This window comes from Enhydra lutris, unplaced genomic scaffold, assembly GCF_002288905.1.
Source record: "Enhydra lutris kenyoni isolate GAN:26980312 unplaced genomic scaffold, ASM228890v2 scaffoldscaffold5, whole genome shotgun sequence".
NCBI lineage: Eukaryota > Metazoa > Chordata > Mammalia > Carnivora > Mustelidae > Enhydra > Enhydra lutris.
Window position 1 is genome coordinate 4543548 of NW_019154089.1, and position 70656 is coordinate 4614203.

Here is a 70656-nt window from a genome sequence, read left to right on the forward strand (position 1 = left end):
GTTTTATAATTTCTGGTGCTATTGTAAACTGTGTTTTTAAAATTTCATTTTTGGTTGTTTATTGCTGTCAGCGGAAATACAATAGATCTTTGTACGCTGATCTTGTGTCCTGCAACCTTGCTAAACTTGTTTATTAGCTCTGGTAACTAACTTTTCATAGATCTCATCAGATTTCCTGCCTAAATGATTATGTCAATGGTTAGTAAGAACAATTTTACTTCTGATTTGGATAATTTCTTTTTCTTGACTTATTGCACTGACTACAACCTTCAGCATAATTTTAAGTCAAAGCGCTAAGAGCAGACCTCACTGTTTACTACTTGATCTTACAGGGTAAAGGCTGTTCGTCTTTTATACTGAAGCATGGCGATAGGTGCAGACCTACTGTACAGGCCCGCTATCAGGTTGAGGAAGTTCTCCACCATTCCTGGGTTGCTGAGAGTTTTTGTTTGTTTTTCATCAGGAATAGATGCTGGATTTTTAAATGTCTTCTCTGCATCTATTATGTGTTTTTGTTTTGTTTTTTTGTTTTTTGTTTTTTGGGTTTATTTTTTGCTTATTAATATAGTGAAGTACGTTGATTTTCAAATGTTAAACTCACCCTCCATTTCTGTGATAAACTACTTGGGTATGATATATTGCCTTTTTATAGGTTGTTGGATTTCTCTATGCTAAAATTTTGTTTCAAAATTTTCCATCTAAGTTTATGAAGGCTATATTGGTCTGTTGTTTTTTTGTGATGAGTTTTTCTGGTGTGGAATTAGAGTGATGCTAACCTCATCACAGGAGCTGGTTTCCCCTTGGGCATGGTCTATTCTTGGGAGGATACTCTGAGGATTCCAGAAGACCCTCAGGCTGATTCTGGCAGGTGACTTGAGTTTTCCAGTTACGTGCAATATGAGCTAGAAGAGTTCTGCATATGGTTCCTCTGCCACTTCCTTACAGTCCTGGGCAGAGCACTGCAGGCGAGGCTCTTTAAAACTCCGGACATAGGGTGGGGCTCCTGAAGCCCAGGACCAAGACGTACCGCCACCACAGAACCTTCTGGAATCCTGACTAGCCATCATCTGGAGTCCTTGCTCAGTATGAAACTAACCTCTTTCCCTTTTAGAAGATGTGCTGTGTGAATCACCCTGGCAATAACACTCTCTAGTGTGTTTTCAACCTGCCTTGGCTACCACCACCTTCCCACTCAGACAAGCTCCAGGCTCTCATCTTTAAAATCCATGAAAACCAAAGCTTGTGAAGCAGGGTCTTCAGGACCCTCACCACCCTTGCCCCCTCTCTTCCACAGGAAGAGCTGAACCCCCTCACCCTGTCCCCTCTTCCCATCCCACAAACAGCAATCTGCCTCTCACCCTCAGCACTCCTGCCAAGGTCACCAACGAACTCCTTGTTGCCAGTCACTTGGGGGTCCTTCTCTGCTTCACAAGTCATACCCTTGGGCACTGCTGGCTGCGTCTCTGCCTTGGTGCATCTCCTGTTCACTTCTGTAACAGCTGGTCCTCCTCCTCCTGTCTCACTGGCCTTTGTGTCTCTCACAGACACCAAACATACCGGTGCTCCCATGATATCTTTCTCCTATTCTTACTCCTTAGACTGATCCCCCAGTTCCAGGGGACGTACCCCTTCCTCACCAGCAGCCACACAGGTGTGCTCAGACTGTGCACAGGCTGACTCCAGACAGCCTTGTCCCCACTGTGCTCATTCCATGGGGCAGAGACCAGATTTGAGTTATGCACAACCTGGCCCTATGTGACTGCTCTACCTCTATACCTTCCAGGCACACCACTTGACACCCTCCACAGCAATGGTCTCTAGGCTGTAAAGGCTTTAAAGACTCAATTCATCCCTTAATCATCTTCAACAGACCCGGTGCACAGTAGATGATCTTGAAGAGGGTGCTGTCTTCCGAGTCCAACCCCCACTCGTAGCCAGGGTGGGTTTCTCCACCGAGAAAGGCCACCACGTCCCGAGGGTGGGGTTGTCCTTCTTTTGGACTGTGTGTTCTTCTGAACCAGAGGAATGGATGGAGCCCGATGCTAGCTCTGCCTCTCAGACTCTGAGTTTGCTGATTTAGCAAATAATATAGTCTACCTTACAGACTGTGGGGAGGATTGCGGAGGTAAAGGTGTGGAATTGTTCCCTGCCTTCGGTCCCCCGCCTTGCTCTCTAGGGCGCTCAGGACAATACCTCTGAGCAAAGGATACTTCAGGGAAAAATTTCTTATCCCAAAAGGAGCCCAAACCTGCCCGACCACCGCTAGCTCTCAAGGTCTGTTCCATTTCTGTGTGTAATTGTGCCCTCAATCTAGTCATCTGTCCATTCAGATGACAAAGGCTCAGTGCTTGCTGCAGCCACATGCTGTGGCCAGCACCGGGAGACCAGGACCCTAGGTGACCGAATACAGTCCCTGCCCTCAGGACACTGCACTTTGCCACACTTGGGAAGTGTTGGAGTGGATCTAGGTATATACTTGCTAATGGAGGAAAAACACTGGCTTCTGGGACAAAGCAGTAGCAGGGTGGGAAGTAGAGAGGTAGCCCTTTAGACAGAGTATTCAAGAAAGGGCTCTCTAAAGAGGTAAATGTTAGAGAATGCGGTTGGAGTGCAGGGAGATTTCTGAGAAATGGTGGAGCAGCTGGAAGGGGCAGGCTTGAGCAATCAGGGAAGGCAATGTGGTAGCCACGAGACAAGGGGAAAAGGGAAGGGCCTTGGGTACCATTGGAAAGGTAGGGAAGCACCAGATCACCCAGGACACAGAATCAGGGCCGGATGCTAAGAACAAGAGGCCTTCTCTCAGGGTTCTGAGCAGGAATGAATAGGATTTGCTTTAGGGTTTGCAGATGGGGGATTTCCTTACTGTCAAGAGCCATCTGCCCACCAGGGGGAGCACCTGGTACGCACCGCCTGAGCCCTCCCCTTTCTGCCGGTCAGTTCTTAACTCCTACACCCAGACCCCAAGCCCGAAAGTACCCGCTTCCTCAGACCGGGAGCTGGGAACCGGTAGAAGAGAAGAGATTGTTGGCAGTAAACGGAGTTCATTGCTTACGGAGTCCTACGCACCTGGCCCGAACGAGGCCCACTGTTACACACATAGTCCCTGGCCTCTAGCACACACAATACTATTAATAGCCCCATTTTTGGATGGCAATTCGGCGATTACAATTTTAAATGTGTATATTAGTGCCGAGCAGTTCCACGGCTGGGAATTCAACCTCAAGAAATACTTGTCTATTTCCACGAAGAGGCTTGTGCAAAGATATTCATTCACTGGATCGCTATTTGTAAACTGGTTTAAAAAAAACAAAACAAAACCACAAAACAACAACAAAAATACCCCAGAACAACCCAGAAACAACTTCAATGTCCAATCCTACCAGGGCAATGGCAAAATAAATCATGGTCCATGTACTCTTGGGGAGCTATTATAAATAATGAGAGATCTCCAGACAGTGTTTTGGGATCATTTCCCAGACACAAAGAAGTTTCCCACAAAGCTGGTGCGCTGCAGTCTCATCCTAGCAAACAGAACACAGACATAAGCAAAATAAAGCTATTTTTATTTACCTTCATATGTAAATTTATAGAAAGAAGACTAAGGAGGAGGCAGAGCAACCTTTTTAAAAATAGCTCTTTTCTCCGGGGCAGGGTTGGGATGAGTAGCTCAAATTAGGTCAAGGGTGGCTTGTACTGGCTTTAATTTCTCTCTCTTTTTTGGGGGGTTCCATACAAAATTAAAAGAAAACAAACATTTGAGCTTGAAGTTACAGAGCTAGGAAGTGGGGGAGCTGGGATTCAACCCAGGTGGAGGGGCAACAACGTTCAGACACAAAGCACTGCTACTCTTCCTAGTCACCCCCTGACTCAGGTTCATGGAAGTATCTTCTGAAGACCAGACACCGTGCTAGGCACAGGGAGATCGCAAAGAACAAAACCAAAGATCTCTGTCTAGTGGACCTTACTAATTGTTTGAAATACTTTTAAAGGTATTTTCTTATTTATTTGTCGGAGAGAGAGAGCAAGAGCGAGTGTGCACAAGCAGGGGGAGCAGCAGGCAGAGGGAGAAGCAGGTTCCCTGCTAAGCAAGGAGCCCAAACCAGGGCTGGATCCCAGGACTCTGGGATCATGAGCTGAGCCAAAGGCAGTTGCTTAACAGACAGAGCCATCCAGCAATCCCTGTTTGAAATCCCTGTTTGAAATATTTTAAAGCAAGACAGGCACACACCCCCTGCAGATAACTCTTCTTCTCCCCTGCCCCCACCCCCTCAGTTCAAACTTTGGTTGGGCCACTGAATAATTGGGCCACTTTTTAAATTCTTACCATTTCAGTTACTTAAACTGGGAGTCTCTGTATATTCATCTACAAAATGGGCCAACATTACCAATAGGGTTATATATGAGACAGAAACTTAACGGAGGGCTTGGCACAGTGGTATATGCTTGGTCACAGGACATGATTACCCTTGAGGTTCCATTCCCTTTGTTAATAGTTGTATAGGTCAGGTCTCTATCCAGCTCTTGAATCATCCAAGAGGGTAGAATTGTGAACAAGGGATGGGGTGGGGAAAGGGAAGGCTAATTCATCCTTCTCTATCCTTGAGAGCGATTTTCTTAGGAACTATGAGGCTTTAAAGTTTTGAGCTCCGAAGATCAAACCTGGGCTTTATCTTGAGACCCAGTTACCGGTAGAACCCATCATTAATTCAGCCAGGCCCCATTCAAAAATCATGTGCACATCACAAGCTCTGTTACCAGGGGCCAGCTCGGGGCCTGGCACGGAGAGGAATTGAGCTGGTTTCAGTCCTAGATCAGATCACAGGCTGTAGTGGGAGATTTTATGGAGACTTGGGCTGACCGGTTGTGCTCAGGGACAACTTGAAAAATATCTAGGCAAGGACTTCCGGAAACCTGGCGGCTTCTTACAGCCCGCGATCGGCTCACCCACCCCCTCGCTCCTTCCCTCCCGCCAGCGAGTCTTTTCCCTTTCCTCGGGTGGGCTCTGCGGAGAGGCGGGGCGGAGAGACCGTGGACCAGCTCCCCAACACAAGGAGCTGGTAGGACTGAAAATGAGGCTCGCAGTTTTGGGGGCGTGGAAAAGGCGCAGCCCCGCCCCTCTACGTCAGTCCGCTGCAGTTAGAGAGGTAGAAATTGCACGGCATTTCTTGGGTCGGCTTTAGCTCAAGCGGTTACTTCGCAATCAGTCTTCAGACTTCTAATCCCTGCATAGGGGTTCGAGACCCGCGGGTGCTTTCTGACCCTTTTTGTCCTGCTCTTTTAAGAATTTTTAGTTTTGTCCTCTGTCCCTCTTCATTTTCCCGCATTATTTATCTGCTGGTAATATATGCTGAGGTAGATTTAATGGCCTGTGGGAGAATATGAAGAGGGTCACTCATCAGCCTAGAGTCAGATTTACCCTGTATGACAGACCAGCCTCAGCACCTGCAGCTTTGTCCAATACCCCGGGCAAGGAGTGTGAGGGGGAATCCCCCACGAGAGACTCACTGTCAAGGTCACGATCAGAGCCCTGTATTATGGATTTCAAGTCCAAGGGAGTCTCCCAAACTTTAATAACAATAGGTGTCATTTATTATTTTACCACCACCTCCATTACAGGCTATTGTTTGCGTATGTTAAGCTTCTCGAGGACCTGCTGGATCAACCACAGCTAGTGAGACCTCCCCCTCCTTGCTTGCTCCCAATTTTTCTTCCAAGTCCTAGAACACCCCCAAAGGGCTCCCTCACAGCCTGTGGCTGTGCTATCTTACCACATGGACTTCTACCCAAGCCTCCCTCCCTACCAAAAGGCAATCTCTCCTTTTATCTTCCCCTCACCCTTTACTGGTTCCCCTCACAGTGCTGGCACAATTCCTAGACATTTTATGGGAGTTTGTTTAATGCGGGGCACTCTCTGGAATGCAAACCGCACGAGGACAGGGACTCGGACCCCCGCTGTACCCAGGGCATGTAGCCCTTTCTAGGTTAGATCGAGCGAATGCACACTGGAGGGCTTTACAGACGTGTCGCCCAAGTTCCATCGGGAAAGGTCTCTGGGACGAGGGGCTGGCCTTGGTCGTCCGGGGACACAAATCCCTGCGGGCTCGGGGAGACCAAGACGGCGAGCGGCACGGGGACCCTGATGGCGTCTCGGGCTACAGTTCTGAGCCCGTCTCGCAGCCTCGCAGCCCTTCGGGGACCGCCCACCCGCGGCCCTGCTAGCCGCCCACCTCCCGCGGCTGTGACCGTGGCGCGCGCCACAGATCACACCACGGTGACGCACGCTGCCGAGGCTTCGCGGGGGCGCTGTTCCGCCTCTCCGCTTGCACAGGCTCCCAGGCCTCTGCACCAGCCTCCCCCCGGCGCACCGCCCCTTCCGCCTCCGCCCCGGGCAGGGGACTCGGGACCCGGCCAGCGCTCGGCCTCCGACGGCGCTCCCCGCGGACCCGCGCGGGATCCTGAGAGGGAACTGGGTGCGGCGAACAGCCCGCGAGCAAGCTCCTCCACCGGCGTGGAACAGCCCCGGCGCAGAAGGAAGAGCAGGGTGGCCCCGGGCTCCCAGCCCCTCCCCCGCTGCCCAGTTCCTCCCGTGGGCCTACATACTGGCCCTACCATGGCCCACCTCCTCCAAAAACAGAAGTAAAATCTACACCAACAAAAAGGATCCCCCTAACCCAGGTCCTCTCCTAACAACAGTCCGTTTCTTTGCCCCTTCTTGTCTCCATTTTCTTAGGGCTTTTCTCTCCACCAGTCCCTGGCTTTTATCGAGGTGTCCTCTGGCCAAATTCAACCGCCAATTCTCTTTCCCCACCGTCTTCCAGCCCAGCGAATTCACAGACTCACCCTCCTCCAAGCCCCTGACACCAGGCTCCTCTGTGCCGCCTTGTCTCACGGCCTGTCTTTCCCTATCTCCTTTGCAGGCTCCTGCTCTGTGGACCCCCAAGAGTTAGAGGCCCCATGGCTGTACCAGCTTTGCTGTGACTGTCCCACCCCTCTCCTCTCCCTGTCACCGGATTCAGTCCCCAGGCATTCAATTGCCAGTCTGTGATGATTTCCCAATGCAGACAGCTCATCAAGCCCAGGTCTTTTTTGACCTTCAAATTTTAAATTTTAATTTGAAGTTGCTTCCCTGAGATATATCTGACATTGCCAACATGATTAACCCAAACCCTGGAGCCCCTCCCCGAAACCCACCCAAACAGGTTCCTTCCTCCTTCCTGTCAGGAAATGGCAGCTCTATCCAATTGGTGGCTTCCATCAGAAATTTCGATGCTATCTTTGATTTTTCCTCATTCCCCCCCAATTCAATCCATTAACAAGTTCTTGTGATTTTACTTCTAAAAGAAATCCTTAATTCTCTCACTTCTCATCATGGCGACCTCCAGAGTCCCTGGTTCCATCACTTTCCACCTCCACTCCTTGACAGCAGAGAGCCGGGACCCCTGCTTTGTGTTAGCACCCTCTGCTTCATCCTCCAGATGGAAGAGTCCCCCATCAATATATTATGAAAAAAGGGAGGTCCTTCTACGAGGACTCCCCAAGCTGCTGGGGTCCTCATAGAAGGATACAGAAGCGAGCTGCTCCAGAGGGGCAGAGAGATGTGACATGAGCCCCTTGGGATCCCTAAACCTCCATCTGGGAGGATGGCTGGAGACTCTCTCATCCTTAATGCTACAGCTGGGGTGGGGGGGGGTTACACAGGAGGATGAAAATACATGCATTTGGCAGTGGGTCAAGTGCAGACAACGTGCTCCTCTGCTCTGCCGTGTGTGTGTGGCCCGGTGGCTCTTGCTGCTTTGTTTCAGACCTGAAAGAGTATCACAGCCACATGGTTCTCTTTGTGAAGAGCTCTCATCTGTCAGCTCTCCAGAGACCTGCAGATGGGGCCGTGCTCTGCTCTATTGTTTGGCTCATCTTATTGGTGTCCTGGTTTTTAAAAACTTCCACGAAGGGTCAGGCAGAATAGGTGGGCTTTGAAGGGCTCTGAAGTCTCATGTGACTGCCCCAGCTCAGGGAGTAGGCAGCGGGAGGCTGAGCTTGTTCTGCTGGACAGAAGGGGCCACTTGGCCCCCAGGGGCCTGACACCCTTGTTCTCCTGCTCCTTCTGCCTACAGCTGTACCTGAGCCCTCCTCTCTTCAGGGCCCAGGGCTCCAGCTCAGAGAGGCATACCTATACTAGACCCTCCTTTTAGAAAAAGGGGACCAATGAGAATGCCCCCCAAAGACCCTGTCTGGAAGCCAGAAGCTCCTGGGATGCATGGCTGCACCCTTGTAATGGTTACCTGGTGTCCTGTAGGGAAGGGGATCCTGGCACCTGCCTCTGGGGTAGGCATGGGGCTGGTGGGATGAGGTCTACTCCTCACAGGAAGTGGGACTGCCATTTCTCCCCCACTTCCTAGCCAAGTGCTTGGTATCCCACAGGCATTCAACACAAACCGACCAAAGGAGGACTTCGAGAGCATTGAGAATGATAGTCCTACCCCCTCCTTTCAGGGCAGTGCTAACTTTCCTTGTATCTTCAGGCTAGGGAAATCCCATTGCTTTCCAGATAAGGGTGATTAGGCTCCAGAAACTGATGCATTGAGAAAAAAACCTCAACAACCTGCATTGCATCCCCCTGGCAGCTGTTGGCGAACCAATAAACATCTGGAGGGAGAATGGAGTCAGATCTCGCTGAAATCATCAAGACAATGGCTTTCCTACAAGAATGTATATTTTTGCCTATCTGCATCACGATTACCTACCTGGTGCTCCCAGATTTTGTCAGGAACTAGGGAATTCTTGCTGGGTTCATGTGGCTTCCAGAAGCCTAGTCGGCTTCCTGCTGCCCCTGACCCGGCCTCCTGGGGAAGCAAAGCTTTGCCTTTGGAGCCCAATGTGGAGACAACAGCGACAGCTGATAGCCCTTCCTGGCCAGCCTGGAGGTGCTCTCCCAGATGCCGCCAATTTCTCAAACAGGCGTGCTCCAACTCTACCTTGTATCAGAATCACCTGGAAGGCTTAATCAAAACCCTGGCTCCAGCTCCATCATTTCTCACCCAGTAAGGTTGAGGTGGGGCTCCCCCACTTTCATTTCTGCTAAGTTCCCACATGATGTTACTGGTCCCCACACTACATTCGGAGAAACACTGGTCTAGGGCAGTCCTTCCAAGTCTGCTGGGACATTTGCCACTTAAGAGGTAGTCCCTGCACCAGGACCATTCAGGTCAGCTGGAAGCCTGTTTGAAATGCAGCAGCTGAAGCTTTTGATTTTGATGAAGTCCCAAAAGTTCATTTTCGCTTTTGTTTCCTTTGCCTTTGGAGACATGTCTTGAAAGAAGTTGCTGTGGCTGATATCGAAGAGGTTACTGCCTATGTTCTCCTCTAGGATTCTGATGGATTCCTGTCTCACGTTGAGGTCTTTTATCCATGTTGAGTTTATCTTTGTGTATGGTGTAAGAGAATGGTCGAGTTTCATTCTTCTACATATAGCTGTCCAATTTTCCCAGCACCATTTATTGAAGAGACTGTCTTTTTTCCACTGTATATTTTTTCCTGTTTTGTCAAAGATTATTTGACCATAGAGTTGAGGGTCCATATCTGGGCTCTCTAGTCTGTTCCACTGGTCTATGTGTCTGTTTTTATGCCAGTACCATGCTGTCTTGGTGATCACAGCTTTGTAGTAAAGTTTGAAATCAGGTAACACGAGGCCGCCAGTTTTATTTTTGTTTTTCAACATTTCCTTAGCGATTTGGGGTCTCTTCTGATTCCATACAAATTTTAGGATTATTTGCTCCAGCTCTTTGAAAAATACCAGTGGAATTTTGATTGGAATGGCATTAAAAGTATAGATTACTCTAGGCAGTATAGACATCTTAACAATGTTTATTCTTCCGATCCAAGAGCATGGAATGGTCTTCCATCTTTTTGTGTCTTCTTCAATTTCTTTCATGAGTGTTCTGTAATTCCTCGAGTACAGATCCTTTACCTCTTTGGTTAGGTTTATTCCCAGGTATCTTATGGTTCTTGGTGCTATAGTAAATGGAATCGATTCTCTAATTTCCCTTTCCCTGTATTTTCATTGTTAGTGTATAAGAAAGCCATTGATTTCTGTACATTGACTTTGCTTCTGCACAGCAAAGGAAACAGTCAACAAAACAAAGAGGCAACACACAGAATGGGAGAAGATATTTGCAAATGACAGTACAGACAAAAGGTTGATATCCAGGATCTATAAAGAACTTCTCAAACTCAACACACACAAAACAGACAATCATATCAAAAAATGGGCGGAAGATATGAACAGACACTTCTCCAATGAAGACATACAAATGGCTATCAGACACATGAAAAAATGTTCATCATCACTAGCCATCAGGGAGATTCAAATTAAAACCACATTGAGATACCACCTTACACCAGCTAGAATGGCCAAAATTAGCAAGACAGGAAACAACATGTGTTGGAGGGGATGTGGAGAAAGGGGAACCCTCTTACACTGTTGGGGGGAATGCAAGTTGGTGCAGCCACTTTGGAGAACAGTGTGGAGATTCCTCAAGAAATTAAAAATAGAGCTTCCCTATGACCCTGCCATTGCACTACTGGGTATTTACCCCAAAGATACAGATGTAGTGAAAAGAAGGGCCATCTCTACCCCAATGTTCATAGCAGCAATGGCCACGGTCGCCAAACTGTGGAAAGAACCAAGATGCCCTTCAACAGACGAATGGATAAGGAAGATGTGGTCCATATACACTATGGAGTATTATGCCTCCATCAGAAAGGATGAATACCCAACTTTTGTAGCAACATGGACGGGACTGGAAGAGATTATGCTGAGTGAAATAAGTCAAGCAGAGAGAGTCAATTATCATATGGTTTCACTTATTTGTGGAGCATAACAAATAGCATGGAGGACAAGGGGAGTTAGAGAGGAGAAGGGAGTTGAGGGAAACTGGAAGGGGAGGTGAACCATGAGAGACTATGGACTCTGAAAAACAATCTGAGGGTTTTGAAGGGGTGGGAGGTGGGAGGTTGGGGGAACCAGGTGGCGGGTATTAGAGAGGGCATGGATTGCATGCTGCACTGGGTGTGGTGCAAAAACAATGAATACTGTTACGCTGCAAATAAATTTAAAAAATTTTTAAAAAATGCAGAAGCTGAGGTTCCTGCTCAGGTTTATTGAATTGGAATCTTCATTTTACCAGGTTTAAATAGCACGGACCTGGGCCGTGTGTTAAATATGCTAATTCCTGCTCTTCACCCTGCCCCAACTGAAACCATCTGGGAGAGTGTACTCTGGAATCTGCATATATAACAAGGCAGAGGGGGGGAGTCTTTTGCATGACAGTGCTGGAGAACCTCTATTCTGCACGTTAAAATCCCCAGGAGGGGTTTTGAACTGCCAATTCCCTTAAAACCAATTAATGTCTGAATGGCTGTTGAGGTCCAAACCTACGGATTTTAGAAAGTTGCTCCAGCTTCTACCTTGCAGCAGGATTGAGAATCACTGCTCCTGGGGTGCCTGGGTGTTTCAGTCTGTTGAGGCTCTGCTCCTGGTTCCAGCTCAGGGCGTGATCACAGAGCCCCATGTTAGAATCAGCCCATAGTCTGCTGGAGAGTCTCTCTCTCTGCCCACCCCCCCCAACACATACTCTCTAAATAAATATATAAATAAAATCTTAAAAGAAACAAATACCCACTGCTCTGTGGGTTGTTGCTAAGTGCATACATACCTCTCCCTTGGCTACCCAAGGTAGGTAGTAGTTACCAGAGTCTAGAGTCAGAGTCAGTCAGAACACTGACTTCATCTGTTTTGTTTTGTTTTTTCTTCTTAAGATTTTGAGAGAGAGGGAGAGCAAAAGAGAACAAGAAAGCGTGTACAAGCTGGGAGAGAAGCAGAGAAAGAGGCAGAAGCAGACTCTCAGTTGAGCAGAGAGCCCATTGCAGGACTCCATCTCATGACCCTGGGATCCTGAACCAAGCGGAAGGAAGAGGCTTAACCAACTGAGCCACTGAAGCCCCTCCCCCGACTTAATCATTAATGACGCCTCCTTGAGTAAATCGTACAACCTCTCTGACCCTCAGTTTCTTCTTCTGTAAACTAAGACACTAAGATAATAAAAGGGAATGTGAGTATAACATACACAGCATAAGGCTTTGTACAGCTAGGCCTTCGGTAAGAGAGGTCTCTGATTATTATGATTGGCACCAGAGGGTGGGTTGGTGGAGTTCCGGGGTCTTGGTGATTCAATTCCTCTCCCACCAGCCAGCCCTATGGCCACCCTTAGGTGCTATAGGACAGAAATGTGCAGGCTTTTAAGTGTGTGAGAATGCAAAGCTGGGCATGTTTCCAGAAGGCCCTGTGAATGATCAGGGGCTCAGTTGATACCCATCCTAATTTGTCAGTGAAATACAGAGGCACTGTGGGTGTGGGTGGCCATGGGCTGAGCTAGCCCATCAGAGCTGTGTGCCTGGGAACACCTCCTGCTCAAGGCAGGTGTTTGGTGAGTCTGGGAGAGATTTGAGGGCCGGGAATCCCCCTGCTTCCTAGAGCAGGTGCACAGAGGGGTCTCGCAGCCTGGCCCTGAATCCCCACCCTGGACTCCCCATCTTGACGCAGGCTTTCCTTGAAACCAGGGAAATCGAGATACCATTGCAGATGCTGAGTGGAAAAAATATAACTAAATTCATAGGCTCAGTCCCCAAAGTGGTTCTGGTAATATTGAAAATAGAGTTAGAAAGATGATAAATGTGTTTTTCTTTTTAGTCATTTGTTAGTTTAAAGGTTTATATTAATGTCTAGTGCCAAGGAAGAAGTTACCACAAAACTACTGGCTGAAAACAACACCAATTGCTTCCCAGTTTCATGAATATTCTGGGTGGGCTTGACTGGATTCCCTGCTCAGACTCTCCTAGGCTGACATGCCGTCAGTGGGCTCTTACCTGGAATCTCTGGGAAGAATCCATTTCCAAGCTTTTAGGTGGGTGGTAGAGCCTAGCTTTTGGGAGTTGTAGGTTCAAGGTCCCCATTTCCTTGCTGGCTCTCAGCTGGGGATGGATTCACTCCTAAAAATTACCTGCTTTGCTTCCCACTTGACTGGCTAGAACTTCAAAGAACAACCCTGTGTCCAGCCCCTCTCAAACACCAACTGTCTGCCAGACTTCCACTTCTACCACCAGCTGGAGAAAATTCTGCTTTTTAAAAAGCTGTGTGGGGGCGCCTGGGTGGCTCAGTGGGTTAAAGCCTCTGCCTTTGGCTCAGGTCATGATCCCAGGGTCCTGGGATCGAGCCCCGCATCAGGCTCTCTGCTCGGCGGGGAGCCTGCTTCCTCCAATCTCTCTCTCTGCCTACTTGTGATTTCTGTCTGTCAAATAAATAAATAAAAATCTTTAAAAAAAAATAAAAATAAAAAGCTGTGTGATTAGATTGGATCCACCTGGATCATCTTTTGCCAAAGAGGGAGTAACACTAGAGAGCCAAGGTCACAGAAGCCCCCCTCCAAAATTCCGTCTACCACAGCACCTGTTCTGCTTTTGTTTTGAAGCTTATTAATAATTTATGTTAGCAGAATAAAGGGAAGTTATGATACATCACGTATGCTCACATTTACCTCAAAAACCAAATCTGAAAGAATGTGCTCTGATCATTTGACAAAGGTTGTCCCTGGTTGGTAGAGTTATAGGCGATTTTTGCTTTTTCTTTCTGCTTCTATTTTCTAAAACCTTTACAAGGAGAAAGTGTTAATTTTGCAAAAAGAAAAAAGTTATCTTCAAAAGCAAAGAAATCGGAGACATTAAAAGACACTAAATTAACACCAATTTAAGGGGTGTGGTACGGGTGTGAGCACAGATATGCAAATCAAAGGAACAGAAAATGAGAAAATATGGCCCTGAGACACAAGTTGATACGAATAAAAATCAAATGTATCTCTGAGAAGGCAAAACAATATAATAGGAGAGGAAATAACTGTTGAATCCCTGGTGCTGGGATAAAAATTGGGAGGTGACATTATTCACAAAGACCCTGAATTCTCGCCTTAGAGCAACTCAAAGCCAAATCGAATTTAAACATTAACAAGAAAATGATGGGTGCATTAGGAAATAAAGATTCACAAATAAGAGTTTCCTAAAGCTAAAAATGGAGTTAGAAAGATGGCCAAAGGGCTTTTATTTTTCATGATTTACTGGTGTAAATTCTGTGATTTCCAAAAAGACAGAGGCTATTGAGAATTACCTTCAAAGACTTACTTTCCGTGTGGGTTATTCCTCCTGGTGGAACCAGAGATAAAGGTGTTTCCATGTCACTCAAGGCCCCAGGGGCTCACATCAGTGTGGATTCTGTCATGTTGAAAAGGTTTTGAATTTGGGGTGGAACCAGAGATAAAGGTGTTTCCATGTCACTCAAGGCCCCAGGGGCTCACATCAGTGTGGATTCTGTCATGTTGAAAAGGTTTTGAATTCGGGGTGAAGGTCTTCCCACCCTCCTGACCTTTGCAGGGCTTCTCACCTGTGAGCCCATCAGAGGGCCTCTCGACCTGGTGGCGGCGTTCTCTCTCCTCTCTCTTGGTGTCACGAGCGGGGTGTCTCTGTGCCATGAGCGGCTGCCTCTGTGCACAGTTAGAGGCTCAGAAACCGGGTGGCTGTGAACTGCCACTCGTTTTATGTTTATGAACGTATATTTATTGACTGTGTGTCCAAGTGGGATGTTTAAAAGGCAGAGGTCTTGCTGCGCCCCAGAAGCTTGTAGTGTTAGGGAATTCGGGTCTGTATGAAAGGTACATAGAGTGGGGCTCCAGAGGGAGTGGTCCTCAAAACTCTGTACTGTAGGGACTTGGTCCCGAGGACAGGGTCCCAGCTTGTACTGGGAGCTCCTGGCTCAAGGAACATCAGGAACCCCTGCTCTAGGCAGGAAGTTAATAGGACCTGAATGGTGGTGTTTCCTGTCAGAGGAGGTCTGGGATTTGAGGCTGCATCTTGGTAGTTCAGAGACTGTTGTTGCTTTGCTCTCTGGCATGTTCTGAGGAGCTGTGCTTGTATGTTGGAAGAACTGAGGATACAGGTGTGTGTGTGCCTGCACGCGTGTGTGAGTGTACACCCTAGCCCTATGTTGTTCCCCTCCCCGACCATGGTGTGACCAGCCACCACCAGGGCTGTCTCCCTCATCCTCCACTTCTTGGAGCCAGACTGAAAGCTGTCACCGGGGAAAGGTCCCTGCGTGCAGATGGCTTCCTTGAGCTCGAATTACTTATGGGCTGTTGTCAGGAAGCCATAGGGACTTATAGGCCCTACTGACAGGGGAGAGAGTGGTTTTTCCATCTGTTCACTCAAAAACTCATTTCCGCCCAAATGAGGATATTTAATCAAAAGTCTTTCCCCTCTGTCTCTGCTGCTCCCAAACCTCAGACCTTCTTTCTTCAATACAACTGGAGGAGGAGGAGCCTAGAAATGAGGGAAACTACCTAAGCGTGATATTTCCTCCCCAGGGGAGTTAGAGGGCCCGGTTACCTGCTCAGGATAAGTCACTTGCTCTGTGGTGTGATTAACCAGCCATTTGTCTGTTCTCTGGAGCAGATGTTTTCCTTCTCCTGGGGCCTGCTGGCCCACAGGTGCCCCCTCTCCAATAAGGTGTATGTGTGGGGGGGAATCTTGCCAGAGTGGACTGAAGCAGACCAGAGCAGGCCACCCTCTGCTTTCCTGGGAGAGCTCTGAGGAGAGCAGTGGAGCCAGGCTTCCTCCAATCCACATGCCTAACAGCCTTCTGGAAGAATGCCCCAAGTGTCTGTAAAGTTCCCTCTTCCTTTTCAGTGGGCAACAGGGGCCCAAGGCCATCTTGTTCAATCAAGGGGTTATTGCCTGTCTGAAAACCAGGTTCTGGGATAACTCCTTTTGAATACTTACTGTGGGCCAGACCCTGTGCTCAATGCTGGGACACAGTGGTGGGACAGAGAAGAGCTCACACCTTCACAGGGGAAGCCAGAAAGGAAGTGGAGAATGACTCTGAATAAGTTATTAAGACTATGATAATGGGTGCACAAGGGATGGTGGAAGGGCCTTCTGAACCAGGCGTGAAGGATGAAACTGAAAGGGTAGATGATTTCCAGATTTTCCTTCACCTACAGGGTTCTCATTCCCTGAAAATGGCCTCTATTTACACTCAAACCACAAAACGTATCCATCTTGTCTTTGTTCCCTCTCACTCCAGATGCAGTCCTCTTGTCTCCACTGACCATGTGCTTGCTGAGACCACTGAAGACATGCACATGGCCCAATCCAGTGGGCACATCAATAACTTAACATGGCTGACATGCCATCCCTCTTGGAAGGCTCTCCTCCCTTGGCATCCACGGCCCCACACACAAGTTCTTGGGTCTTTCTGCAGGTTTCTCTTCTTCTGCCAGGCCTCTGGATGCTGGAGAATCCCAAGGCTCTCTTCTTTATCTGTGCACTCTTGCTAGGTGATCTCACCTAGGCACTGTGTGTGAATAATTCTTATATGCAATGACTCCAAACACCTCAACTCAGTCCTGACCTCTTCCCTGAGCTCCAAGCTTGGATATCGAGAAGCCTTTTTGACATCCCACTCTGACGTTTAAAGGGCTTCCTCAACTTCAAATATCCAAAGTAGAGCCATTAGTTTTCTCCTCCTGATAGCCTCTCCTTCACTCTTCTGCATTTTAGAAAAATGGACACCAGCTTTTAGCCAGCTGTTTGAGATAGAAACATCACCATCTTTGAATTCTCCTTTTCTTCCACACCAGTCCTCCAACCTAATCCTAAATCCTGTCTGTCCTACCTCCAGGATAGACCTCATCCCTCCATGTCCTTCCGTCTCTAGTGAGACCACCCTGGTCCTCCATCATCTCTTGCCTGCATAGCTCCGACAGCCTCCTGACTGGCTTCCTAGCTTCCACTCCTTCCCTCCACCCTGAAGCCAAAGCAATCTTCTAAGCACAAACTGGGAAATCAAGAAAACAATGTCATTTACAGTATCATCAACAAATTAAACACTCAGGAATTAATTTAACCAAGGTTCTACCAAGGATGTATCTGTAGAAAAGAGTAAAACACTGTTGAAAGAATTAAAGAAGACAAAAATAAACCAAAGACATCCTGTGTTCATGGGCTCGAAGACTTAATATTGCAAAGATGTCTATACTGTACCACAAAGTGATCTACAGTTTCAGTGATAGCCCAATGAGGTCTTTTTGCAGAAATATAAAAATCCATCCTAAAACTCATATGAAATCTCAAGGGATTCTGCATATCCAAAAAAAAAAAAAAAAATCCTGAAAAAAACCAGACAACTCACATTCTTGATTTCAAAACTCACGACAAAGCTACAACAATCAAAATGGTGTGGTTTGACTCATTAAAAACAGACCTATAGACCAACAGAAACAGAGCACAGGCATAAAACCTTGCATATGTGGCCAAATGATTTGCAATAATAGTGGCAAGACTATTCAACAGGAAGGCGACAGTCTTTCCAACAAATGTGACTGCGAAAACTGGATGTTTGCATGAAATGAACGCAGACCCTTATACCATACACGGAAACTAACTCAAAATGGGTCAAGGATCTAAACGTAAACACTTTTAGGAGAAAACATAGGGGAAAAGCTTTATGACAATGGATTCAGCAATGATCTCTAGCATATGGCACCAAAAGTATAGGGAACAAAAGAAAAACAGACAAATTGGACTTAATAAAAATTAAACATTTTTACTCATCAATGGGCACTATCAACAAAGTTAAAAGGCAACCCACAGAAAGGGAGAAAATATTTGCAAATCATCTATTTCATGAAAGATTAATATCCAGAATATATAAGGAATTTCAGTAACATTCAAGAAGCCAGTGACCTAATTCAAAATTGGGCAAAGACTTGAATAGATATTTCTCCAAAGAAATACAAAGGGCTGATAACCACATGAAAAGATGCTCAAAGTTGCTCATAATTAGGGAATGAAATGAAATCAAAACCACATCCATTAGAATGGGTGTTATAAAAACAGAAAACAGCAAGGCAAGAATGACATGGAGAAACTGAAACCCTGTGCACTGTTTGTGGGAAATAAAATAGCAAAACCACTGTGGAAGCAGTATAGCAATTCCTCAAAATTTTAAAGATTTTATTTATTTGAGAAAGAAAGAGAGAGCACGTGCGTGCATGCGCCCGGGGGTGGGAGGAGGGGCAGGAAGAGAGGGACAAGGAGGCTTCTCCCTGCTGAGCACAGACACCAACACTGGGGCTCCATCCCAGGACCCTGAGATCACGACCTGAGCCCAAATCCAGAGTCAGGTGCTCAACTGACTGAGACATCCAGGAGCCCCATTTCCTCAAAAAAATTAAAGATGGGATTATCATACGATCCAGCAATTCTTTTTTTTGGTATATACCCCAAATAATTGAAAATGGACTCAAATATTTGTACACCCATGTTCATAGTGGCGTTATTCACAATAGCCTGCAAGTGGGAGCGACCCATTCTCCATCTATGGATGAATGTGGCGTATGAGCAATGGACGATTCCTCAGCCTTGAAAAAGAAGGACATTCGGACACATGCCATCACGTGGACGAACCCAGAAAGCGTCCTAAGGCAAAAAACCAGTCACCCAAGAACAAGTACTGTACGATTCCATTTATATGAGGTACCTAGAGTGGTCAAATTCATAGGGACAGAAGGTCAAACAGAGATGACCGAGGCCCGGGGGGAGCAGGGGGAATGAGAATGCAGAGCTCGTGTTTAGTGGGTTTCAGTTTCACCCAATGAGATGAAAAGAATCCTGGAGATGATCGCACAACAATGGGAATGTACTTGATGCCACAGAACTACACACTTTTAAAAATGGTTGGAAAGAAGAGCCTGTGCGGCTCAGTGAGTTGTGCATCTGGCTCTTGGTTTCCACTCAGGTTGTGATCTTGTGGGTCATGGGATCCAGCCCTCCATCAGGCTCCCCACTCAGCGCGGAGTCTGCTTGAGAGTCTCCCCTCTGCCCCTCCCCCCACTCATGTGTGATTGCTTTCTCTCTCTCTCTCTCAAATAAATGAACAGTCTTTAAAAAAATGATTAAAAAGGTAAATTTCCTGCTGTGTATATTTTACCACAATGAAAATGTGATCAGGACATACTGTTCTTTCCACCCAGAGCCCCCTCCCCGGCCCCCCACGTTCTTCAGGGTGCTCACTCCACCGTCTCTCTCACCGACAAGAGCTTCCGGATGGGACAGCCTCCTGCTCCGGATGGTCCGTGTGGCCGTCTCCCAGAGGCCTGAGACCACAGCCCGAAGGTTCCTGGGGAGCAACCAGGGCCCCTCCCCCAGGTCCCAGAGTCCTCTCCCCACCAAAGGTTAGCTGTGCCTGAGGCTCTATCTGGGGTCCTTTGGCCCCTTCAGGCCTACAGACAGGTGTGTGTGGGGGGAGGGGTGTGAGTGTGAATGTGTGACCGTGTGAGAGTGTGTACATGTGAGTGTGTAAGCACTTGGGAGTGTGCGTACTTCCCTGAACCACCTTGGTCCTGGGTTTGGTCACAGGATCCCACAGAGGAGATGTTTCTTTCTTTGCCAAGCAGGCATGGCCAGAAGTGGCCTCATTTGACTTCTCGGGAGAGGGCGCTGGGCCCATCCCTCATTCCATGGCCTTCTCTCCTGGCTTTGGAAAGTTTTCTGAGCACAGTATTCCGGGCAGCCCCTCTCAGACCGTGACACTGAATTATGGCTTCAAGCACAGAGGGAAATTTCCCCTGCCAGGGCCCCTGTGCTCAGGGTCTTTGCAGTGCTCTCTACCCTGAAGGCCTGCCAGCTGCCTAGTGACAGCAGAGAGAGAAGGGAACTAGCAAAATGCTTGGCCTTCCTCCTACTCCTTCCTTTTCCTTACTGGGGCCCAATGGGCAGGGGTCAGCCCAACGTTAAGCAACCTCCTGGTTGGGCTGTCCTCTGGCCTTCTGTCAGAGGGGAACACGGGGCAGGTGCACACCTCCCTCCAGCAGTCCCCCCAAACATCCAGTGCCAAACCCTCAGCCCTGGGCATCCATTCCCAGATAGGAGCCCCTAATCCTTAGCCTGGGGTCTCCAAGAACAACATAGGTGGGGGTGAGGGGTATCGGGACCCAAAAAAGAGAGCTTGCTCTTTTTTGGCTGGGAAGGGAAGGCAGGACCAGGCTGTGTGTGATGCTCAGTCTGTAGGAAGGACACTCCGGCTGAAAAGTGGAGTGTTCTTGTCAGGGAGGCTGGGATGGAGGCTGGGCAGCGATCACAGGCACAGAGGGAGGGATTTGGGCATTTTTAAGGAACTTGTGTTGGTTTTTATTTTAAATAAAGGGATCTTTAAAAGTGATCCTAACCGCTTCTTAGGATTCTGATGTTTTCTTGATCAGTCAGGGCTGTGCATTTCGGGTGCTTAAATGAAGTATGGAGGTAGCATATCCAGCAAGAACTAGCCGTCCCTGGCAGCCCAGCCAGCACGGCCCCTGGGGCTGGGTGAGCAGGGCAGAGCTGTGAAGCAGGACTGGGAGCCGCAGAAGGCTAACTGTCACCTCTCAGGACACCCCTCCCGGAGCCCTTCACCTACAGGAGAGCTCCTACACCTGCTCTCATCCCCTCCCACTTCCAAGAGCTCCCAGCATCCCTTCCTCCATCCCTACTTCCGCAGATTCTTCCTCATCTGTCACGGAAGCGCGGGCCACAGTACCATTAGCCGATGCACAGCTCCCTTCCCCATGAGCACGGACACTTCACGAGACTGAGGCCTCACACAGATATTTGTGGAGGGACCAAGGAGGGCTGCGGAGTGGTGGATGAGTTACTGTAGGTATGACAGGTAGTGTCTGTCTGCCCCAGACTCGGCGGGAGGGGCTCCATCTGGGCTGCCACCGCTGTCCCCAACCATGGTGCTGAGTTCTGTGTGGGTCTCCAGGTCCTGGAGGTAAAATGACCTGTCCCCAGGAAAGGGGGCTTTCTTTGGCAGACATCAAAAAAGGGCTGTCAGCTGCAGGGATCCTGAGCGATCCCAGATAGCGGGATAGAAATCGGGATACCTAATGCTGTGCTAGGCATCTTGTGGGAATCATCTCGTTTCTTCTGCAGGACAGACCTCAGATGGAGATGCTCTGGTCAGCCCCCTGGGACCATTCTGGGAACAAGCCCTGACAGTTTAAGGCCACAGGCAGGGAACAGCGATGCCCTGGCTGCACTAGGCTGTCAGTGCTGAGGATATCTCAAAATGGAGAAGACCAAAGGAGCCAGGGAAAGGATTTATGTGGGGGTTGGCACAGGGGGTATGGGCCTGGAAAACCTGGACAGACTCCCATGCCAAATGGTGGTCCCCGGGAGGCAGAACGCTTGGGTGCCGGTCCCAGTTCAGCTATATGCGGTGCTCCCAGGGCCTGTACCTTTCCTGAGCCTCGGCCTCCTCATCTGTATAATGGGACCATGCAGGAACCTCTCCACAGGGTAGTGCCGAGCATTCAAAAGTCCGACACCAAGGCAGGGGTCACAAGGCTGGATGGGAGATGGGGACTTCCAGCCAACAAGAAGAGGCAAGGCAACACAGAGGACTCGAGCCGTCAGGGCCCATAGAGGCTGAAAGGAAAATGAGTTCAACAAAGATGGAGCATGTCCCACAGACCATCCCTTGGGGCTCCTTGTCACGCTGCTCCTGGGTGCAATCTCCGCAGGAAGGACCAGCACAGCCCCAAGAAGCAGACAGCCCCCCGACCTTGCGAATACCCAGGCTGGCCCGCGCTTCCCGTCCACACAGGAGTACGTTTCTTTAGTTTTATTATTACAAACACACGATGGCTCTGCCACACCTGGGAAATTCTGGACTCTGCATGCTCTCTCTCTCTCCCCTCCCTTTCCTACCTGGACAGGGCCACCAAGAAGCGTCCAAGCCGCGTGCAGGCACAAGACATGTCTGACAGAGCGATTCAACTCATAGCTTATAACGATGCCATTTCTCCAGTTGTAAAAGAGCTTTACAAAAACTGTGCCAGGGCCCCCTCCCCCCACCCCCATGATGCTGGACTGCCTGATCTGTGTTCTGTGAGCATCACAAAACTTCAGCCCCCTTTTCCAGAGCACTTGGCACGGGTGGGAAAGTCCACATTCAGGACAGGTCCTTTTTAGAAGCGACTATCGGGTAGGGACATCCAGGTCTCCACAAGCAGTGGGTTAACGAGCCATGTTTGGTGGTGGTGGTGGGGGGGGAGACATCTCTTTCCCTCCTCCTTCCACCCACCCAGGGCTCAGATCTCATTCTGGTGCAGCCCAGGTACACTGAAGTGTGATATTTGGTTTCAGAAACATTCAGTCTCTTTGGTAAACTCAGAGAAAGTGGCGGTGAGCTGCCGATGTGCGTTCTTCCCACGTCCTCCACGCTAATGTTTCATCCTCTCTAATAACCGCTGATACACGGGGGCTGGAAAAGAGAAGTTTCCTAAGTGGGAAGGATGCGTATCTGTCTAGGACACCGTCAGAGCCACGCGCAGGGCCAGTAGGCCCTCCTCCTGCTACTCTCCCCTGCCCCCCTGCTTTTTGGTTTGGGAGACGTCCTCTCTTACTCCACAATGTAACAAAGATCGTGATGTCTCGGTCCATGATGTAATGGGAACTGGGACTTCTGCCATCTACCAGCTTCGACCTAAACCACCATGTGCTCCTGCTAATGGCACATGCAATATTCCCAGGTTCCCAAAGCCAAAAACTCACAGCAACCTTAAAGGCTGGTGCTCTTAGTATCTCCATCTCACAGAGAAGGGAACTGGGTGTTCTGCGTCTGACCCCAAAGACCACGCTTGTTTTATTGCACCATGGTGTTCTCATCTATATACAGCTGATGGCAGGTTTGTGCCTGCGCGGGGGCAAGGCCTGAGCACCTGTACAAAGGACTTTAAACCCAGGCCAGACTTACCTAGTTTCACAGAGGTCCGTGCGGCCTGAAAGAAAGCACCAAGTTTCAGGTTTCTAGTGAAAGTTGTACCTGCCCCTGCTCGTGGCCCCATGGCTACCCCTACTCAGAAAAAATGCTGGGGGTGAGGAAGAGGAAGGGGAGTGTGTAGCTACTGGGTCCTAGAGAGCCCTCAGGTGGTCTTGGCAGCCCCAAGCACAGTGTAAGCCCCAATCAAGTAGAGTCTGGGATAGATATTTCTGGGAGACCCCAAAGCCAGGCTTCCACCGAGACTGCAGCCTAGAGTTTGGGGAGCTGGGACAGCATAGTGGGTGGCCCTCAAGAGTAGGAGCTCAAGGCCAAGTATCCTTCTCAAGGGGCATGAAGAAAACCCCTCTGTCCAAAAGTAAAGGACACATTCCAGCTCCAGGACTCTGGGTAACAACACCTCCAGCAGCCTCTTCTCTTGAAATGCAAACTTTCTATAAGGTGCTCAGGTTCCTGAAGGGCTCTACCTCATGCAAAGCAGCAAAAGGAGACTAGGTGGGGCTTCTAGGCCCCGGGCAAGCTAGGGAGCAGAAAGAGAAGCGCAGGAAAAATCGGAGAGGTTCTAAGGAGGAAGCAGAGCTGAGGCAAGGAAGGGAAGTTCCCCTAACACCTGCCCTGTATCCAGATCCCACACCACTGCCTCAGAGAGCTTCAGCATTCCCAAAGACAGGCCATGCCAAGAAAAACAGAAGGGGACTTAGAGGCCCAGGCTCAGGCCAGGCAAGGCCACGGTAAGGTGAATTCGGGATGGGCGGCCTTGCTTGGACAGATGGATTCCAGAGCTTTATCTGTCCTCACCGTCAGTGGCTTACCCATGGAATGAGGGTCAGAGACCTCAGTTGAAAGGCCCCAGCTTTTGCTCACAAAGGAAATAGGGAATGCCTGGGATCTTTCCTCAGAACTCCACTCAGGCCAGTGCTAAGGATGCTGTATGGAAGTGGGGAGAAGTTTCATGGAGTCCTGGGAAAGCACAAGGAAGGAAGACAGGAACCCGGAGAGCCCCCTGAATGGGCCCAAGCAGAGGACCCACGGCTGCTCAGACCACAGGCAAACCTAGAGGCATCTCACCCTGGAATATGCCGATGCCTGTTTGAAGATTTCAAGTGCAGAGTCTGCAAGTTCATCCCCTCGCTCCTGAGGTCTGATGGCTGGAGACAAAAAAAGGTGCAACACTGGTGAGAGCAAAACTCTTAGCACAGCAAGCAGGACTGAGGGGCACTGTTGGGCTTGCTGGTTCACGTTCTCCCATGGATTTTTTCCTTCATAACTTCCTCTAGCTCACAGTGGAATGTGGCCCATGGGGAAAGAACGCAAAGAAAGGTGAGTGTACAGTGCAGACAGAGGCTGGACCCAAGTTCAATCTTGCTGGAGGTAAAGAGAATTCCCATCAGGCACGATGGTGTAAGACACGTGGGCTGGGAGTCATGTTCACCACATCCATGGGTGACAAATAAGTGGGCTGTGTCTGAGTGCGGCTAAGACAGGCAATTCAGCAAAAAGAAACATGTCCTCTAGTTTCTAGTGCAGCACAGTGGAAACCCACACTCCCTAATTCACTTTTCAATCAGCCCCAGCGATGCCGTCCACGGAGGCCCTGGGTGGCATGTCATGCGCTCTTCTTATCTTTAGTTTTCCTGTCAAGCACCAGCTGCCATGCATGCAGAAGGGTCAGCTGCAAGCTGAGGGGGGATGGGCGAGATTAGGACCTAACCTGGAGGCTGCAGGACGCTGGAGATGGCGTAGACCACGCCGTTGGTGGCCATGATGTCAGCTTCTGCAACCGGCTCCTTATTGACATTCACGACGTTGTTTTTCTGGGAGAAAAAGAGACGACACAGACCACATGGATCTTGCTCACTCGGTGAGAATTTACTGAGCGCTCCCTGATGCCAGATCGTGTGTTAGACGTGAGGGATATGCTGGGGAATGGAACCGCCTCTGCCAGCCACACGCCTTTAGTTCGGTGGTCGCATTCTAACATTGGCATGTGGCTCAGTGCAGTCATCTACAGAAGAGCCCCCCACGCTGTCACGTTGTCCTCTCAGCACTGTGGGCTGAGGAGGGGGTTGTTACCACCCCACTTAGCAGAAAAAGAAACCGAGACCCAGGACGGGCCTGGGGTGTCCTTTAAGCTAAGCAGGTGGGATGGTGGGGAACAGAAGCCAGGCCTCCAGTCCTGGTGTAGGGCTCCTTCCACTTGTCCTCAGTGGCCCGCCTTTCTTACAGGAAACGCACCCAGGTGTCTACCCCAGTCCTTCCTGAACAACTCATGGTCTGACCCAAAGTGGAAGGGGGAACGGAAGGCTGTGATGGGACCCCAACCCCCCAAACTAGGAGTCAACAAGTCCTCATGTTCTGTCTCCCTCCATGCTTCTTCAGGCTCCAGAGGGAAGGTGGTAAGCAAAGGGATGGCTGTGAGGGGCCCAGCACCGAGGCTGGGCCAGCCATATTCTGGAAGATGGGTGGCTCCACAGGGAAGCCCAGTGACCTTGGCTGGTACAGCCAGGCAGGCCACAGGCAGCTTCACTGAGCTTGGTTGCCCATCTGTTCTCTCTCTCCAGTGAGGACGTCCCCTCAGGCAGCTTCAAAGTAGAACACGTGTCATCAAGGTGCAGAGCCAGGGGTGGCTCGCGACCACGCATCTGAAGAAAAAGCCGCTAGGGATAGTCTGGCTCATGGTGGGGCTTGGTGAGCCCCAGATTTGAAGGGATGGGGTGAGAAGGGGGCTGGGGATTGATTCCTCAAGATGCATGAGTAATTGCCTATCATCTTCTTAAGGGAAGGAAGACCTACCGGCCTCTCCCCTATGCCAGTCAGACGCTTGATTCCCCGGCAAATCTAGACGTTTCTATTTGTGTCTAAGCACCATCTCGCCTGATTTCCCCGAAGACCCTTTTCTCTTTTCTGTTTTTGGGCAGAATGCCCTCAGAGATCCAAGGTGTACCTTCAAGACCGTGTGTGTGTGTGTGTGTGTGTGTGTGTGTGTGTGTGGCCCTGGCCCAGGGGTTGGGAAGTGCCCTGGGGTCCCAGGGGCAGGGCACAGCTGGCCACCTAGTTCTCAGGCACACTCACCGAGCTGACTTCCAGCTTGTCCCCCTGGAGAGACTTCAGCCGCACCAGGGCCCCGATGCCCCCGCTGACCAGGATCTCGTCGCCAATGTGGTATTTCAGGATGTTGGCCAGCTCCTTGGCATTGCCTGCGGGTTTGTGGGAAAGAAGGGAGAGCAGAGTTCATTGTAAGCCTGGTACCCAGCTCTGTCTAGAAGGGCCGGGAGGGGAGGCAAGCGGTGATGGCCAAAACATAGAACTCCGCGACCAGGTGAGAAGCACACAGTGGGTGTGCTCAGCCCACTGAAAGGCTGCCTGCTGGAGGCTCTGGGGATAGAGGCACACATCTGAGGCCGTGGATCTGCCTCTGTAGTGGGGAGGGTGGGAACGGCTGGGTTAAGCAAGAGCTCTCTGTGCTGCTGAGAAGGAGTTAATCCATACTCCTCTGTGAGTATGACTCATTTTTCCATGAGCTAAATATTTGCTTGGGAAGTCAGGAACCTTTCCAGCACCGGCATCTGGGACATTTCATCATCAGCGTGGCTCCCAACGGTTATAACACAGTAGTGAAATATTTACACATTCTGCCCTCAAATGCATATTCCGGGGCAGCCGTTTCCTGCAGGGAGAACTTAAAAGACTCAACAGCTGTCGTCTGGGGGGGGCATGGAGCCGATGAGGTCAGGGCTAAGGGGGGCATTCCCTCCGCAGCATCCCTCCCTTCACGTCTCGGCATTCCTTCCAGCCCACATCAGCTTCTCCACCAACTGGGGAGACCATCCGATTGCTCATAAAGGTGCACAGGCATTTTCCAAATTAAGTGTGGGAGGCAATTCTTAAAGTTGCCAGCTGTCCTCTCATCTCCATCACGGCTGCCCTGATACTCACATTCCGAGCCAAGTGGCTAGATTTCCCCCAGGGCTTCTGCATGCCTATTTCCAGCAACTTGAAACTAAGAGTGGAGGAAGTTTGAAAGCATTTGGGAGAGTTCACTTAGGTACAGACAAATCCACATTAGTGCCGCGGAATGGAGCCACCAGGTACCATGTGGTTTCTAAACATCCCACAACTTGGCAGATGGGAATTCCCATTCTATAGAAATTCCACCTGGAAGCGATGAGCCATGCCAGCCCCCAGGGCAGGGGGCCTCCTTCTTCCAAGACGTCTAATACCTGGATTGACCTCTTGCGCCTGGCTGGCCCTCTATCCCCCAGGAGCACTGGGGGCTTTTCCTGCCTGCAGGCCTGGCAGAGAGCACATGTGGGAAGTTTTGTCCAAGCCTCCTCCTGCACAACTGAAAATGAGAGGGAAGCGAGCAGGCTCACGGCCATCTGGGGAACATTCCACTCCTGCTGGACCAGGAGAGGTGGAAAGTTTATGTTCAGAATGAACTTCTCTCCTTTTCTCAGGAACATACGTCAGCATCAAAGACACAGGCATTCGTTTGCAATAAAGACTATTAAACAGGACACAAATTCGGCCCACAGATGCCTGCAACCTTAACTTTTTGAATAGAAAGTTCCTTCCTGCCCTGGGGCTGGAAGGAAGGTATAGATGAGGCATGCCCAGAGGGTGGCCAAGGTCCTTCCTCCTCCTCCTCTTCTCTAGCTTCCCTCCTCCTTCTCCTCAGGCTCACCTTTGTGGGAGGGCCAAAGTGTGCCCACAGGCGAGCACCAGAGCTCCACACTACACCCCCACCCCAAACCCCATCATCGCAGCCATCACCGGGGGAGGACGTGTGCCCAGCACTGCTGGCAACACCTCATTTACTCCACACTACACACAGCAAGGCACCCTCATTTTTCTAAAGGGAAAACGGAAGCTCCGAGAGGTTAAAGGACTTGCTAGACATCACTCACCTGGTGAATGCCAGAGCCAGGAATTAAAACTGCTTTTAGGTGATCCAGGAATCCAAGCCCTTAACCACTGGGGTTATCTCTCAAACATCCTCAGCTAAATTTCTCAGGGCCAGGAATAGCTTCTCTGGTAAAGCTTTGGCCCCGAGGGACATTTCACACAGGTAAATGGCTTCATTATGGCTATCCTCACAGGTTCTCATGGGGAAGACATGTCTCAGTGACGGGGCTCATTGTTACCCACTCAGTGTCTCTCTACTCTTCTCTGCCTTGCATGGTACCCAGGGAGACTGACCGCTGTGACGCATGCCATCCAGGGTCCCTTGCCCCCTTCTCATGGTGGACAGGAGGCCCACGCAATGGGCCTGTGGGAGGAGAGGGAGGCTGAAGGAGTCCTGGCCCCCTTGCCTTGGCTCTGCCCGCAGCTTCATGTGGGCCCTGGTTGCTGTCCTGTGCCCCTCCCCTGAGCTCCGTTCTCCTTGTGCCCTCTTCCCCCTGGCCTCCCCAGCCCCTGGCCTGTGGTGGGAAACACTTTTCCCTGGGTGTCCTCATCCTTTGCTGGTCCCTTACTCCTGCCCACACTTCTGCAGTCTCCCCATTAAGTTCCTTTCAGTCAAACCCTTGGTAATGAGCCCCCTGTTTCCTGCTGGTCCCCTGACTGTTCCAGTCACGTTAGAAACCGTGCAAAATATACTTCGCTTGGTCTTTACCCAAGAGTTTGTTCAGCTCTTCTGGTGGCATGGCTTGGAAGGCCTCATTTGTAGGAGCAAAGACTGTGTAGACCCCTTCCCTGTTGAGCACCTCCGTCAGCCCAGCAGACTGGATGGCGGCCACTAGCATGCTAGGGAGACACACAGAGAAAATGTCACCTGCCTGTGACAGGGAGGGGATGCCCACTTTCCCAAATATCTTCCCACTGCTGGGAGGCACACCCTAGAACTAGAATTTACATCTCCCTTGCTGTTTTTCACCCCTTGCTCATCATGCACAAGGAGGGAAGACTCCATTCTGCATATTTTCTCCATAAATGTTCAGCTCAATCAAACAGCCAGAGGTCAGAGGTCGGGGGGGAGCAGGAAGGAAGAGGCCAAGCCACCGGGCCCTGGGGATGTGATTCAGGGGAGTGCAGGGGGTGGGGGCCTCCTGGCTCTGGTGTCACAGCACCCAGGGGTAAGCAAGCAGGTCAGAAATGGAGAGAGGGGGCAAGAGAACAAAGTGACACAGGGAGCCTGAGAAGGAGCGGCAAGGAGTCTTCAGGGGCCCCAAGGAGATATTGTGCCGACTGAGACTCATCCCACACTCAAAACCGGGTGCTCTCAGCTTACTTGGGACCTCAAGATAAGAGTGTGGTATCTTTTCTTGCCCTTCATACGAAAATGCAGCCCCCTCCCTGTTCCCAAGGATGTGGGGATTACAGTCCCAGAAATAACCCTTCTTCTCAACATAAGCTTCCAGCGTGAGCCTCGCCCTTCCCAGATCCCCAGGCTGGAAGGTCACCAGGACACCGCCAGTGTTCACTGAACCCCCCGAGGCAGTGAGGAGCTTGACAGATAGCGGAGACCCAGTGTCCTGACCCGGCACGACCACTTGGCAGAAGTCTCCCATGGCATGAGGCTGGTTACCTGAAGCGATTGTCGCCCTTCAGGACGTCCATGACGGTCCCCATCGGGGGGGTGAGCATTCGGTCCATGGTAAAGAGCGTCCCGTATCTCCCCCTCTTGTCGTGGGCGGCGATGCAGCTGTTCTCGATACACAGGCTCTGCACCAAAGAGGGGCAGACATAGGTCATCCACTCTAATGAGGCCTCCTGATGTGCTCCAGGCACACGCTGGTGGTGCATCCGCACGGAGCAGTGAATGTACACTAGAGCGGGTCATTACGGCAAGGAAAAAATGTCGTGTTTTTTCCAGGAAAGGAAAAATAAAAATAGTGTTCCTTAAGGAGAAAGGGCCACTGGGCCCCACTAGAGTGACAGAGAGGCCCCACGATGAGACTGTCCCAGTACACGTGAGGTCCATCGACGATGATGAGATCAATAGATCAACTCTACTGCATTGTTTAACAGATGACAACCGTCTTTAGTCACTGGTACTGGCAGGTCTCAAGGAATGCACCTGTGTTGTACTGTGCTTTCTGGCTAACAGTCCACAGTAACTGTTGAGTTTGATGATAGAAAACAGACAGGAGAAGGGAAAAGAGAAACTTTTGGACCAGGGAGAGCTGTGTTTCAGTTCAGAAGGCTTCTCTTCGCATAAGCTAAGGATTCAAACTCTCCATCCCCCCGCCCCTGTTGATCACAATGACTTGATGTGGACCACTGCCTACCTAGTCAGCTACATGCTACATACCCACATATATAATTTTTTTTCTTTAATACAGTTTTCATTTCTTAGAGCTGAGGCAAAGAAAGAGCATGATTTAGGAGCCAGAACTTACATTGCGATAAACAAAAACTCTCAGTTTTTTGCCACCCAGAGTGTCCAGGGTCTGTCCATGATACAGATACTTGGAAGCTAGCTGGTCTTTAATCATGTGATTCAGAAGCAAATTCCTTGTATGTGCATCAATGTTAGGGGTTCCATCTGCAAGAGAAGGTGGGTTCGGTCCAGAGGCATGTTCCAGAAAGGAAGAGAATGAGAGACAAATGCAGTGGGAAGCCCAACCCTCCTTGCACTTGAAAATGGGAGACTGAGAAATCCAGGGAGGCTGCCAATATTCCTTAACATCTGGCATCTTCTGCAAATCAACCAAACACAAGAGGGTATAGATAATCGAGGGTGTCTGGAGTTTTGCCCGTGGAGGGAGGGGAAAGCACGGACACCCCTTGGCCTCGTCCTCTGCCTTCCCCTCGGCCAAGGCTCAGCTGTATCCTCGCTCTGACCTTCTGCCGATCACATGAGCGGTTGATTCTGCGAATAAAAAGGCGCTCTCTGGCCAGATGCAAACTCTTGGATTCTGAGGACCAGACCCCCAAATGTATTCTCTGCTCTGCCAGATGATACAGCAGAGCCCCTGAGGTTTCGGGTGAGTCGGTGGAAGCACTAACGCTGGCGGGGTGCTGTCCCTCTGGGAGGGTGCTGTGGAGGTGACCGGCTCCTGGGGCTGCCCTCACCACGTTACCTTTGAATACAGAATTCATGGGGGCCAGGAGGGTCAACCGCTCCTTTCCGGAGAGATGAGTGCCGAGGCCAGCCTGTCTGAAAAGGTCAACGGCTGTGGAAACATCAGACTCCGCAGCCAACTCAAATAGCGTCTTTGCTGCAAGGAAAGAGAACGCAGGTTCAAAAGTTACAAGTGCTGTTTTCATTTATCCTCCGTCCACCCCAGCATGACGCACACCAGCAGGAATGTCATCTCATGAGTCAACGGCCCTCTCAGCCCTGCAGCGGCACAGCGGGCTCGTGTCATCAGGCCCCTGGTCCCCCTAGGTCTCCCTGGGCAGGGCAGGGAGGTGAGGAGCAGGAGGCAGAGGCCAGTCTCTGTCCTTGCCTTCAGCCAGGGTGCCGTCTAAGGCCCGCGGCAAGGCAGCGTGGTCTGTGTGGTGGCTTCTAAGGGTCCCATGGTGCCAGTGACCACACCCACAGAAAGCTAACTTCTGGTTCGGTTTTCTTCTGTGAAATTGCTTCACTTCTGGGCAACCGACCTCCCTGGAATTCCAGAATGGGGCTAGCCTGCTGCACAAAGCCCAAGCCAAAGTCCACTCAGTCATTTCTCCCAGGCTCAGTGAGATGGCGGGTGCTCAGAGGCCAGCAAATGGCCCTCTGCGCCCAACCAGAGCAGGCCGATCTCCTGAACGGCTTCTGGGATGGAGTCAATCCCTCCCCGGCTCCCCTCAACAGCTCTCTGATGCCTCCAAAGTGAAGCGTGACTCCCAGGCCTGCAGCTCAAGATTCTTCACAGTCTGGCCATGACCTGCCAGCTGCCCAGGCCCTCTCCCCTGAGAGGCTGTGAGCTGGGTGCCTGCAAGGAAATGGCTCCCATGATCCCTGAATTCCCCAAGGGCTCCCACTGCAGATGGCAGAGGAGCCAGCAGGCCTGGCAGGATCATGGCCTCGGAGGCCTGGCTCACCTGAGTCCGGGATGAGCAGCTCATCGATGTAGTGGATCACACCATTGGTGGCCAGGGTGTCTTTATTGGAGATGATGGCCTTCCCATTGATGGTGAGCATGTCCCCGCTGCAGCCCACCTCCAGGGTGGTGCCCTCCAGGGTCTCCATGGACATCCCTGCAACGATGGCTTCTGCACACATGGCCGACTTTAGGATGTGGTTGTTCAGCAGGTCTGGGGACCAAAACAGACACAGATCAAGGCTGTGCTGGCTCTAGGCTGATCTCAGAAGCCAGCTCACAGCTCCCGTGGCTGTGGATTCTGTTCTCTCTGACACTGACCTGGAGATGAGGCTGGGGACTGCACCGCCCACGGCCTCCTCTCCTCCTGCTGCTGTCCTGAGTCAGCAGGCAGACTGCCTGAGTCTGAATCCCAGCTTGGCCACTTACCCGCTGTGGGGCCCTGGGCAAGTCTCTGAGCCCCTGGGAGCCTCAACTTCCTCCTCAGGTCGAGATAAGCCTAGCATTCATCTCCTGGGGATGGTGTAAGGAGGACATGAAGCCCGGAATGTAACGCACCCAGCACAGTGCCCGACAACACAGTCAACACCCAACAAACATTCGTGACTCCCTTATTAGCACCTGGACTTGAGACTGAATTCTATTAGTGTCTGACCGTCAAAATGAGTTTACCCTCAGACTTTTTATCTACTGACCTTTAAAAAAACGTGAAATTTGATAGGGAAAGATGGAAACTGTAGCAAATGAGTGTTCTAGATTATCTGCGCATTTTATCTGTTTTTGTTCATTTTACCCAAGGGCCCGCTAGCTGCCAGGATCTGTCTTCGGGCTCGGGGATGGTGCTCCGTCAGACACGGTCTTTGGCACTCCCCTCACTCCACCCGTAAGTCATAAGTAGAATTTATTTCCTTGTCCAAGTGGCCCTCAGGGACAGGGCAGAGGCTGGGGGTCCTGAGGAAGCTGCAAGGAGCAGTGGGAGGACGTGACCCCCACCAGGCAGGGCAGATTCCCGGACGGCCACTCCCCCAGGTCACCAGGGCCCTTTCCCTTGCAGTCTCACCACGGAGGCAAGTTTCAATCTGTGCTGAGTGTGGGAACCAAAACCGCACCATCATGGACAGGAGGAAGCTCAGAAGGCCTACAGAGGCACGGGGCTCCCACAGGAGCGTCAGGGGCCTTGAAAGCCGTTCGGCTGACGGGAAGGGAAAGGACAGCCAGGCTGCCATGGGAACGAGGTCTCGGGGATTTAGCTTCTAAGGGAAGGAAGGTAAAGGCTGGGTGGGGCAAGGGTGACCTGTTAGCGCCACGGGGAGGGAGCGCAGGGCCAGGGCCGGAAGCCAGTCTTCAAACAAGGCACGCCGGCCCAAGGCTGCTTCTTGCCTCTCTGCCAAGCCACCAGAAACAGCTGAGCCTGTGAGGCTGGACGCCTGTCCCTCTGTCTTTGAGCCAGCCAGTGACACCCCCGTACCGAGGGCCTGGTCTCACAGCAAACGAGTTACTGAGCAGGAAAAGGCCCGTGTGCAAAAGGAATAAATTAGGGCTGCCTTTTTCTTACAGCAAGAGTTCTGATATCTTCAAAGATGAAAACGTGTTCTGTACAAAAGCAGTTTAAGGGAGAACACAGCTCCAAATAGAAAGTTCAGTATGCAGAGATGCGCCCACGTCCCAGCTCCTTCGGGAAGCCTCGGGACCCCTCTGGCGGCACGTGCCCTACCCCCGCCCTCATGCCCACCACCACGGGGGAGTCTGTGTCATAGCGCTCACCACTTCAGATCCCACGACCTGTTTTTAATCCCAACCAGGCTTAAACTTCCTTGCAGACAAGCCTGTACCACGTTTCCTTTGGGGGCCCGGATTCATGTCACGGAGGCACCGTGACATCTGGACACAATGGATTCCCATCTGCGCTTTCAGAAAAGTGCCCTTGCCAGCCCTGTGTGGCTGCAGGGAGAACATTTTACACTTATCGGGCCTCTGAAATACAGTAGGTATTTTAAATCATACAGTTTGAAGGTGGGTGGAATAGAAGTCATCCCGAGATTGTATTTGGGAGGAATAAGTGTGTTTGGGTACACAGAGGACCAGGGGGCTACTCCTCTTTGCAGGAGATGCAGGGGTCAGTGGCCAAGCCCGGCCTTCACTCCCCTCCCCTCTCACATGTGCTGGGTCCTTCCTTCTCCTCCAGCAATAATCAACACACCCCTAACTGAGCAGCTCACTGAAGAGGCATGGAAGGACCCAGCTCTGAAGTCAAGAGTCAACTCTAACTGGTTATTAATTTCATTTTGGATTATCCACGAGGTCCCTGGCCAGACAGGAAGAGTTCAAAGGTCAGCACGATGGCCCCATTCTAAGGATGCCAGGACCGGCCATCTCCTCCCCACACTCCCAAGCTGCTGCCCGCTTGGCAGACTTGCTCTGGTTTTGAGCATCTTCAGCTCTTTCTGAGTCTGGCCACGGCCTGCTGTGGACCTCCAGCCCTGCCTTGCTCCTCAGCACAGCTGCTGCTGGACAAAGGCTGCTGGGTTCTTCCTTGTCCCTCTGACCAGGGCTCTGCTCTGGCCTCTGCAGAGACAGGGCCAGATGGGAGCAATGGGACAGGATGGTGCGCGGACTGTTCACCTTGTGCAAGAACAGGCCTCGGGCTCAGTCTGGCCGTTCCAACAGTGCTCAGGGGTGCTCACCTCTCAGGGCTTCTGGGTCACCCAGGATCCTGTTCAAGGTTTCAGCAGGGATCTTCTCGAAGGCCTCGTTGGTAGGGGCCAAGAGCGTGAACTGGCCATCCCCTTCCAGCACGGTGTTGAGCCCAGATGCGGCCACGGCAGCCTGCGGGGCAGGGAGAGGAGGGAGAGTTGCCTGAAGGCTCTGGGAGGCTCTGTAGACAAGAGGCAGACGCCGCCTCACCAGGCCTCCTGTGAAGCGCTTCAGACTCATAGAAGAAATGACAAGACGCCAAAGCTCACCTCTCCTGGTGTCCTCCGGGGACCTCGTCAGGACTGAGCTCCCACCACTCTGGCCATTTCTCAATGACTTCCTCTGCCTTCAGCCTTCCCACCCCACGCTTTGGCCTGGCCATTCCCTCTGCCCTTCCTCCTTTCTTGGCTTCTCTGACTCCTATCTCTTCACTGGGACTTGATTATAGTATCGCTTTTCTAGGTAGCCAACTTGGCGTTGCCCCCATCGCCACCCCTCCCCCTGCCACTGTCCTCAGACCAAAAAGAGTCTGTTGTATGAACTTTCACAGCTTGTGTCCTCCTTGCATAATACTTAAATAGCTCTGGGCAATGCTCCTTCTGTGAGCTCCAGGAGTGGAAGGATCACATCACCCGTTTCTACAGAGGAGTCCTAGGATCTTCTAAAAGCAGAAGGGGCCCCCTGCTGCCCCGGGGTTGGGGATACACCCCTTGGCCCCGTCAGCAGCCCTGCAAGCTCTGGCCCCTGCCGCTCTGCTGCTTCCACGTCACACTCTAGCTGTGTACGTTTCTTCCTTCGGGCCCTGCCCGCCTCCTTCTTACTATTCCTGCCCCGGAGCCTTTGCCCTTGCCTTCTGCTCTGCCCGCTGAGCTCCGACCCCTGCCTTTCATGTAACTGGCCATTCTCATCCTTCAGTCCTCAGATCTGAATTCACTCTTCCAGAGAAACCCTCCCTGACCACCCAGTGCCTACCGGGCCTCTTGGCTCACCACTCCCTGACTCCCCGATGCCTAGCCCCGTCCATGGCTACCTCGTGTGCATCTGGTCTGTCTCTCAGGAAGAAGGAAAGTGCCACCGAGGACAGAAATTTGTCTGTCTCATTCACCTGTATACCCCCGGCAGGTAGAACACCACCAGGCCAGGAGCAGGTATTAAAGTATGTGTTAGCGGAAGGAAAGATGGGTGTAGGGAGGCCCCAAGGGGAGGGAGAAAAGAGGGAACACTTGTCAAACCTAAAGTAAGAGGATGATACTCAGTGGGGGTTATACACGGTTAATCAAGAGGTGCCACCAACTTTGTGGGGACGTATCATTTCCTCGCAGACCCCTGACCTTGAAGTGACCCAGAAGGAAAGCAGGGGAGAGCTGAGAGAGCAGGGTTCCCTGCAGAGTCACTTCCTGAGGCCACATCCCTGCTGGGCCAGCCCCAGGGTGTTTGTCTCTGTATGTTGGAGATCTCCAGGGGAGGAGCCTCCGCAACCCCCCTTTGGTATCCTTTGTGGTCAGGAAGTTCTCCTTGAATCAGGGCAAAAACCCTGACGGGGCAGCCTGTGTTCACTTCCTCTGAGCAGCCACTGCCAAGAGCAATGCCGTCTTACTGCTCCAGTCCGAAGACAAACTCATGCTGGGCAGGGCCAAAGGAATGGTGTTCTGTGGCTGCAGAGTGGGCAGAAGCCAGGCCAGAGGTCAAACCCAGACTCCCTTGACCTCTCTGCTGGTCTGGGATCCAAGGAAACCTGGGGGTGGCTGGGGCAGGGGTCCCCTGGAGACACGCGGTCCAGAAGGTCATGAAACCTGGCACTATTCTAGTCCTGCATACGGAAAGTGCCCCTGGGGAGTGGGGGAGGGCACTCTCACCGCTGGAGCCCAGAAGTGCAGGCCCAGGCAGCTGAGGGCTCAAAGGAACCTGCGGTGCTACAGACTACGGGACTTTTCAGGGAAGTCACGAAAGGACAGCCTTACAGAGGAGAGGATGGGCAGAGGGAGTTTCCCAGCAGTGGATTAAGATGCTTCCTCGTGGTCAAGCTCAGTAATGAGTGGACCCTCTGTGTTCATGGGCTCTTAGAAGAACAGGCTGTATGTCTCCTAAATGCCCATGAAGAGACACCCTCTGCTTCTCCTGCAGAAGAAGGCCCTTTTGAGAGGTCCTGTGTCTCCAGGCCGGGTCCTCTCCCACGGCAGTCCCTCACCCGAAGGGTCTCAAAGGTGTCTTCGATCTCGATGATCTGCTGGATGTTGTTGGTGATGGTGGAGATGACCTTGTCGATGAGGTGCACCACACCGTTGGTGGCGTGGTGGTCGGCTTTCAGCAGCCGAGCACAGTTCACAGTCACGATCTGTGCAGAGAAGAAATGAGGATGAGCAGTTCACCTACTGGAGGTGTGGGTCCGAAGCCTCAGCAGGGGAAAACAGGGCAGCATGTGGGTTCCACAGCCGTGGAACCAGAGGGCCTGGGAAGAAGCAGGTGCAGGAGGTGGGGATGACCTCCAGCCTACCTCACCCCCAAAATGAAACCCCAGAGCCAGCCCCACGTGCAGACCGGGCCTCGGCTCAGGGTGGATACAGGGCAATGATGGGTCCCTGGGGACTCCCTACCCCATTGGGATAATGGTGGATCTGGATGCCCGAATTCTGGTACATGGAGGTGAGGGCCATGCCGTGTTTCAGCTCATCCGTCAGGACCCGTCTGTTGACCATGTGGTAGCGAAGGGCATTGAGCAGCTCGATGTTGACATTGCTCACCAGGGAGTCCAGCACTTCCTGGAAGGAAGGCCAGAGCGGCAGTTAGGGGGCGGCCGACCACAGGGGCAATAGGTGATTTCCTGCTACCCTGGGAAAGTTACTGTGGAAACCAAGGACACCCTCCTCAGTGAACACAACGTCTAGACAGTTGGATGGGTGGGCACAGGAAGCCATCTAGTAAGGTAGAGTTTAACTCAGGTTCCCTGACTTCATCTGAGGGCTCAAGGAAGAAGCTTCGTGCAACAGTGGGAAACCGCTATACACTGTCTCGCTTCCGGCCCACCAGCCACCCCTCTGGGAAGTAAAGTGGTCATCTCACAGCTGGCAAGGAAGCCCAGGCCTCGTTGCTGGGGGCGAAGATGGTGAAGCTGCCGGGCCCTTCCATCTCCGGCCTCAGCTTCTCTGTGCGATCTGTGTACAGCTGAGTCGTGGTGGATCCAACGACGCCCAGGGTCTCATAAAGGTTCGAGAGAGGTAGGGCTGCAGGGGCAGAGGACAGAGGTGGGACGGACCTATGGAGCCCGCCCCAACCAGACCACACCTTCCCTGGTGTGCAGAGCGCACAGAACCTCTGCAGGACAGGTGTGTGGGAAAGCCCAAGGATAGCCATCACAGGCCAGCTGAAAGCCTGTCACTTTATGAGTGACAAGCTGCTTTTTTTTTTTTTTTTAAGATTTTATTTATTTATTTGACAGGGAAACATAAGCAGGAGGAGCAGCAGAGGGAGAAACAGGCTCCTCGCCAAGCAGGGAGCCCAAAGTGGGGCTTGATCCCAGGACCCCGAGTCCATGACCTGAGCCAAAGGCAGACTCCCAACCAACTGAGCCACCCAGGTGTCCTTGTCATATACTCCTTAAAGCAACTCCGGGGGTCAAATGCCTCCCTGCTGAGACTCTACTAATTAATTGGTCATTTTTTATCATTTTAGCCACAGGAAAATGAAGCTTCTGTTCATAGACATATAAGATTTTTTGTTTATTTATTTGGCAGACAGAGGTCACAATTAGGCAGAGAGGCAGGCAGAGAGAGAGAAAGGAGGAAGCAGGCTTCCCGCTGAGCAGAGAGCCCGATGCAGGGCTCGATCCCAGGACCCTGGGATCGTGACCTGAGCCGAAGGCAGAGGCCTTAACCCACTGAGCCACCCAGGCGCCCCTGTTCACAGACATATAAAGATTTGAAAGAGAGAGCACAAGTCAGGGGAGGGGCAGAGGGACAGAGGATCCCAGTCAGACTCTCCCCACTGAGCTCAGAGCCCCATGCTTGCTCTCAAGGACCCAGAGATCATGACTTGAGCTGAAATCAAGAGTCAGTTGCTTAACCAACTGAGCCACCCAGGTGCCCCGTTCATAGATGTTTACATAATACCAGCAGGAATATACACCCAAAATAGATATTCTAGTTACAAACTGGTAACTAGATTTTTTGATTTATCTAGTTGAAACTGGTTTCCTAATGGCCTCTACTGCAATGAAAGAACATTACAAATCTTCCAGGTTCTTTGTCTATTTCCAAGCAATAAAATGTTATTTCCTAAAAACCCAAAAGTGGCCCGAAGCACAGAAGGCCTTCCCCGCCCACATGCCATTCTCCTCTCCCCACCGCATAATTCCCACCTGCCCTTCCACCTAAGCCCCCCACCCCCTTATGACCTTGGCACCAACCAAACTGTCATTTCAAGTCTGTCCCACATTCTCAAGGAATAATTACCAAATTTCAAAGTTTAAACTTCCCCTCTGCATAGTCCCTGTGGGGATACGCTTGAAGGAAATCCTCTGATAGAATTCTTAGGTGCCGAGGTCTTTGGCTCCTCTGGCCAGGCATGGTTCCCTGTGCTGGTTCTGGGAAAGCCTGCCTGGTTGGCCACCCTCCTCCCAATGGACTCCAAAGGTTCAAGTTCCAACAGAGGGAGGAGGGGGTGGCTCGGTGCCCCAGCCCCGCTCTCCAGCTGAGCGGATCAGAAATGCTGGGTGTGGTTAGAATCCCTCCCCGCCCAAGACAACAAGGCCAGCAGCCCAGGCCCGGGAGGCGAGCACGGGCAGGTTGAAATTGGAGTCTGCTGCACCAGCCACGTAAGAAGGTCAGCTTGCACAGAAAGGAGCAGTGCAGGAAGCTCCATGCTCCCAGCTTCCATCCTCTGGCTCTCGTGTGGCGCCCGGAGCCAGAGAGAATGCAGGGAGGGTGTCCCTGCAGCCCTGTCACCTGTACCCCCCTGTGGATGGACTCCTGCTGCCTGCTATGTGGGGGCTCCTTCCTCCCTGCCTCCTCCCCCTCCCAGCACCAATGCCGCAGGCCTGGCTTACTCACCTGCGGGACAGCCCTTCTCTCCTGGCACCTTCTCATATCCAGGACAGCACTCATAGCTGATGACTCTGCAGTGAGACAGACAACACACGTGAGGGCGACACAGGGCTTCCCTCCTCCTTGCTGTCCTGGGGAAGAGGTGCCTCCACAGACAGAGGAAGGGAAAGGATGGTAAAACACCCTGCTCTCAGAGGAGACCATTCAATCAGCTGTATCAGTGCATCATGGTGTTTAGGAGCAAGGAGCTTGTCAGTCCTCCTCAGCTTTGCAGAATGTTCCCAAGGTTGTCATCCATACAGCAATCCTGCTGGGACTGCGGCAGCACGCTCCACAGGGGGATTAGAAAACACACCCACCAGGAATTTGTCTCCAGCATCACTCACGGTGAACCCCATGGTTGGCGTTCTTGAGAGGCAGTGGGGAGCAAGGGGGGTGGTTCCCTTGGCCTGCTCTGGCTGACACTGCCGCTAACCAACTGGGGCCTGTGCTGCCAGCCCTGTCTCCTCCCTGGGTCTCCGTGCCCCTCTGTAAAACCTATGTGTGTATCCCGCAACAGTCATTGGACTAAATCTCCCGTGCTCATCTAGGCTTCTGATTTAATAACCAAGAAGGACAGCATAGAGATCATCATCAAGTTTTTCTGTCTTCACAGTCAAACCTTAAAACTTTTAAAATTAAGACAAAGCTCCTTTGGGGTGTTTTTTTTTTTTTCTTTCATTCTTTAAATTGAAAACAGAATCTTAGTAACAACGATATGTTTTCAAATTGAAAATGTACAAAGGATGACATAGCAAAGTGTACCCCATTAAACCTCGCGTCCCTCAACCGTCCCATCATCCTCCCAGGAAGCAACTGCGACTACCCGTTTGCTTAATTCTTTGGTATCTGCATGAAAATGAGACTGGCACTCTACAGTGTTAAACTTTGAAATCATTCGGCTGAAAAACTTAAAACTTTCTCTTCTCCCAACTCAGGCCAGCCCATTATGGAACATCTGCCATCCTCTGGAGGTCTGAAACACACAGCTTCAGTGAACCCACTATTCTGGAAGCCCAAAAGCCTGAGTTTCAAATCGTATGGCAAGGAAGTAAGTGGTCAAAAGGCTTACAGCTAAGAAAGACTTGCTTCTTATCAACTCCCCGGGTTCTGAGTAAGGCTAGCCCCGCATGGGCAGGGTGAACAGAGCCTTCTTTGACAGCCTTGGAACCAAGGGCAAGTGGTCACATCCTGTCCCTTCCCTTCCTGTATAGGGATTCACCCTTTTTGGGACAGGAGACAACTCGGGCTTGAACTGCAGCAGGTTTGCCCACAGAACTGCCCACCACAGGGCTCTCCCAGGATGTTTAATGACCTCGCTGGAAGACAGGCAGGCAGAGGAGGAAGAAACAGGGCTTTGGGGCCAGGCAGGGTGCTCTCAATGCACCCAGGACATTCTGCTCTTATTAAATGACTTGGAATCATCTCAGGGGAGCCCTGGTGATTCATGAGAAGACAAAGCCGACTTCATCTGTTATCTAGTGGGGGTTTCAGACACTGACTGGCTAGGATTCTCGGGCTGCCGGGGAGCTATAGGAAGCATTTTGCCAGAAATGGGTCCCCCAGGAAATGGCTGCGGAGTGACAAGTCATGCACCTCCCTCTTTGCCCTGCTCCTTGCTTCCCTCCGCCCACCTCATCCCCCTTTTCTCCAACCTTCCCCCATCCTGGTCTTTTCTAGCCTTTCATCTCCATACCCATAAGGGCTCTACTTATAAGGGCTAAACAGACTCAGGACTTGCCCTGACTGACCCACAGTTTTATTTTTGGAGACTAAAGTCATCTTCTGCCATGAAAGTCAGATTTGACTGACAGGCAACCTTCAAAGGCAGCATAGTGTCATGGAAACAATGAGAGTTAGGGAACTTGACTTGTGACCCATTGGTAACCAGTAGAGTGACCTCAAAGGTCCACTTTTCTCTCAGGGTCTCCATTGCCTTATCTATGAAATGGGGTGAGGTTAAACTAGATGATCTCCAAGGTTCGCTCCAAACTCACACTCATGATTCTAGTCACTAGGATTGTTTCTAGGGGGCAGAGAAGCTGTCTTTCAAAGGACAGTGTCTGCTGGCTTCTCCCAGCTAATCCTAGGGAGAGCTTCAAGCCTCAGGCCCATAGATCCAGCGGACACCCATGCGTGGGATCCCAGGGCTTCTCTGATAAATACCAGGGCTCTGGGGCTGAGGTTGCAGAGGTGGGATTAAGGTCAAGTCTGCCAAAGCTTAGCATCTTTCTAAAAGTGCCTGGGTTACACTTCATGGAACTGGAGAAGCACAGTTTGAGGATGGGTCTTCTCCTCAAAGCTCTCCTCATCTCAGGGGTCCCCCGTGCATAGGGGTGCTACATACTCTATGCCTTGGAATTCCCAGCTGGGCTCGCCAACATTTCTTCTTCCAGGGTGTCAGCTTTTGAGTTCCATCTCAAATCAAAACAAAACAAAACAACCTGAAGAGAGCTCCACAGCTCAGGCGGCCTCACCAGAATTTCACTGAGGACAGAGAAAGCCAACTCACCAAGTGTGAACTTTGTAGTTCCTGTGGCTGCATGTGTCTGTGTGTGGGGTGGGGGTAATGGGACGTGTGGGGAGAAGAGGGCTGGGAGAAGGAACAGATACAAGCAGACAAGTCTCAGTGTGAAGAAAGATACTTAGGATGGAGTTAGAAAACTGCAAGGGCTCTCAGGGGCAGAAGGGTTTCTTAAGATCACAGCTGGGTAGGGGCAGACTTAGGACCCCCTCCCCCAATTTCATCAGGTCTAATCCCTTTTCCATTGCACTTGGCAGCATACAGAGGGCACAGAGAAATCTGACACTGAGAGGACACAGGTGCTCTCTTCGGTGTGGACAGAGCCCCCCACCTCGTCAGCCCCCTTTCCATGTGGGCTTTGCACCCGTGTCCCACAGCGGCTGGATGTGGATGGCACAGGGCAGCCCACAGAGGTCAGTCCACCAGCCGAGGGCTTTTCCCTGGTTAACGAAGTGTGGCTCTGCCAGGAAGCTTTCTCCTCATCCTCCCACCCCACTTGCCTCTCTCTCTCCTCTGCCCTCCTCCTGCATCCTTGTCTGGCATCCTTGGCACTCTCCAGGTGCAAGGACATCAGCCATGCCTCTCACCCCCAGCCTGGTAGCCTTCTGGGCTAAGATGCTTTCTCGGCCAGCGGTTTCCCTACTGTCCCCACAAAACCAGGCCTGCTCAGAACCGGTGTGCATGGCAGAGAGGCAGAGGCAACTGGAAATTACAGACTGAGAAGACAAGCCCATTGAGATGATCTTGACCAAAACTTTCTGGATGAGCAGTGCCTGCTCACAGCCCAGTGTGCTATTCCCCTTGAGCTTTGGCTGAGGAAAACATGGGTGCTATGAAGAGATGGAGCTGGGGGCCATCACAGTGTGGTGGGTCTGATACCTTCTCTCTAGGATGAAGGCAGGAAGGATGGGAAACACAGGAGCCTCCATCTCTGTCTCCCCAGTTCCTTGGCCTCCCCGTGCAGAGAGGACTGATCTATTGCTCTCTGAATCGCATCCCATCAGGGAAAGCTGCTCTGATGAGAGGCTCTGGGCTTCTCCTTGACCTAACACAGTCCAGTAAGTAAAAAACCTCAGAAAAAGACTATCTCTAAGACAATGAGACATGACTATTCTTGTTCTGGTTTCCCCATCAGAAGAACCATTTGAGGAAGAAGGTGAGGGAAGGTGACCAATCTAGAAGGGCCTTTAAAGGAGGAAGGAAAGACAGTGTCGATCCAGGGTCTAAAGATAGAGGTGGCTGGGAGGCTCTCTGCCAATGGCCTCCAGAGTGTTACTCACAATCAGATACAGACAGAAGCATTGCTAGTTCTTTCCTCAAAATGATTTTCCACGAAGTTAATATAATAAATTAGAACAATCACTCTCTCCAACCATACTTCACAGTTCTGGCCGGTTGTCATGGCTGTAAATGTCCAGGGACGAACCAGACTCTGGAAGTAGGTGGAGCAAGGAATGCAGTCTGAGTGCCAGTTTCCCGTGACAGAAGGTAAACCACTCAGCGTGTCATGATTTCCAAGCAGAATCACAGAGCAAACACAGCCCCATATCGTCTAGACACAAAGCCATCCCCCATGGACTGCTGGCCTGGTCTGGTTCCTTTTCTGCTCTCCTGGCCTTGGAAACTAAGCTGAGCTTTTTTGAGCCTCCAGCAGAAAATCAAAATCTTGACCTCTCTGATGAGAAAGGGCTCAGTTGGGTACCTGGGTGGTTCAGTCGTTTAAGCGGCTGCCTTCTGCTTAGGTCATGATCCCAGAGTCCCAGAATTGAGCCCCACATCAGGCTCCCTGTTCAGCCAGGAGTCTGCTTCTCCCTCTGACTACCCCCTCTTGTGCTCTCTCTCACTCTCCCTCTTTCAAATAAATGAATAAAATCTTTTAAAAAAAGGGGGGTGCTCGCTTTGACCTCTCAGGGTCAGCACCAAAGGCCCCATCATTAACCAGGGTCCAGCTTGGTTCATGAGAAGATAGAGACTTTAAAAAATGTACTTACATGTTTGGTGACAATCTGTGTGTATGGAGTGGGTGCACACATTGTGGGGGCTCCTGAACACTGACTGTGTCTCTTGAGTTCCCATGCCCTTTTATCTGACCAGGAGTCCCCTTGTAGCAGGGAGCACAATGATCACCAGACTGGGGGTGAGCAACCAGAAGGTGGCTGGTGAGTCTGAGCTAAAAGGCCTCTGCTGCCCCTCAGGAGACCTTGTCTCTGGGACCTTCAGGCAGAGATTTTAGGGCTGTAGTGAGCGATGTGGGGCAGGTCACTCAGGCCCTACACGGCTGCTCGCTTGTGGATCTCCCCATGAGACTAACAATAGCTGCTACGTTTACTTTCCCTGGAGACATCAGGCCTGCCCCACTTCCCAGCAGATGACTTTGAGCACACTCCTTAGGCTTTCTGAGCCTCAGTCTCCCCAGCTGTAAAATGGGCTAATAATAATACCGCTCTCATAGGGTGACTATGGGAATTCAATGGGTTCACATATGGAAAGTACTTCACAGATGCTTGATATTTACTAAGGGCTCAGTTCTTGAGCTTTAAAAAAAAAACACTGCAGGTATAAACTTGAAAACTGTAGTTAGATTAATAACTTCATTGAAAGCAATGTCCTGCATGAGACCACTGTTTATCACGGTGTGATAAACAAATTCCCCATAAAATGCAACCTACAGAACGCAACAGACAGAGCCTACATTGGTTTCCCATTGTTGCGGTAACAAATAACCCCAGATTTAGTGGTTTAAAACAATACAAATTTATCCTCTTATAATTCCAGATTACAAATCACCTTACAAAGCGGCCTTAATGAGGCTGAAATGAAAGGTTGTATTCCTTTTAGAGGCTCTAGGGAAGAATGTATTCCTTGTCTTTTCCAGCTTCTGGAGGCTGCGTGCAACTCCTGGCCTGCAGTCGCATTACTCTAACTTCATCTCCTTCTCTGACTCTGACCTACCTACTTCCTTCCTATAGGACCCCTAGGACCACATACCAGATGACCCAGGATAACCTTCCCCTCCCAAGACCTTTAACCTAATCATATCAGCAAGGGCTCATTTTCCTTGTTCCAGGTTCAGGGATGAGATGTGGACCTCTCAGGGAGTTGTCATTCTGCCTACCCCAGGGCAGGACCCCGGATGCTGCATGGATGCACAGAAACAACAGAACGAATGTCAGCTAAGCTGCCACCTTGGAAGTTATAGAGTGGGACAGAACCTTCAGGCAATCCTGTGCCACTAAGGTGGTGTTAGGTGGGTGTCAAGTATATTATTCTGAAGCACATTATCCATGGGGTCCCAGATGGCTGCACGAGGAATAGGAAAGAAGGAGGGAAGTGCTGCTCCAGGTGTGGGGAGAGCCTGGCATCCCCGGCTGGCTCCTCACCATGCTCGTGGGACTAAGGCTGTGGGGGACAAGACAGGGAGGAAAAGGAGGGCTTTTCTTCTGCTTCAGAACAGATGTCCCTGGGTGTCCTGCCAGCACGAGACCCTCTGGTAAGGGCTTGGCTGGCTGAGGGACAGGCTCAAGCCATACCCCAGCAGCCTCTGCCAGAAGTTGAATGTCTAAGCTTTAACGTGGAGCTGGAGAAGTATGAATATCGCAGTCCTTGGGCAGAGCAAGGCTGGCTCCTAGAGGAAGGGGTGTGTCCTCCTGACAGCTCATCTTGGCTTCACAGAATGGCTACTGAGCTCATGAATGTGTTGCTGCTCATGAAATCACTTCAAGACTTCTGGAATGGACAGCTACCGCCCCTACCTGCTCGCTCCCCTGCTGGCTGTGCCTCTGCCACGTGTCTCATGTCTGAGATCCAGCTATGACTATTACCTCCCTGTGATGTCAACTCCGACTCGACTTGGCTGTGAAGCAGGCCTCCCTCTCGTGGGGCTCACACAAAGGAGGCCTGTCAGGAGGCAGCAAGGCTTCCTGACCACAGTTTCCTGCACCTCGGCTCAAGCTGCTGCACAGAAACTTTTTATGGTTACCGATCAGACTGGGGCCTGGAATCACAGAGTGGGACGCTGGCTCCGGCCAGGCCCTCTTTGCTTGATTAGCTATCGTATCACTCTGGAGCTCTTTGGGATCTGGAAGAAAAGCCGATGTGAATTTCCAACTAATAAAATTCAGTCGAGTCGCTAAATAGGGGCCCGCTGGTAACCGCTTCCTGTAATAAAATCCATATGGCAGGCTTGACAAGGAGCACCAAAGACTCAGGTTCTTCTCTCTTTGGAAATGCAGAAAAGCCACTGTCAGAGGACAACCTAGGGTCCTGTGGCCAGTCCCCTCCCTTCCTCCATGGAGTTGGGAATCCAGGGCCTCACTGAAGCAGAGAAATAGCTCCAGGCCCCTGGATTCTCTGTGGGACTGGACACTGCAAAGTCTTCCCCCCACGGCCCTGGGCTTGGTGCCACTTGTCTGCTTTCAAATTTAAATTCTTCTTCCAGACCTGGGCCCTTAGGCAACCTGTGCTGCCTCCCGCCCTGGGACACTTTGCTTCCTTGTACCCCAACACACACCTCTGCTCCAGCTTCTTCCCTAGAGTCTTGCTGAGAAAATTCTCACTGCCCAGTGAACCCCATGCAGAGATGATCCTATTTGCTCCAACCACAACTATGCTCCCCATTTCCCAGTCTGGTCTTCACCCCTTCACCCCAATAAATGCACCTTGGGACCCATTTTCACGAGGGTGATGTCAACTCCAGCCCTCCCTCCACTCCCTTCCTGACCACCTGTGGCACTGAATCTCTGGGGGACAGATGGCAGCTCGCTCACGGGCCTCTGGCCCCGTCCATGAGTGAAGTGCAAGGCTGTTCCATCTCAGCTCCCCGACAATGAGGATGAGTTCCCCTTTCCCTCCCTGAGTCCTCTGGCCCCCTTCCAAGTGAGCTCCACCTTCCCGATACTGCATGTGATGTTCCAGGAAGGGACCCTCTTGTCCTGGATCGTGAAGTTTTCTATCAACTCATGCTTTCCTAGCCTCATTTCCTCTTTTGGAAGTCGCCCAAAGCAATGGCCACCTGGACGAATTGAAGGCGCACACCAAGCCCTTGTGGCTTTGTCAGACCAGCTCAGAGGCCTTGACGAGGCTCTGGAGGCTACCTGACCCCACTCTACTGCTCTTTCCCGCCCACTGCCCACCCCTCTCTTCACTTTCTCTCCCAGGCTCCCCCTGTGCTCACTGGTGAGACAGCAGCACTCTCTCAAAGCCAAGCCTGCCCAGAGGGAAGAATGGGTCAATACAGCTGGGCGGCCTGTGCCCCCTCCTGGCACACAGGTGGAGAAGGATGTAGGTGCCAAGAGCCAAGAAGCCAAAATGGCTCATCACCAACAGCGATGTCAGCCAGAGAAGTGCCGAGGAACGTTAACAAGCTACTGTTAACAGGGCAGGCAAATGCTTCCACACAAGGCCACCCAAAATGCCACAGCCCATGCCACCCCAGGGCCAGCTTGATGTTAGAAGCAGGTCTCATTTCTAGGGAAATAAGGACCAACAAAAATGGGCAATTCTTGAAACCCAGGACTCTGAGATGGAGAAGAGCTATTTGCTTGGTACACGTTTTTGGTCACTTTCTGAGAAGCAATTACATGTGGCCTCGCTCTATGTTTAATTAAGTAATTAATTAACTGTTTGAGTAGATGATATACACACAGGGGGAAAAAATCAAGCAGCACTTAACTATTTTTATGTTTGTTTAGCTGGGGGCACCAAAGAAGAATGTACGGTGTAGAATTCACATAATCTCTTTTTGTCCACAGCAGCAAGAATTACTGCTGGGTGTTGATTCCCGGAAGCCAGAAGGTGTGTCCTCTTAGCTCACTCAGCCCTCACCTTTGAGGTTGGGCATGGTCAAGTGGGAGCCAGCAGTCATGGATCCGCCCTACACGAGCTCCCAGGGTGCTGCTGGTCTCTCCCCAGCTCTGCCATGATCCCCAGTTCCTCTTGATTTGTACCCAGATCCATAATTCCCGAAGACAATCAGGGTCAGAAGTTGGACTATTTATTTTCTACGTCCATTTTAAGGAAAGAGCATTTTCCCTTCCCTCAGAAGGTTATGGAGTGGGAAGAGACGTCTCCTCAAAACCCATGTCCCAGGCAATACATTTACAAATCCCTAACATGGGAAGGAGTTCAAGACAGTGGCTTGGAGGCTATTAACCCTCCTGTTCTGCAGACAAGAGGAAGGGCAGGCCCTCCCAAGTGGCTTGGGAGGTTTCTCAGAGCACTTTTCCTGTCTGCAGCAGAGAGCCAGCTTTGAGATCAGTTGACTCTTGGTGCCCAAACAGAACTAGGTCGCCCAGGAATTCTGTTTGAACGTGCACGCCACTCTTGTTTCCACCGGGCCGCAGGGCCCCTGGGGCGAATGCCACCTCCCCGGACGCTGGCACCAGCAAGGCCTGTGGGAGACATGCTGGTCCCCATGCCACAGGCACTGTCCCTTGGGTCCACAGGGCCCAGATCTAAGAGAGCAGCAGGAAGCCCTTACTAAGTAAGCACTTACTACATGCAAGGCCTCTCCTTCAGCCTCGTGGCTGCATCACTGCATTCAGGACTCGTGGCTATCCTGGATCCCATAAGAAGTCCTTTCTCATCCCCATCGGGCACATGAGGCTACAGCTGTGAAGCAACCTGCCCAGCTAAGGGGCAGAGCCAGCCCTGGAACCCAGGAGGCCGAGCCGAGGCTTTGCTGTCTCCTAACATGCTTATTTCTAGGCACGCCGTCTTTTGGACGTGTTTACCTTATGACTGCAGAGCGGGAGCAGTGTGTAAGTTCACCGACGGGCTTTCCTTCCTAGAGGTACAGGTCGGGGGCACCTCTGCTCACTTGGTCCCACTTAGTGAGGAAGGAGAAGCACGCACATTCACACAAGCGCAACCCCCCGTATTTCACGCTTCTTATAATCCCACATCAGTCCTGAAAACTGTATCCAAGTCTTGTCAGGAACCTTAAAAATACAACCCCCCCCCTGGCCAGCTTACTGAAAAGGCCACTCCCAAGCACACAGCTCCCTGACACGTCTGCACAGGCACCCTCATGACTCCTGCTGTGGCCTGACCTTCCAGAAGGCTGGCCCAGGCCCAGGGCGCCCCTGGCTGCCCTCCTCGCAGCGCGGCCACACGGTCTCGAGCAGCCACAGACACTCACGTGGATTTGCCACAGATTTTCCTCTGGTACCACTGCTTGCAGTTGGTGAAGTACTTCTTGTTGGTGCCGATGAGCTTCTGCACAGCACACACGTTGGGGCTGAGATGGAAGCAGCAGTGTTAGCAAACTGGGCAGCATGCCCCCCCGCCACCATGTCCTCCCCCTGCCCCCAGTGTGGGCCCTCCTGGGCCATCAGAATGTTCCAGACATGAAGAAGGTATACAGTCATTTTAGGATTTCTTTTTTCGGGGGGTAGCTCAGGGGTAGACACCGTCTCTAGCAATTTCTAGCCCCCTGCAAGTTTCCTACCATATTAAATACTGTCTAAGTGCATCTCACACGCTGACATGGTTTCACGTAAGCGTCCTTCTTCTACACAGGTATTTGGTATGCATAGATAAAAGCATCTCAAAATGTTTAGGTCACACGCTACAGATGGAGACAACGAGCTAAGGTGTATGTCTGCTGAGCAAAGCAGCTTTGAGAGAAAGCTCCCAGCCTTTCGTTGTACCCCCAACCCCTGAGCCAAAATGTCCACAGGCTCCAACCCGGCCTCCTGGGACATGGCCAGCCCCACTGTCATGAGGGGAGGCCAAGGTCTGGACCCGGCACCTCCCAGGCAGTGCCACACAGACGTACTCTGCGTCCCTAGGCCAGAGGCTTGGGTCTGAACACAACCAAGCTGACTGTGGTCAGGACCTCGTTAGGAGATGCTCTCCCACTTGACTCTCTGTCATTCATACCCGGGCCCCATCCCAAGTCCGCTGTCCCCAGAAAGCCTTCCTCTAGGGCCCCAGGCGACACTCTTCTGTGCACATCTGACCTGGAATATGGTCCTTGTTTGATGCTTGGTACCAAACAGAATCCAACACTGATCAGAGAGGATTATCTCCCTGCCCTCCAAAGAACAGGGTTCCCTGCCTTGTTCTTTCTTTTATGTCCCAGATGGGGCCTAGCCCTGGGTCAGGGTGAAGAGAGACTTTGGAAGGACCTTGTTGAAAATACTGCTCCTGGGACCACCCACTCAGAGGAGTCCATGGGAACTCTGGAGAAGCTGATGGCAATGTCCACAGTTCTGCTGAGAAGCCTTCCTTCCCAGAGCCATGGGGGTTTGTTATTATGTTTTTTTAATCCATGGACCAAGTCATGATCCGGACCATGCTCAGGCCATGTGGTGGCGGGATTGTCATTAGGAGCCCGTGGCGAAAGAAGTCAGCTGTGGCTACGTGGTCACAACTGTGGGGGCGGGGGAGGTGTCTTCCTGCCTCGGGTCAGGCTCATTGGCCAAAGCGCAAGTCAGAGGAAAGCAAAGCAAAGAGCCAGAGGCTTCCAGAAAACCTCTGCGTCCTGAGAAATTCAGGAGTGACTTTTACATCTCAGTTCCTCTGTTACTTTAAAAATGCACTCCGTAACCATCACTTGCTGGCAAGAAGACACGGCTCCTTCAGTGAGAGCTGCACCTACCATCCCTGGCCTGCTGGCTGCGGGAACATGGGCAGTTCTCAAATGTTCAGAGTTGGGTTATTGTGTAGGAGGGTGCACTGACACTTTGCTTCGCTGCTGTTTCTTTTCTCCCATGTGGATGTCACCTTTTGTCCAGTTTGTGGCTCAGGGGGCACAGGTGAGTGGCCCAAATAGGCCCACTACGTAGCAGTGAGTCGGCGTAGGGGGGCAGGACAGGGGAAGTTAAGGGTGGAGAGCAAACCCCAGGCCGGCAGGGAGGTAAGCCCACGTCCCCTTAGCCCTAGCTGGGTCCCTCCTGAGGATTCTACCGGAAGCCCCTTTGCTCCTCTGTCTGCTGCCCGAGATTCACAGGTTACAGCCGTCCCCACATAACCCCAGGAGAGTCCCCACTGGCCACACTCCAGCCCTAGGTACTGTTTATTGCTGTACAATCTCAGAAGCTCTTCTACGTGACCGAGCAGGAAACAATTACTGTCGATGAATTCCCTGCAACTTTCCGTAGGCGGTTGGCGAATCTTCAGTGAGTCTCTTGTGGATGTGGTTCCAACATTCCTCTGCGGAGTGAGTTTCCACCGCTGCGGCCCTTTGAGATAGGAGCGGAGGATAGGGGCAAGGGGGGGGGTCTCGCTCTCACAGCAGGGTGGGAGGGGTGGGCTGTATACACAGGAAATCAAGGCTGAAGTCTAGTCGAAATGACCTCGCCATTTCTGGGCCTTCAGCCTTCAGCACCACAGCTCTGCTGTTCCAGTTGGATTTGAGAATCAAGTGCTCCAGGAAATCCAGCCCAGTTTGGGAGGCCGGTAGAAGTACGAATGCATTTTTCTTTCTCTGTCAGTATTTCTGTCCCTCTCTATAGCAACATGGGTGCAGCCGGGAGTCAGGAGACCATGTCACAGTCTCCACGCTCCCAACAGCTCTCTGCACTGGAACTAAGTACCTCCCTCCCACTAAGCTGCAGTTTCTCCATCTGTAAAATGGGAACACAAACTACAGACCCCCATGCGGTGGTGAAGAGGCAAGCAAGCGGGGCGGGGGGGACAGAGCGCCGTGCATGGGTGAGGCACACTTGCTAGCTGTGCGTCAGGTCTTGGAGAGCACCGCGTGGCCTTAAAACAGCAGAGATTTTTCTTCCTTTTTCACCACTTCTCACTGCAAAGGGAGGGTTGGGGCTTGAACAGGGTCATGCATTTTGCACAGGGCGCCACACCCATGTGCAAGGCCACGCAGTCCCGTGGTACTTCTGGGGGCACGGTGGTCACAGTACATGCAACCGTGCTTACAACCATTTTGTCACAGTTCATCTGCCCACGGGCCCACACTTTACAGGGGAGGGGGTACAGGTGTGACTTCTCAGACCATCCTGCCAATCACAGATCTCTGCAGGCCTTTCCCGTGACACCCCGAGAACCAAAACAACAGGATCAGCCTGCAGAGGCATGGGGAGGAGGGGTGCCGAGGAAGTTGGTCTAATATCCAAAATTCATAATAAGGAGCACTTGTTTTGCAAAAATAAATAAACAAACAAACAAATAAAATAATGCAGTATTTTCCAGGTGGTAAGTGTCTCTTCTGGGCTCCCAAGGGAAGGAGGATTTCTGCAGAAATGATTCTTGGTGGAAGGATGCCAATGCCCTTGGGGAAGCTTCACGTTGGTGTGCACAGAGACACCATTCTGGGGGGCAGTGCTGCAAGACCCGCTATCCGGATCCTCTCCTGACTTAGTGGCTAAGATACAGAGGGAACAGAAACTTCCCAGGCACACTGTGGCACCCAAGCAGAACACGCTTCTTTAGCAAGAAAGGCAGGAGGACAAAGGTGAGCTGGGCATAGACAGTGAGAATGCCAGGGACACCCATTTGGACTTTTAAGCCTCAGAGACCCCTTAACTTTCTGAACTGACCCTCAGCCTTCTGCACACACAGCCTAAGCCCAAGGTGATTCTCCCCTTGCCCTAAAGACCCCTGGACACTCCCTGGTGCTCTGCTCTTTCCAGGAGGGTACCGAGGCTGCGGCTCACCCTGCCTTCATTCCACTTGGCAGAAATCCCCCTCCCCACAGCCCTGTGGACCTGATGGGCCAAGTAAGCCCATATATAAGGCCACAGGCACAGGGTACAAGGATGACTACCCCTGAAGGGGGCAGCCTGTACGCACACCTGGGGTTCTCCTCAGGGTGGGGAGCTGCGGCTTTGTAACGCCTCTGAAGTCAACTCTAGTCACCTTTAACAGTGAGTTTTGACTCACTTGTGGCAGTCTGGGCCCTACTGAGTTCAAATCCAGACCCAATGGCATCTGAACTCCTACTGGGGTCCAGGGACATGTGGGCTACCATGTCCTTTACCCACATAGAGTTTTACCTCATTGTGAAAAAAGAGTTGATACAACCAGGTCGGCTGGAAGCTATAGCCAAGCCTGGTTAAGTGTGAGGCACAATGGTTTAGTTTGGGATGTAGAAATACTAGCCATCCCTGTCTGGGTCTGGGCCCGGATCTCTACCAGGTCGGACCCTCTGCCTGGGTTTGCCTCCTAAAGCCAACACATCCTCAGTGTCTCAAAGGACTGTCCACAATGATAATGTCCCACATTTATAATCCCAGCTATTGTTTCAAGGCAGATTCCAATCTTGGCTCCAGGGTCTAGTGCAGGACTGCAGGAAAGTGAAGCATCCTCTCCGGACTCAGTTTCCCAGTCTGTACCACGTGTGTGAGGGGAGGAGATGCCACACTGCCACTGCCGTGCCTGGTGGTGGGCCCGGAGCCTGGCCAAGTGAGCAGGAGCCTCCGGGCTTTGGACACTGCCAGCTTGCATGGCCCTGTGCCACGTGTGGAGACGCTCTCTGGACAAGGACCTGGCCCCACTGGAATCTGCGCCCGGCTGGGTGGGCTTCCTCTCTGCCCTGTGGCTTTCCACCGTTATTCTGGGCAGAGCTGCCAACTCCCCCCCTCCCCCACCTCGCCCTCCCGGGGAGAGGAGGCTGAAAGCCCTGGCCGTTTGTCCAGCCCTCTAGGCCCGATGGGGAGTGTTGCTGGTCAGCTCGCCCGTCCCCTCCTCTACAAGTAGCCTCTCCTGCGGGCGTGCCCTCCAGGTCCCCCACCCCGCTCTGTACACCCCGTGCAGGGCCGGTCCCTCGGGGTGCCGGCGCGCCGCCTGCTTTGCGTTTGCGCTTTGTCCCGCGCGCCCCCGGCCCGTCCCGCGGCCACCCCGAGCGCTGCGGCCGGCTTACCCGTGCTGGCGGCCCCGGAGCCGGCTGTGCTGCAGCACCAGCTGGTACGGCGACTTGGCCGGGCCCGCCAGGGTGGCGGCGGGGCCCAGGGCCAGCGCCAGGGCGAGGGGCAGCAGCCGCACGAGGAGAGCCATGGAGCGGGAGGACGCGGACCTGGGGAAGTGAGAGCGCCGCTGCCGCGGGCCAGGTTAAGTAGGCGGCGAGCGGGAGGGAGCGGCCGCGAGGGGCGGGGAAGCCGGGCGCCCGCCGCCCCCGCCTCCCGCCCGCCGCCCCCGGCTGCGCGGCACCCACGAGCGGCTCCCGCAGTTCCCGCCCGCCCGCGCTCCCCGCGCGGCGCCCACCCCAGGGGCCAAGGCCCCTCCGGCGGGCGGGGTTGGGTGGCGCTGGCAGCAGGGGCGGCGGGCCGGCTCCTCACACCTCTCTCTCCTCCAGGCCTGCAGAGCCCCAGCCCAGAGATCCCTCCCTGACCTCTGGCTGCAAAACTCTAGGGGAGCAGGGCACTGGTTGGTGATGCCCTCTGCACTCCCTTCACACTTGTCTGTGTTTCCGGAACTGGCCTCACCCTGGCTAGCTAACTGAAAGACTGATAAGGAGTAACACTTGGATTGACAGAAGCCAAAAAACATGTGCTATACCATGACAGAAGCCAAAAAACTAAGTTACCCTCAGAACCCCCAGAAGCGGGTGTTGGGGGGTCCTCTCATCTTGGTGCACACTCATTCACTTTTCTTAAACCTCTCTTCAGTACTCTGGGCCTGACCGACTCTGCAAAGAGATGGACGGGACTAGATTTCTGCCCTGGAGGAGCTCAGAGCACCTCTGCAAATAGTCACATGGGAGGGGCCGTCAGTATTCACCCAAGCACCTATTAATCACCCACTAGTTGCCCCCCCCCCCCCAGCACTGTTGGCCCTGGGGAGACAATGAAGGCCTGGTGAATGACATCTGGGCTCTTTCTGAAAAAGTTCACAGTTGGGAGATGCATGAGCCAACAATGTGCCATGGAGAGTGGCAGCTGGAGCCTTGGGAGCCCCAAGGAAGCACCTGGCCCTGTGGAAGTGACATCTGGTCTTAGACCTGAGGGTGAGAAGGAGCTGGTCAGCAAAAGGGGGCACGTGTTCAGGGAACTCAAGTTGTCCTGTCGGCTGAAGAACGGGGAGGTAGAGTCAAGGAGAGAGGAAGCTGGAAGACTGTGCTGCAGGGCCCAGATGCAAGCTAAGTGCTCGTGGTGGGAAAGCAGGCAAGTGACATGATCAGTGTCAGGAACAGGCTGAGAGACGCTCAGATAAAGCAGGGCCACACTGGAGGCAGGAACGTCAGGTAACTAGGAGGGGGGCACATGAGAGCGGGACCATCTGTGGTAGAGATGGGTATGCAGAGAGGTGGGCCAACTCGAGGGGTGTGGAGGAGGTAACAGACCCAGCAGAACCTGGAGGCTGTACGTAAGGAGGGGAGGGGGAAGAGGCAGGATGTCTAAGGTGCTCTTGGCACGCACATCTCGGTGGGTGGGGACGCCGTTTTTACAATAAGGGACAGGGATGGAGTTGCAGGTTTGCCAGGAGAGGGGAGGTCTGACGTGCTTGTGACTGATTGAGGTAGAGTGTCCCACGGACAGCAGGATGTAGGCTGTGGCTCTCCAGGAGGGTGTGGGTGGGAGTCACCCTGGGGACACATGAAGCTGAGGCTGTGGGAGAGCATGGACTCTTGGGGAGGGCAGAGAGAGCAGGAGGTGGGTGATGGCCGTGACGGTGAGGACGCAGAGTAGCCACAAAGCTGGTGACGGAGTGGAAGGAGATGGGGAGCGTGGGGCTGTCCCTGGGGAGGGGGGCCGTCAAGGAGGGGCTGTTCGCAGTACTGCTGCTCACATGACAGACCCAAAGAGCCTACAGTGTTGCAAACAGAGAGCCACTGGGGACTTGGCTGTGGGCAAGAGGATGGCTGAAGCCAGATGGGGTGGTTTGACAGTGAGTGGGTGGGGTGGAGATGCGAGTACAGAGCATAGACAATTCTTTCAAGAATCTTGTCTGGGAAGGGAAAGGGAGAGTCAGGATGGGGGTCAGGGGAAGACAAAACCAAGAAAGGCTCAGACATGTTAGAACGCTGATGGAAAGGAAAAAGAAAAAGAGGGATAATCAGAGTAGGAGGTGCAGGGAGAGTCATGGAGCAGAACAGTTGAGGGGATGGAGGCAGGGGCACCTCCTACTTAGGGCAGTAGAAGCTACTGGGGGCCTGACTTGGGGGAACAGAGGGAGTAGGGAGAAGAGGACAGATTTCAGGGAGACTTCAGGGTAGCACTGACTAGACTTGGAAACCCCATGGGCACTAGAGAGTAAGGAGTGAGGCAAGTGAAGAGGCAACCAAGGCTTGTAGCTGGAAGGACTGGATGTATGAGGGGCACATGGGGAAGGTGCATTTGGGTGCCAGTGGGGAGTGAGGCGTGACCCCGGGTGTGTTCACATCGTGCCCCCTGAGCCACCTGCATTTCCAGGTGGAGAGGTCCTGGAAGGAGCTGCCTTCATAAGGCTGGAGTGCTGGGGAGGGGCAAAGACAGGAGATGCACCTTGAATCACCACACTAGCAGGTGGTGGCCAAAGCCAAGGAGTAGACGAGGTATCTGGGGAACCTCTGTTGGAAGAGAGAAGGAGGAAAAGCAAGGAGAGGGGAAAGAGGAAGCAGGTCCAAGCCCTGGGGAGAATCCATTTGAGAGGCTGAGGGGCAGGCAAAGAAGGAACCCAGCAGGGAGGCCAAAGGAGAGGAGGGTTTCAGAGAGCACCATCATTGCCAGGTGGGGCAGAGAGTTCCGGCTGGATCCTATCACTGAGTGAGTTCTAGCTTATCATTGGCACTCGGGAAACCAAAGACCGGAAGGCTGTAGAGAGTTTCCTGGAACCCCAGTTTGTATTTTCTGCATTGAAGACTAGGAAATGAGGTGGGGTGGTCTTGACCTGATGGCTTTTCTCCCCACCCCCATCTCCCCAGAATGAAGGGGTGGGACATTCACTGTCCTGGCTAGCTCTGGGAGGGAAGGCTCTGTCACTTTGAGGAAAATATTCCTTTGCCTGTTTCTACCCAGATGAGGCTCATTCTGCTCGCTGGTGAGCACGGTCAAGCACATACCTCAGTCTGGAACAAGTGAACTTTCCCAAAAACAACCTTCTGAGAGAGGAGAATGTCTCTCTTGCTGCCTTAGATTCTGGGTTCGAGTCTCCAGGGTTTAGCTCCACTTGATCTGTGAATTCTTTCCCTCATTGTGGGGTTTATTACCATTTCCTTTTTTTCCCTGCAACCTCTGGGAGAAAACCCAGAGAACAGGATAGGAAGAGCTATTTTGATGATTTCCACATCAAGAAATCCTGTGTGCTGACTCTCTGCTCAGCCAGGGGTCACGCAAAGAGAGAGGTGTCTTTGGCAATGACCCCAATCAGTGAGTCAGTCTGGATGGCTGCTCGGATCACCGGCTGGGAAGGCTGCATTGGCTGGGCTGAGGTCTGAGCACATGGCAGCCTCCATGGACAAGCATCTGAGCCTGACCTACTGGAAAATAATTCCTTTGTAAATGTGGGGTGGCTTTGACAAGGACAGCGGGATAAGAAACAATAGGAAGTTTCTGGGAAGGAAAGCGGGGAAGTAGCCCTTGGCGATCTTATTTGATGGTTCACCTTTGTCGCTGGAGTCCCCACACCAGGTCCCCCAAGTAGAGAGCCAGCCTTGCCTGAGTAATGGCATTGGGACAGCAGAGCTGTGGAGTTCAGGTGCTAGAGGCAGGTGGCCTGAGTTCAAATCCCAGTCCTCCTACTTACAAACTGTGTGGCCTTGGGCAAGTTGTTCAACTCCTCTGAGCTTGAGTTGCTACTTCTCTCACAGACATGCTAATAAAACCTGCCTCACAGGACTTCAGCGTAGATTACATTATATAACTCAAGTAAAACGGCCAATAAATAGGAGTTGCTTGCTTCTCCCTGGTAATGGTTCTATATAATAGAAGCCACTGATTAGCAAGAATAGAAGCAAACATGTGAAAATGATCATTTAATTAATTTCAAGGAGAACGTTTCTCTGTTTCAACAGGACTGCTTGGCCGAGGACAGGAGGAAGCCTTCAAAGAGATCCAAGCTAAGGCTTGAAACTTCCCCCGGGGCCAGAGCCCTGGCAGCATGTGGACTGTAGGGAAGATTCCTCCTGTGTGTGAGGGCCCCAGGACCCCGCCTTCCCGGCCCAGCTCTCCCTGTAGCAAGATTTATGGGCTTTGGAGCAAGTCAGGTAATCTCTGCAAAACTTCCCTCATTTGTAAAACTAACATTCGATGACTTGAGTTTTTCCATGAGCTCAGTAAGAGATTACAGTGATATTTCATCTACTGTTTAGATGTAGGAAAAAAAAATTCACCTTCATGCCCACCACTGTCCCCTCTAGAAAACCATAAACCACAGAGCCCCGCGAATGTAAACATGTTCTCCCACCAGAGATAGCTGCTCTGGGGGTGTTTTTGTTCTATGGGACAAGATGCAGCTGGCGGGAAAAGCAAGGGTCCTCCATCCCCGCCGACCTGGAGCCAGCCAGGGCTAACACAGCTCACTAAGAGACCGCTCACTTGGAAAGGATTTTCTTTTTCTTTCTGTGTCAGACAAACCGAAGAGAAAGAGCGGCTTGTTTGGAACAATAATTACTAGACTTTTTCAGGCACTTTATAAAAATGACTACTTTCACATTCTGTGGCTCATGTAACATTCCCCCCAAACGGTTTCGTTTTTGAAAAATCACTCTGTTGTGCTTGACAACAGGCCTTAAACATCGGGATGAATTCGTGGTTTCCAACAAGTTGGCCACAAAGAAAACCGACAGAAACTGGTTTGGGGTCTGCCTGTGGGAGAGCTGGCGTTGGCACCCTGGCCAAATTCATGCCTACCTCTTGCCATCCTCCCCAGGGTCCCTGGTGATGCCCGTGCATCAATGGGGACAGACGAGATGGTCAACATAATTTCCAGAGGACACTCAGCCTCTCTAACCTGCCACCTGGTAGCGAATTAGCTCTTAAAATTCAGTACCCTTGGACTTGCTGGGGAGAAGGAAGGATGGGTTTTGGCATGAGATATCTCACTTAAAAGAGTACGCGAATCGCATTTTGAGGAAAGTTTCCATTCTTTGTACAACACACAGCGGCACTATCCATCTTTACTTTATACACGGCAATTATCCATCCCCCTAACAAACAAATGCACAAAACAGACCTGTTTTCGAAAATTAAGGGGTGACTGCAGTGCCATTTAGGGAATTCGGATTTGGGTTGTCAAGGGTTTTCCACGACCTTGCCACTGAAAATGTGTGCATCTTGTTGGTGCTCGAGGATCTTAGACCCCTCTCCCACTCCCCCCCTCCCGCCCCCATCAGACTCTGCCTTTTAACAAGATCACCAGGTCATTTGTGTGCACAGCCAAGTCCGAAAAGCACAGGCCTACAGGGTTTTGGGTGAAACAGGTAAAGCTCAGATAAGTTTCAACTACAGTTCAACTTATGGAAAGCTTTTCAAGAAATACAGACACTGACCAAAAGAAAGAAACCTGAAAACGCTTACCAGTGACACAAGCCCATTGAAAACGTGGCCAGGTGCTGCACCGAGGCCCAGGTGACTTTGTGAACAAAAGTCAAGGTGCTTTGGTGACTGGCAGGGGTACCCCCCTCCCCCCACCTCCAGCATCGTCCAGCCATTGGATAGTCAATGTCCTCCACCACTGAAGAGGGAAAAACAATTGTGTTCTGTTGGGGTCACTTTCAATTCTTCTTGCCTTTCAGAGCCTGCAAAGTGGACCCAGGTGGTCCACGGGTTTGCCACAGCCAGCACTGAAAACAAACCTGCAGCTTCAGGCTCTACATTTGATGGGGGCAGAAGAACTGTCACAGCCCTCAAATGGCATGAGGCCCCCAGTGTTTACTTGCCTAAATGACTTGTTGTTTTCACAACTTCTCCAAACACTGGCTTTCTTAATCAGGGCTTGCCAAACGCTACTTGTTGGTTAGAACCCAACTTCATTTTCCAGGGAAATGGATTTTTCATAAGAGAGTTGCTCTGATTTGGCTCAGATAAAAATGTCCTGGAAAAATAATCCACAGGCACTTTTGAGGTTGCTTCAATCACCTGACCTCAAATACTTTCGAGGATTGTTGCCCATAGTAGGGAACTTGAGACAAAGCAGACCCATGCCTTTCCTCAGTGTCCCTCAAGTTTTCCTGCTTGGAGGGCAAAGGCCTCATGGAACAGACACCACCCAGTGGGGATGCATTCCAAACTCCAGCGAGCCCCCACGGCTCTGCTTCATTACTGTACTCTTGCCAAGGGCACTGCCTGGGGCTGGAAGCCCAGCAGCCACTTTTGCCTCTCTCCCTATCCTGCCCCTCCACGTGCAAACGGTCCCCAAGATCCTCCAAGCCTTTCTTCCACACCTCTCCCAGATGTCTCTGTTCCCCCCATCTAGCACTCCAATACCCCACTGCCTCGCCTCCCACCAGCGGCAGCCCCTAGCCAGCACCCCAGCCATCTGTCTTTCCCAACACTGCCTGTCTTATCTTCCCCAAACATCTCTTCTCCCAAAACATTGCTCTCCTAGGACACTCCCAATGGTTTCTAATGTTTATGAGAGAAAATCCAGACTTCTCTGCCTGTTTTCTTTCATTTTAATGGGCATTTTTTTCTTTCATTTTAATGGACCCTTTTTTTTTTCTGGTTAAAAAAAGAATGCACGCTAATGATACAAAGTTTGGAAAATACCGAAAAGGCTAGATCATAGAATAAAACGGATCCATCCACAATCTCTACACCGAAAGGTACTTTTGATGCATTGCCCTTCTTCTACGGTGCCTGGCCTCTACAGGTCTCTGTGGGATTCCTCCTTCTGATGGACTTCGCCTGCTTTCCCATGGTCCTGGCATGAGCCCTGGCTCCTGTGGGATATGCAGCCCACACAGCCCCACTTCTGCTTTCCCTAGGCAGAGCACTGGGCTCCTCTTGTCCCCCACTTTCCTGTACCTGTATACTCCTCTGCCTTTAAGAACAGCATTGCTACTGAGAAGCTGTGTGCCCCCAGCAGTTCCTTAACCTTTCTGAGCTGTTGTGTAATCATCTGGTCTTCCTTCCTTGGCCTTCCCACTTGAGGGAGGCTCTCCCTTCCCATGTCGACTGGCCTTTAGCCCTCGGGTCTGCTGTGACAGTTGTTAGCCCAAGTGTTTACACATGTGCTTCTTTTAGAACTTCAGAATAACTCAGCACAGTCAACATTTACAGATTCATTAACTGACTGCTGTCTGTGTTTTGGAAAGTCCAGCCTGAATCCCTTCTGGTGCAATTCCCACCCATCGCAGTTGACTGGTCTGGGGAAGGCGGGGACTGACACGGCTCCACGTGGCCGCTCCCCCCCACACCTAGGACTTGCCTGCCTTCTGTGGCCCTCTGGGTCAGGCAGAGACCCAAGGGGCTTAAAGAACCCAGGTCCTGGCTCCCCTCCCCATCTTCCCCAGACAGGGTGGGTGTTCAGTCCTCACAGGAAGGACTCAGTTTCTCTGGGGCTGGGTGCTCCCAACCTCACATCCTGATTCTCTGACTGCCCCCGCCCCCCCGTCACACCCGTGGTAAATGCAGAGAAAGCCTCCACTTCCTCAGCCCCATGCTGTGCAAGCGTCAGAGACAGAAAGGGGAAGAAGTTAGAGCCCCGGAGGGACACGGCTCTACTGCAGCCTTTCTGAGAGCGTGTTAAAAGCACCTTAGAAGGGGCGCCTGGGTGGCTCAGTGGGTTAAAGCCTCTGCCTTCGGCTCAGGTTGTGATCCCAGCGTCCTGGGATGGAGCCCCGCATTGGGCTCTCTGCTCAGTGGGGAGCCTGCTTCCCTCTCTCTCTGCCTGCCTCTCTGCCTACTTGTGATCTCTCTGTCAAATAAATAAATAAAATCTTCAAAAAAAAAAAAGTGCCTAAGAAATGCTCTGACCCTGATACCACCCTGCCTCACCAAAAATGACTCTGGACATTGGAATTCATGGTACAGAGGGTGATTCTACAGGCCAGACAGCCTGAGCAATAAGAGACACAACATTCTGCCTGCTGGTTTGCACACGTTGGAACATGCCCCTTCTCAAGATCAGCACCTTTACCCTGGTATGAAAGGGCAAAATTTCCCCCCACTCGAGTGCTCCGTGATACACACCCTGACTTCCCTGGACCCTCCACTCCTCTCACGCAGCAGTTGGGCTCAGGGCCCATCCCAGAAGACGCGACCCAGAGCACACCTGTCAGCCCCAGCCACCCCTCTCTGCTGCTGGCTTCCCTGCCACCCCCAGCCTTCCCCCAGCATCTCCTCCTCAGCCTTCCACCCTGGGGGCCCCTGACCTTTCCCCGGGGTGGGATGGCCTAAACGCTGTGATTAGAGGAGCCCTGGAAAGGGGCTTGGATTGCTGCTTCTGAAGACAGCAAAAGCAGGGAGGAGCCCGGGGTTCCTCCAGACGAGGCTGTGTCTGGGAATGACCATGAGCTTCCTGGCAGCAGGGAGGCAGTCCCAGGAGGAAAGTGTGTCCAAGCATGCATGCACACACACGGAACACGAGCCCACGGACACAGCTTACCGAGGGCAGGTACTGCTGTAATTACTTTCCACCCATGAAGTCATTTTGTCCTTAAAATAATCCTGTGGGTCGGGTATTTTTCTTGTTTTACCGACGAGGAAGGCAAGACTGGGAGAGGTGAAGGGACTTGCGGGAGAAGCGATGGAGCTAGTAAGCTTTGAACAGAGGCAGCCCAGTTCTTGGCACCGGCCCTGCCTACACCGCCGTGTGCTGCCCCTTGGCCGGCAGGGTGGGCTGCACACTTTTTGAGAGCCCTTGAACCTTCTTTTCTCTCCCTTGCACAGACGTTCATTGAGCAAACCCCTGTGGGTCCCCAGCAGACTTTCTGGTGAATGAGGCTGTTTGGGAGAAGAAACTAGTGACCCCCGGCCACTCCCCTCCTGCCCCGGGGACGGAGACACAGGGGCCTGAGCGGCTTGCACTGCTGTTTACTCTCACGGGAACTTCAGCGTTTCTTTGAGTGGATCCACGAGAATTCTTCAGCCGTCCTCCACAAGCTTACCGTTAGACCCCTCCCCGCCTGCAAAAAGGACTATCTGTATTTACCGCTGGGTGAATCTAAGTGAGCCAGTGCTTCCGAGATACAGGCAGGGGGATTCTCAGCCGGCTTCTGACGTGGCGACTTTCGGCTCCTCCAAATCACCCAGTGGCATGGTCCTGCTCTGAGGAAGTCTCCAGAAGGGAGGGAGTTAAACCAATAAAAATGCTACTCTGTTGGCATGGGCAGGAGGGGAGCTGCTTTCTTGAATTTGTGTGAAGTACATCCCCGTCTTTTCCCCCAGGGTCTAGACCTGTCTGCAGCACTGACTTTGGGCTCCCAATGGCCTGGAGCAACCCAGATGGGACATTCTCCAGCCACACCCCAATTTACCCTGGGGTATTCTCTAGGTTCCCACTGCTAACTTAGGGTCTCAGCTCATGTGGATTCTTAAACGTACTGCAGCAAGCACTTTACTTATCCAGACCCTTCTTTGCAGCCTTCTGTGCTTCGGCAATGACCTCTGCCTGACTTTTTGGTTGGCAAGACGGATCATTTTCTTTCCTAATATATTTCACACTGGGGATGGACTGTGTATACTGAGCAGTCATTGTTTCTCTTAAAGTATGGTAAAAGTGGGTAAAATAAGAAGTGAGAGGTAATTTTTTGGGTTCTTGGCACAACCCGCCATGTGACAACACTTCATCCAGGCTCACTGAAAAAAACAAAACAAAACAAAACACCCCAAACTTCCCTTTGATACCTTGTTAAATTAGTGCTCAAACCAACTATCCATGCCTGAGAATTCTTCAGACGAATGGCACAGTCCCTTGAATTAACATTTAATACAACAAAATCCCAGGACAACAGAAGAATTAAAATGTCACCAGCATCTGTAGAAAAGATTTGTCTAGATTAATGAGCACATTTCTGAAGTCACAGTCGAGCCACAGTTTGAATAAGTCCTGTCGTTCTACCTCATTTACCAAAAAACGCTACTGCCAGTGTGTGGACAATGGTGTTGCTCCAGAAAATGGTTTGGGACTGATTCTCCACTCACAGAACTCAGGCTACAAGTTCAGCAACAGGCTGCATGTGGCAGTTCCAGAAACGACTCAGTCATTCTCTGCCCGTGAGGCACTCAGTCTGGTGGGGGAGCTAGGCGCATATACAATGAAATAACAGCTTAATACATGGACCCGTGGACAGGAGTTCCAAAGGAAAGTACCCAACCACACAGGGTGTGAGGGGGGTTGGTGGCTAGTCAATGGTGAGGGAGTACGGAGGGGCAGTGGGGGCGGGGGCGTTGGGATTCTTCCCAGAAGAGGTGATTCATCATTTGGTTGGGAGGGAAGCCAAGTCAGCAAAGGTAGACTGCAACTCATCAAACCAAAAACCAGAGGCAGGATTAGTACCAGCGACATACATATTGCTAGTCTAGGTTTCTGGTTCTCGTCAGAGCTCTACAGTTCCCGGGACAACAGGAGCCTAGAAGAATTGCTTTCTCAGGTATCCATTCTTAATGGCCAAGGAAAAGGCCATCTTGATTATTCTATTTAGAAGCCCCCCCCCCCACTGTATAGAAATCTACTACATATCTTAAGGCTTGATATTTGGTCCTTTTTACAAAAAAAGCATCTTCTGTGCGGACACTTTCCATACTTCACAACCGATCAGCACTCTGGAATGGGCCCCTAAGCCTCGGGGAACATTTCGTCTTCAGGGTCCCATCCACCACTAAGGGCATAGTATGCCGGGGCCATGCAAAGACAGGTCAGCCGCCTTTGCAGTTTAAAGGAGGCACGTGGGGGAGGCAACAAGCATGAGTGTGAGTGTGTGTGTCTGTGTGATGTGCAAACTGCAGACTCTGTGTGTCCAAATCCTATGAGCACAAATCCTAGTGAACCCTAGAGACAGATGTGGCTGGGTCTGGCCAAGTCAGGGAGAAGCACGAAGCTCGAGGCAGAGCTTAGAAAGGCTTGGCTTGCTGATTAAAGTCCAATACACTCTGCAACTTCAAAACATGTTTATTTAGACGTAAAGTCCTTCCAAGACCCCATAAATAAGATCTTGGCCCGTTTTCAGAGCGTATTGTGATTATCGTGGCCTCTTTTTAACTTTGGTGCCTGTAACTTCTGCTGGGGACCTGAGTGGATCACCCCACACCAGTAAATTAATAAATAAAGCAGCAGAAAGGAAGACGGCAGGGTCACGAAGTCCAGGCTTTCATGCCTTTTCTTTCTTCATAACCATTTCCAGATGTGGGGCTTGGCGCCATGCCAGCTCAGTGACAAGACCGAATGAAAGTCCTTCCTCCCCAGCTAACAGCAGGCGGCTACTGGTCCCGGCAGGATGGCCTGTTTGTGTTTGCGTTTCAGAGGGACTCCCTTGGCTGGAAGCATGGCCTTCGTTGAGTGGGGTTGCCAGAGGCTAAACACAAGCACCTTGGTGCAAGGCTTCTCCTTATAAAGGTGGCGGGGAAAACTGCACACTTAGAAGAGCAGTCCTGGACCACGGGGAGAGACAGGGCCTGGGTTTCGGGTCCCACATCCCGGCAGTAAAGAAATGGCATACATTCAGTCCATAGCATGGGACCCTGGGTTTACCATTGATGAAATGCTTCCTCCAGAGCCGCTGAGAAGATAGTCAGGAGCTGCTGTGCTCCCACCTTCAGGGGGCTCACCGGCTGAGATGGGGCACACACCCACCCTTGAAACCCAGGCCAAAAGAGAATTGTCAGGAGAGACATTCTGGAAAACACACACGTTCAGGGTCTCGTAAAGGACAGTCAGGACTACTTTCGGGAGCAAAAAGAAGAGCTCCTAGAAGTGGCAGGCTCCAGCATGGTTCAAGTGGCCAGTCTTTGTGTGTGGAGGAACTTCTCCCTCAACCTCAGATCTTGGTCCATGTAGCAGTCAGGCTGCCAGGGGGTCTCAGGCCTGGAGGCCAGGCCAGTAGAGCTGAGGGCTCTGGCCTTCTGCTTCAGTCTTCTTCTGACTTTTGGGGAAGTCTCCTTCTATTGATTTTTTATTTGCCAGCCAACCTGCTCATCACAATCACAGGGAAAATAAACTGAATTTCTCAAACTGGAAACATATAAATTAGTCGGACATCAATGTGGCCTTCTCTAGCACACAAATAGGGAGTCTGTTTGCCTGTGTAATGGTATCATTGACCACTCCGGAGCCAACCATAAGAATGCACTTCATTCATTCTAGAACACAAGTAGCTCTTTACTTGTGGATTTCCAAGAAAATCTTGCAGCTGGGAACGCTCTGAAAAGTCGCAGAAAATCTTGGCTTTCATGCCTCAAAGGACATCTGACCTCAGCTGGTTTGGCCTTGCAGAGAGCAGAGCTTGTTTCTTGTTTCGCTTGCAGGAGTTAATTTTGCAGGCTGGAACAGAAAGCCCCAGAAAGTGTGAGGGTGAGAGAGTGGCCAGGGTCACTTTAGGGAAGCGACAAAGGAGGCTGAGTCTGTCTGCTGGTGATGGGATCTGACTTTCGGTCATAGAGTGAGAGCGTAAATGGACAATCCTGTTCTCCCGTCCTGGCTGCGGACTCTGTGCCCTTCTCAGGTCTTGGAATGGAAAGGCAGGCTGAGACAAGCCACACATATCCTCCATTCTACAGGCCCAAAACCCCAGCCCCAGGGCTACTGGGTGTGTATGCCACTTGCAGGTGAAATGTTGCTTACATAATCCAGATTCAGGAACAATGCATGAAAAGATATTTTAGAGCACGGATTCCTGGGGACTCATATCTTAGGGGCCAGCAGACAGGGTTCTGTTAGACCCTTTCCTGGCCCGGGCTAGACTGGGATCCATGCAGCACTGCCCAGACCCAGGGATGCATGAGATGAGCTCCAGGAGGCAAGAAATGAGCAAATTTGGGGATAAATACAAAAGATGTAGAGAATTCTTTGTGTTTTCCAGAAGCATACCATGAACTGGGAGGGCCAAAAAAGGCAAGAAATCAAGCTTTGGACTGGGAAATCTTCAGCTCTGTGGTCAAGTTGACTAAGCTTTCCTGTTCTCAAAGCTCAGCACACTCTTGTCTTACCTCCACGATGATGGACACATTGCTCCTGCCATCTGGCTTCTACTTGTCCATTTGATTTTAGTTTGGATGACACCTCTTCCAGGAAACCTTCCCTTCTTTGATAACCCTTCTCTGGGCTTGCATTCACCCTGATTTCTTCTATACTATGGCACTTGTCAGTGTTGCAATTATCTGGTGATACGTAGACTGCAAGTTTGGTGAAGGCAAGGAAGTGCCTGCCTCACTCATGTCCCCATTCCCAGCTTTCAATCACTGATTCACAGATCTCTTCGCAGCGACCTGGTATGAACCAGTCAAATGATCAAAGAAAAGAGATGTCATTGTGCGGCTTTATCCCTCAGAACTGGCATGCTGGAGGGGGTGCACTGTGATGTCTTCTTTGAGGAAGCTGGGACAGGGAAGACAAGAGGAGGCATGGAACCTAGTTGCATCAGGCTACCACCCCCCCATCAGGGTGTTCTATTCCATGGGAATACAATCTGGGAATCATTAATAAGGCGGAAGGGCACTTATATTCAGGGAGCTCCCACCACAGGCCAAGACAGTTTTCCAGATGCCAACCATGTTAATAATATCTGCCATTCATCCAGAACTGGCCTCAGGCCAGGCCACTTCTTGGGCTCTCTCAACAACCCTGCTGAGCAGAGATGGCTGTTCCATTTTTGCAGATGAGGGACTGAACCTCACAAAGGTGGGATGTGGCCAACGCTGCGTGGCCACTGAGTCAAACGTTAAAGGTGATATTTAAAGATTTTAATTGTACGTTTAAATAACTGCCAAAGATGCCAGAGTATTGTATTTTGAATACGGACATCCCATTATATTTTTGTCAAATTTGGAAATATAGATTTAGTTCATGCAATTTATGGAAAATGTCTGCTTTCTATCACTCCACCCGTTACTCATACCCCATGTGACCCTGGGGTAGTTATTTAACCTCATCGAAGTCCAGGCTCTCTATAAATCGGGAATAATAGTGGTACTGAATTATAGGGCTGTTGGGAGAATTATAATAAGCTGACGCATATAAGATGTTTAGAATAGGATTGGTCCATACTGCTAAACAAGTGTTTGCTATTATTATTACTATTACTTAAAATTTTTACATGATCTAATTGCAAAGTCATTTCTCATTGTCAATATTAACCAAAGCTGACTTAATTTTGGTCGGAAAAGTATCATTTCCTTTTCTTTAAAGATTTTATCTATTTGAGAGAGAGAGAGCATGAGCAGGGAAGAAGGAGCAGAGAGAGAGGGAGAAGCAGACTCCCTACTGAGCAGGGAGCCCAACATGGGGTTCGATCCAGGACCCTGAGACCATGACCTGCCCTAAAGTCAGATGCTTAATGGACTGAACTACTTAGGCTCCCCTGATTTCATTTCTTTAACTTGAATAAACACATTGCTGTGGGCCCTCCTGAGAACCATCTCCCTTACGGGTTCTGACTCTAGCAGAGACAGAGAAGTCTCTATGCCCATGAAGCCAGGTGCAATATTGTCACTACTACTTGCTTTGATCTTGAGAGCCTGCGTTTTCTAGGTCCCCTTCGGTAGGTATCTTGGGGACCTTTGTATCTGGCCTCAATGCTCCACCCACTGCAAGCCCGATGAGAGGGAAATCTTGCCTTTGCCAAGTGTGAGAGAAGAGACAGGGAGGGAGAGGGAAGAGGGCTAGGCAGGTCAGCATGGAGGAGGTGATCCCAGGCAGATCTGTTGTGGAAGCTGAGCAAACGGAATCTGGTACAAGCTGTGCTTGTCCACACAACCCCTGGGAGGTCTTCCTCTAGCCCTGAGATTATGTGAGCTTTGTTTTATCTGTTGTTTTATACACACACACACACACACACACACACACACACATTTATTTATTTATTTTATTTATTCATTTATTTATTTTAAGAGAGAGAGAGTGAGCATGAGCAGGGAGGGACAAGGGAGAAGGAGAGAATCCCAAGCAGGCCCCACGCTCAGTGCCAAGCTGGACACTGGGCTTAATATCACCATCCCAAGATCATGATGTGAGCTGAAATCAAGGGTCAGACACCTAACTGACTGAGCCACCCAGGCGTCCCTCTGTGCTTCATTTTAAAGTCCCCACATGTCCCTGAAGGGCTGTGACCACAAGTGAACGAGACTGCCTTCTCTCAGCAAGGGCCAGCATCCCAGAACGTACCAGAGGGAAGAGGTCAAATGTTCTCTGCTTTTCCTCCCCAGGTTAAACAGCAGATAGGTGCTCTGCATGACTAAGTCCTGTAGACCCTCTTGCTACTCCAAGAGTGGTCTATGGACCAGAATTACTGGCATCACCTCAAACTTCTAGAACAAGCCCCACTGAATCCGAATCTGCTGCAAATGAGCCGATCTTTACCTTGGCAGGTCTTAGAATGGGGAGATTTGCACAAAACCTAATGCCGCCCACCACACCTCAGACCAGTTAAGCCAGAACTCTGGCTCTGTGGTCCCAGCCACAGTTTTTTAAGCTCCCAGAGCCATTCCCAAGTGCAGCCACTGCTGAGAGCCACTGTCTCAGTCCTGTCCACATGGCACGGTCGGGCTGGCCTCCTCTCACCTGGGCCACCATAGCGGCCCTCTGGCTCTTTCCCTCCGGAGGCCAGACCCTTCCCCACCTGACCCTGACAAGTCTTCCCAGCCTTCTCTCTAAACGCTCTTCCTTCCCCAAGCATGTTTCCAAGTTTCCCACGTGCTCCGTTTCTAGCTGTCTTCCACTTATTTCTTGTCCAAATCCTGCCCCTCTTTGGAAGTGCATCGTAACTACGCCTTCTCCACCCGACCCCTCTGCCTGGTCGTGATCTCCCCATCATGGTCTGACTTTCACATGGCCCTTCCTATTTTCTGCTTCGGATTCACACTGGATGTCCTCGTTCCCCATTCTTCCTCACCCCCTTAGGCTGGGAGCTGCTGTGAGGGTAAAGTGGGGCCTGCTTACTCTTGTTCATCCTGGCTTGTGGCTCGGCACCCAGGGCTACTCACACACAGCTGCGCCCTCAGGCAGAGGCAGGCCCAGGAGAACTCCATAGCCTGGAAAATTCAGGCAGGGCCTGAGAGCCCTTCAGTCCTGCAAACTGTCTCCACCCGCCCTGGGGACTCTTGGCGTGGCAATTTGTTTCATTAAATTAAAGCTCTTTAAAATTACTCCTCTAAGGGGAGTGGGCAAAACCCACATTAGGCAACTTGCTTTGGTCTCTGCAACATAAAAGCTGTCTGGAAATCCACAGTTTTCTATCATTTGTAGTAATGTTAATACAGAACTTCAAATGTGGGCCCCCTCCCTTCTAAATAATAGCCTTACTCTTTGGTGGGATAATCGAGGTTCACTACCACAGCCAGCAGAAACCTGACCACCAACTTCAAAGGATGCGTTCTCCAATCTCTCCTTCCAGCTCCCTCTGGCAGCCTGAGCCTGGCCTCGGTTCAAACCCATAATAAATGTTTTTTTAATGCAGAGACTGCATTAGCATTTAGGCTTGGACTCCTCCTCTGTTTTCCC

General features: G+C 51.5%; 1 protein-coding gene across 1 annotated transcript; it reads right to left on the reverse strand.

The window, feature by feature from the left end:
• Positions 1-21742: 21742 nt before the first annotated feature.
• LOC111141300 (transforming growth factor beta induced) lies at positions 21743-54160 on the reverse strand. The gene is made up of 17 exons (XM_022493760.1): positions 54008-54160; positions 49322-49420; positions 39627-39691; positions 37642-37802; positions 37176-37340; positions 36770-36916; positions 34572-34713; positions 31889-32101; positions 30940-31077; positions 30256-30401; positions 29442-29578; positions 28530-28660; positions 25988-26112; positions 24627-24729; positions 23984-24063; positions 22892-22916; positions 21743-22399 (listed from the first exon to the last, which is right to left on the reverse strand). The coding sequence occupies exons 1-17, from the start codon at positions 54139-54141 to the stop codon at positions 22359-22361; spliced, it is 2052 nt and encodes a 683-aa protein (XP_022349468.1). The 5' UTR covers positions 54142-54160; the 3' UTR covers positions 21743-22358.
• Positions 54161-70656: the final 16496 nt, after the last annotated feature.

Excerpts from the sequence above, each read along its gene's own strand:
- LOC111141300 (XM_022493760.1), bottom strand. The coding sequence starts at position 54,141 with ATGGCTCTCCTCGTGCGGCTGCTGCCCCTCGCCCTGGCGCTGGCCCTG. Across the intron at positions 29,579-30,255 it reads GAGTTTTTGTTTATCGCAAT|AGCCTGTGTATCGAGAACAG; the intron begins GTAAGTTCTGGC and ends TCTTTGGTGCAG. Across the intron at positions 26,113-28,529 it reads AGAGCTGAACAAACTCTTGG|GCAATGCCAAGGAGCTGGCC; the intron begins GTAAAGACCAAG and ends ACAAACCCGCAG.